The 60,948-nt window shown below is 30.6% G+C and overlaps 3 long non-coding RNA genes across 12 annotated transcripts; all 3 read right to left on the minus strand.

The window, feature by feature from the left end:
• Nucleotides 1-20,013: 20,013 nt before the first annotated feature.
• Nucleotides 20,014-21,085, minus strand: LOC126749288 (uncharacterized). The gene is made up of 3 exons (XR_007664987.1): nucleotides 20,937-21,085; nucleotides 20,735-20,878; nucleotides 20,014-20,476 (listed from the first exon to the last, which is right to left on the minus strand). It is a non-coding gene; the product is annotated as an uncharacterized LOC126749288 (long non-coding RNA).
• A 21,249-nt stretch (nucleotides 21,086-42,334) lies between these two features.
• Nucleotides 42,335-51,959, minus strand: LOC126749286 (uncharacterized). Of its 8 annotated transcripts, XR_007664984.1 has the most exons (5): nucleotides 50,750-51,561; nucleotides 50,456-50,589; nucleotides 50,244-50,377; nucleotides 50,079-50,187; nucleotides 42,422-42,793 (listed from the first exon to the last, which is right to left on the minus strand). It is a non-coding gene; the product is annotated as an uncharacterized LOC126749286 (long non-coding RNA). The 8 variants fall into 8 exon arrangements; XR_007664979.1 differs by having other exon boundaries at nucleotides 42,423-42,793; nucleotides 50,448-51,549; XR_007664978.1 differs by having other exon boundaries at nucleotides 42,423-42,793; nucleotides 50,456-51,546.
• Nucleotides 51,960-57,992: 6,033 nt separating this feature from the next.
• Nucleotides 57,993-60,175, minus strand: LOC126749285 (uncharacterized). 3 transcript variants are annotated; one of them, XR_007664976.1, is made up of 4 exons: nucleotides 58,877-60,175; nucleotides 58,574-58,715; nucleotides 58,370-58,503; nucleotides 57,993-58,313 (listed from the first exon to the last, which is right to left on the minus strand). It is a non-coding gene; the product is annotated as an uncharacterized LOC126749285 (long non-coding RNA). The 3 variants fall into 3 exon arrangements; XR_007664977.1 differs by having other exon boundaries at nucleotides 58,582-60,175; XR_007664975.1 differs by having other exon boundaries at nucleotides 58,574-60,169.
• Between the last annotated feature and the right edge of the window lie 773 nt (nucleotides 60,176-60,948).

Here is a 60,948-nt window from a genome sequence, read left to right on the forward strand (position 1 = left end):
TAATTGGAGGTGTCAACCTAAACTCTGATGAAATGGCTGGTGGGAACAATACTTTGACGCATGGTGGATACAAATTTTTTGCTCGTGACAGGTGGCCGGGACTTGGTTGGGTTTTTTGTAAAATTATGAATGAAAATGAACCGGAAACGATCAGGGAAAGGAAGCACCGAATCAGAAAATGAATGGGCTTTCCGAATCTGTGCATATCAATAGGGGAAATTGTGTATTGCGGCCAGGAAAATTCGGCAAACATTTTGACGTCTTCGAAAAATGCCGTTTTTTTGAAATGTCAGTGTCTTTATACCGGGGTGAGACGAAATGAAATTTGCCCGATTATTTTATTAAAATTATTCGAATATATACACGGGTCAGTCGTAATGATCTATTTAATTTAAAATAAAAATTTCGATATTAGGTGAGTTTTTACTATTTAGTTTATTATTAATATATGCTAATAATTCTTAAACATTGCTTTTGGGATATAAATAAAATTTTTTTGAAATTATTGATTTTTAAGGTTAGTCGAGTATCATAACTTTTTTGGTATTGGTGCGATTTGGTTGAAATTTGGTACCTAGTACCTATTTCGGATAAGATTAATAAATTTTTACAGATATTTGACATGACTATGTTTTAAGGTCACGTGACTACCTTAACTTTCTTCCTATTTGTCCGATTTGATTGAAATTTGGTATTTGGGGTTTATTTAGGATGCAATTATTAATTTTTCACAGATATTTGACATTTGACTTCCAGGTCACGTGACTATTGTAACTTTTTTGCTATGAGTCCGATTGGGTTCAAATTTGGTATTTATGCTTTATTTAGGATACAATTAATAAATTTTAACAGATAATTGACATATTGAATGTTTAAGTCACGTGACTTCCATAACTTATTTGCTATTGTTCCGATTGGGTTGAAATTTAGTATTTGGGCTTTATTTAGGATGCAAGTAATAAATTTTGACAGAAATTTGACATGTTGAATTTTTTAAGTCACGTGACTTCCATAACTTTTTTGCTATTGATCCGATTGGGTTGAAATTTAGTATTTGGGCTTTATTTAGGATGCAAGTAATAAATTTTGACAGAAATTTGACATGTTGAATTTTTTAAGTCACGTGACTTCCATAACTTTTTTGCTATTGATCCGATTGGGTTCAAATTTGGAATTTGGGGTTTATTTAGGATGCAATTGTTGATTTTTTACAAAATTTTAAAATATTAAGTTCTAGGGTCACGTGACTATCAAAATTTCCTATTTGATTAAAATCTGCTATTAGATGATATGTATATATTTATAGATAATATTTCGTATTACCCTATTCCTTTTATCTTAATTAGTTAAATTATTTCTTAAATTTGCCTTTCAAAAAAAAATAAAAAAATCATCGGTTCGAATACATAGGCTTTAAAGGGAACTTATCTTCTTTCATAATATTGTAGCATTATTATAGATTTTGAAAATTTTTGTCATTAAGCTTTTTCATTACTTTTTGAATGGTCTTTAGCCAGAAAAAAGAAATTTTGAATTTGGAGCATGTTTTGAAAAAATTTTCATTTTGGGCCGGATTTTGTTCGAAAATCGAAAAATGCAAAGAAATAGGTTTTCTGTTCATTTTAGAGTCAAATCGATAATAATCTTTTTGAAAGGTATCCTAAAGTAGTACAAGATAGAAAAATAAAAAAATGAAATCTTTCCATAGGGCTCTTGATAATTCGATATTTATGATTTATAGTTTTTTACAATTTTCTCCGAATCTGTGATAGCTGTAATCAATTAGTTTTAACATTCGAATACCTCGTAATATTCCCTAGAACTTTTGTTTAAGACAAAAAGTTGTCAGAGTTATAGTTTAGTTAGAAAAAAATAAAAACCATTTAATCACAATTTTTCATGGCTATACCCCTTTCGATTTTGGAGCAAAAAAAAAATTTTTTTTCTTGGGTTTTTTTTAATGGATATTGCCAACTTAGGGCTTACATTATAATTTGTCAGTTATCATTTTAAGAAAAAAAATGCTACCGTGGAAAAAAACGAGTTTTCTTTTATTTTTTTTTCACAGTTTTACTAATATCTCGACTTCTAGAGCTTCGATTCAATTTGTTGATGGTTTTTATTATTCCTTATTCTCCTCCTGTTAATTCTTTTTATATTTTATTACAACTGCCTTTCGAAATAAAACTGAAAAATTAAAAAAATCGACGTAAAAGCCCGGTTGTCTTATCCCTGTACATAGGCTCTTATGGAACCTAATTTTTCCCTTTATATTATGGCACTCGTATAAATCGTGGAAAATTTTGTCATAAAGCTTTTTTATTAGTTTTTAAATGGTCTTTAACCAGAAAAAAGAAATTTTGAATTCGGAGCATATTTTGGAAAAATGGTCATTTTGACCCCGGATTTTGTTCGAAAATCGAAAAATGCAAAGAAATAGGTTTTCCGTTCATTTTAGAGTCAAATTGGTAATAATCTTTTTTAAAGATACTCTGAAGTAGTACAGGATAGAAAAATAAAAAACTGAAATTTTTCCATAGGGCTCTTGATAATTCGATATTTATGTTTAATAGTTTTTTTCAATTTTCTCCGACTGTATAATAGCTAGAACCGATTCGTTTTAACGCACGGATACCTCGTAATATTCCCGAAAACTTTTGTTTAAGACAAAAAGTTGTCAGAGTTATATTTTATTTAAAAAAAAATAAAAACCATTTTTTCGCAATTTTTCATGGTTATACCCCTTTCGATTTTCGACCAAAAAAAAATTTTTTTTTTCTTGGGTTTTTTTTACGTGAAATTGCCAACTTAGGGCTTACATTATAATTTGTCAATAATTATTTTAAGAAAAAAAAATGATACCGTGGGAAAAAACCAGTTTTCTTTTGTTTTTTCCCACATTTTTACTAATCTCTCGGCTTCTATAGCTTCGATTCAATTCATTGATGGTTTCTTTTATTTCTTATTCTCCTCCTCTCAATTCTTTTGATATTTTATTACTATTACATTTCAAAATAAAAAGAAAAATTAAAACAAATCGACGTAAAATCCCTGTTTGTTCTATTTCAAGAAATAGACCCTTATGGGAACTTCTCTCTGAATTTGGTATTTATGGTTTATTTAGGATACAACTAATAAATTATGACAGATAACTGACATTTAAGTTTCAGCCTAGGTCACGTGACTACCGTAACTTTTTTGCTATTGGTCCGATTCTGTTCGAATTTGGTATTCAGACTTTATTTAGAATACAATTAATATACTTTCACAGATATTTGAAATATAAGACAGTATATTGACACACAACGCGACTATATAACAAATTATGGTTCTTTGAAGCATGATACCCCAACAACTGGTCCTCTCTTTCCTTGGCAGGTAAACGTTAGCCTCCCCGACTCACCTAAGTACACCTGATAGTTTTTGATTTTTTTTTTATTACCTTATGGCTTTTCACAGACAAGACCTAAAGGTTTCAAACTGGTCCCCACGGACCAAAAGTATAGGAGCGAAGCGACTATACTTGTTATATAGGAGCGTCTGCGACTATATTATGCACGCCACCTCGGGTCCGAAAAATCGTGTTTTTTTGGAAATAAAAATTCATATCTTTGGCTGTATGGCTAGCGAAACGATGAAATTTGGCATAGGGTCTCTCAATACATTGGGAATGATGGATCCGTAAACGATTTTTTTTTCGGGTACCACCAAACGGAGCGGTACTGTCTCAAAGTCAAAAATTCGTAAAAAAATTGGTAAAAATCGAGTTGCTCACGAGATCTCAATTTTAAAGCGTTCAATCGAGTTGAAATTTTCAGGATATATGGGTTCTTGGGGCTTACGTGTCTGTATACTTTTTGAGCCCGATCGGTATACAGGGTGAGTTGTTATAAGCGAACAAAAGTGACTAAAAAAAAAATTCAAACTTCTCCAGAGGCTAAAAAAAAATTTTTATAAAAAAAGTGTTTCGGCGAAAAGACTTCATTTTATAAGAGATTTAACATACTTGGAGCTTTTTTTTGTAAAAAATTTATTTTACGAGTTCTGGCATTTTCAGTTTTTTGGGATTTTCCGCCAAACGATACTTATTTTGGGAAAATTTTTTTTTTCAAAAAATAACTTCATCTTTTACCTTTTATATGCCATATAACCGAAATTTTCGTAAGCCATACAGGGCGAGCAATAATGAACTTTACCCATGAAGGTCCGACCTGAAAATCACTTTTTATTTAATAACTTTTCAGTGGTAGCACCTGGACCATTTATATTCTCAGGGATTAAATACTTTAATAACCCCATTATTTGTGTAAAATTACAATCTTCCAACTTTAATAGGTTCTGAGCAATTTGAATTTTTGCGTTTAATTCATTTGTCACGTCCCTGTACATGGTGAAAAGATCAAACAACATCTAACCGATCCGAAATTTTGTTTTACAATACATACTAAAATTTCAAGGTTCCAGCGATAGTACAAGTACCCGAAAAATGCGATTTTATGAAAAAAGTCCATTTTTTTGCGTTTTTGCAGGTAATTGGAGGTGTCAACCTAAACTCTGATGAAATGGCTGGTGGGAACAATACTTTGACGCATGGTGGATACAAATTTTTTGCTCGTGACAGGTGGCCGGGACTTGGTTGGGTTTTTTGTAAAATTATGAATGAAAATGAACCGGAAACGATCAGGGAAAGGAAGCACCGAATCAGAAAATGAATGGGCTTTCCGAATCTGTGCATATCAATTGGGGAAATTGTGTATTGCGGCCAGGAAAATTCGGCAAACATTTTGACGTCTTCGAAAAATGCCGTTTTTTTGAAATGTCAGTGTCTTTATACCGGGGTGAGACGAAATGAAATTTGCCCGATTATTTTATTAAAATTATTCGAATATATACACGGGTCAGTCGTAATGATCTACTTAATTTAAAATAAGAATTTAGATATTAGGTGAGTTTTTACTATTTAGTTTATTATTAATAAATGTTAACAATTCTTAAACATTGCTTTTGGGATATAAATAAAATTTTTTTGAAATTATTGATTTTTAAGGTTAGTCGAGTATCATAACTTTTTTGGTATTGGTGCGATTTGGTTGAAATTTGGTACCTAGTACCTATTTCGGATAAGATTAATAAATTTTTACAGATATTTGACATGACTATGTTTTAAGGTCACGTGATTATCAAAACTTTCTTCCTATTTGTCCGATTTGATTGAAATTTGGTATTTGGGGTTTATTTAGGATGCAATTATTAATTTTTCACAGATATTTGACATTTGACTTCTAGGTCACGTGACTATTGTAACTTTTTTGCTATTGGTCTGATTGGGTTCAAATTTGGTATTTGGGCTTTATTTAGGATGCAATTATTAATTTTTCATAGATATTTGACATTTCACTTCCGGGTCACGTGACTATTGTAACTTTTTTGCTATTGGTCTGATTGGGTTCAAATTTGGTATTTGAGCTTTATTTAGAATGCAATTATTAATTTTTGACAGATATTTGACATTTGACTTCCGGGTCACGTGACTATTGTAACTTTTTTGCTATGAGTCCGATTGGGTTCAAATTTGGTATTTATGCTTTATTTAGGATACAATTAATAAATTTTAACAGATAATTGACAAATTATACTTTAAAGTCACGTGACTTTGATAATTCTTTTGCTATTGATCCGATTGGGTTGAAATTTAGTATTTGGGCTTTATTTAGGATGCAAGTAATAAATTATGACAGAAATTTGACATATTGAATTTTAAAGTCACGTGACTTCCATAACTTTTTTGCTATTGATCCGATTGGGTTCAAATTTGGAATTTGGGGTTTATTTAGGATGCAATTGTTGATTTTTTACAAAATTTTAAAATATTAAGTTTTAGGGTCACGTGACTATCAAAATTTCCTATTTGATTGAAATTTACTAATAGATGATATTTATATATTTATAGATAATATTTTGTATTACCCTATTCCTTTTATCTTAATTAGTTAAATTATTTCTTAAATTTGCCTTTTTAAAAAACATTAAAAAATCATCGGTTCGAATACATAGGCTTTAAAGGGAACTTATCTTCTTTCATAATATTGTAGCATTATTATAGATTTTAAAAAATTTTGTCATAAAGCTTTTTCATTACTTTTTGAATGGTCTTTAGCCAGAAAAAAGAAATTTTGAATTTGGAGCATGTTTTGAAAAATTTTCATTTTGGGCCGGATTTTGTTCGAAAATCGATAAATGCAAATAAATAGGTTTTCTGTTCATTTTAGAGTCAAATGGATAATAACCTTTTTAAAAGGTATCCTGGAGTAGTACAAGATAGAAAAATAAAAAATTGAAATTTTTCCATAGGGCTCTTGATAATTTGATATTTATGATTAATACTTTTTTACAATTTTCTCCGATTCTGTGATAGCTATAATCAATTCGTTTTAACAGTCGAATACCTCGTAATATTCCTGAGAACTTTTATTTAAGAGAAAAAGTTGTTAGAGTTATAGTTTATTTAGAAAAAAATAAAAACCATTTTTTCGCAATTTTTCATGGCTATACCCCTTTTGATTTTGGAGCAAAAAAAAAAAAAATTTTCTTGGGTTTTTTTTACTGGCAATTGCCAACTTAGGGCCTTCATTATAAGTTGTCGGTTATCATTTTAAGAAAAAAATTCTACCGTGAGAAAAAACGAGTTTTCTTTTATTTTTTTTCACATTTTTACTAATATCTCGACTTCTATAGCTTCGATTCAATTCGTTGATGGTTTCTATTATTCCTTATTCTTCTCCTGTTAATTCTTTTTATATTTTATTACAATTGCCTTTCGAAATAAAACTAAAAAATTTTAAAAATCGACGTAAATACATAGATTCTTATGGGACCTAATTTTACCTTTATATTGTGCCACTCGTATAAATCGTGGAAATTTTTGTTATTAGGCTTTTTTGCTAGTTTTTGAATGGTCTTTAACGAGAAAAAAGAAATTTTGAATTCGGAGCATATTTTGAAAAAATTGTCATTTTGACCCCGGATTTTGTTCGAAAATCGAAAAATGCAAAGAAATAGGTTTTCCGTTCATTTTAGAGTTAAATTGGTAATAATCTTTTTTAAAGATACTCTGAAGTAGTACAGGATAGAAAAATAAAAAATTGAAATTTTTCCATAGGGCTCTTGATAATTCGATATTTATGTTTAATAGTTTTTTCCAATTTTCTCCGATTGTATAATAGCTAGAACCGAATCGTTTTAACAGGCGAATACCCCTTAATATAGCAAAGAACTCTTATTTAATACAAAAAGTTGTCAGATTTATAGTTTATTAATAAAAAAATAAAAACCATTTTTTTGAAATTTTTTGTGGATATACCCCTTTCGATTTTCGACCAAAAAAAAAAATTTTTTTTCTTGGGTTTTTTTTAGTGAAAATTGCCAGTTTAGGGCCAAAAATTAGAATTTGTCAATAATTATTTTAAGAAAAAAAATTATACCGTGGGAAAAAACCAATTTTCTTTTGTTTTTCCCACATTTTTACTAATATCTCGGCTTCTATAGCTTCGATTCAATTCGTTGATGGTTTCTTTTATTTCTTATTCTCCTCCTGTCAATTCTTTTGATATTTTATGATTAATTATTGTTGAAAATAAAAAGAAAAATTAAAACAAATCGACGTAAAATCCCGTTTGTTCTATTTCAATAAATAGACCCTTATGGGAACTTTTCTCTGAATTTGGTATTTATGGTTTATTTAGGATACAACTAATAAATTATGACAGATAACTGACATTTGAGTTTCAGCCTAGGTCATGTGACTACCGTAACTTTTTTGCTATTGGTCCGATTCTGTTCGAATTTGGTATTCAGGCTTTATTTAGAATACAATTAATATACTTTCACAGATATTTGAAATATAAGACAGTATACTGACACACAACGCGACTATATAACAAATTATGGTTCTTTGAAGCATGATACCCCAACCACTGGTCATCTCTTTCCTTGGCATATAAACGTTGGTACACCTCATAATTTTTGTTTTTTTTAAAGAATTCCTTTATAGCCCTTCACAGACAAGGTCTAAAGGTTCCAAACTGGTCCCCACGGACCAAAAGTATAGGAGCGAAGCGACTATACTTGTTATATAGTCGCAGACTATATTATGCACGCCACGTCGGGCCCGAAAAATCGTGTTTTTTTGGAAATAAAAATTCATATCTTTGGCTGTATGGCTAGCGAAACGATGAAATTTGGCATAGGGTCTCTCAATACATTGGGAATGATGAATCCGTAAACGAATTTTTTTTCGGGTACTATCAAACGGAGCGGTACTGTCTCAAAGTCAAAAATTCGTAAAAAAACCAGTCAAAATTCATTTTTGCACGAGATCTCAATTTTAACGCTGTCAAAAAAATTGAAATTTTTAGGCATAAAAGACTTTATAGTAATTCATGTCTGTATACTTTTTGGGCCCGATCGGTATACAGGGTGAGTTGTTATAAGCGAACAAAAGTGACTAAAAAAAAAATTCAAACTTCTCCAGAGGCTAAAAAAAATTTTTTATAAAAAAAGTGTTTCGGCGAAAAGACTTCGTTTTATAAGAGATTTGACATACTTGGAGCTTTTTTTTGTAAAAAATTTATTTTACGAGTTCTGGCATTTTCAGTTTTTTGGGATTTCCCGCCAAACGATACTTATTTTGGGAAATTTTTTTTTTTCAAAAAATAACTTCATTTTTTACCTTTCTTTTGCCATATAACCGAAATTTTTGGGAACCATACAGGGCGAGCAATAATGAACTTTACCCATGAAGGTCCGACCCGAAAATCACATTTTATTTAATAACTTTTTCGTAGTGGCACCTGGACCATTTATATTCTCAGGCATTAAATACTTTAATAACCCGATTATTTATGTAAAATTACAATCTTCCAACTTTAATAGGTTCTGAGCAATTCGAATTTTCGCGTTTAATTCATTTGCCGCGTCCCTGTACATGGTGAAAGGATCAAACAACATCTAAAGGATCCAAAATTTTGTTTTACAACACATACTAAAATTTCAGGGTTCCAGCGATAGTACAAGTACCCGAAAAATGCGATTTTATGAAAAAAGTCCATTTTTTTGCGTTTTTGCAGGTAATTGGAGGTGTCAACCTAAACTCTGATGAAATGGCTAGTGGGAACAATACTTTGACGCATGGTGGATACAAATTTTTTGCTCGTGACAGGTGGCCGGGACTTGGTTGGGTTTTTTGTAAAATTATGAATGAAAATGAACCGGAAACGATCAGGGAAAGGAAGCACCGAATCAGAAAATGAATGGGCTTTCCGAATCTGTGCATATCAATTGGGGAAATTGTGTATTGCGGCCAGGAAAATTCGGCAAACATTTTGACGTCTTCGAAAAATGCCGTTTTTTTGAAAAGTCAGTGGTTTTATACCGGGGTGAGGCGAAATGAAATTTGCCCGATTATTTTATTAAAATTATTCAAATATATACACGGGTCAGTCGTAATGATCTATTTAATTTAAAATAAAAATTTAGATATTAGGTGAGTTTTTACTATTTAGTTTATTATTAATATATGTTAATAATTCTTAAACATTGCTTTTGGGATATAAATAAAATTTTTTTGAAATTATTGATTTTTAAGGTTAGTCGAGTATCATAACTTTTTTGGTATTGGTGCGATTTGGTTGAAATTTGGTACTTAGTACCTATTTCGGATAAGATTAAGAAATTTTAACAGATATTTGACATGACTATGTTTTAAGGTCACGTGACTACCTTAACTTTCTTCCTATTTGTCCGATTTGATTGAAATTTTGTATTTGGGGTTTATTTAGGATGCAATTATTAATTTTTCACAGATATTTGACATTTGACTTCCAGGTCACGTGACTATTGTAACTTTTTTGCTATTGGTCTGATTGGGTTCAAATTTTGTGTTTGGGGTTTATTTAGGATGCAATTATTAATTTTTGACAGATATTTGACATTTCACTTCCGGGTCACGTGACTATTGTAACTTTTTTGCTATGAGTCCGATTGGCTTCAAATTTAGTATTTATGCTTTATTTAGGATACAATTAATAAATTTTAACAGATAATTGTCAAATTATATTTTAAAGTCACGTGACTTTGATAATTCTTTTGCTATTGATCCGATTGGGTTGAAATTTGGTATTTAGAGTTTTATTAGGATGCCATTATTGAATTTTTACAAATTTTTAAAATATTGCGTTTTTAAGTCACGTGACTATCAAAATTTCTTTTGTATTCGCCCGATTTGATTGAAATTTCCTATTAGATTATATGTATATATTTATAGATAATATTTTGTAGTACCCTATTGCTTTTAACTTAATTGTTTCTTAGATTTGCCTTTGAAAAACAAATTAAAAAATCATCGGTTGGATATGCTTTAAACGGAACTTATCTTCTTTCATAATATTGTAGCATTATTATAGATTTTGAAAATTTTTGTCTTTAAGCTTTTTCATTCCTTTTTGAATGGTCTTTAGCCAGAAAAAAGAAATTTGGAATTTGGAGCATGTTTTGAAAAAATTTTAATTTTGGGCCCGGTTTTGTTCGAAAATCGATAAATGCAAATAAATAGGTTTTCTGTTAATTTTAGAGTCAAATCAATAATAACCTTTTTGAAAGGTATCCTGAAGTAGTACCTGATAGAAAAATAAAAAAATGAAATTTTTTCATAGGGCTCTTGATAATTCGATATTTATGAATTATAGTTTTTTACAATTTTCTCCGAATCTGTGATAGCTATAATCAATTAGTTTTAACATTCGAATACCTCGTAATATTCCCTAGAACTTTTGTTTAAGGCAAAAAGTTGTTAGAGTTATAGTTTAGTTAGAAAAAAATAAAAACCATTTTTTCACAATTTTTCATGGCTATACCCCTTTCGATTTTGGAGCAAAAAAAAAATTTTTTTTTCTTGGGTTTTTTTACTGGAAATTGCCAACTTAGGGCTTGCATTATAATTTGTCAATTATCATTTTAAGAAAAGAAATGGTACCGTGGAAAAAAACGAGTTTTCTTTTATTTTTTTTCACATTTTTACTAATATCTCGACTTCTATAGCTTCGATTCAATTCGTTGATGGTTTTTATTATTCCTTATTCTCCTCCTGTTATTTCTTTTTATATTTTATTACAATTGCCTTTCGAAATAAAACTGAAAAATTAAAAAAATCGACGTAATATCCCGGTTGTCTTATCCCTATACATAGGCTCTTATGGAATCTAATTTTTCCCTTTATATTATGGCACTCGTATAAATCGTGGAAGATTTTGTCATAAAGCTTTTTTATTAGTTTTTGAATGGTCTTTAACCAGAAAAAAGAAATTTTGAATTCGGAGCATATTTTGGAAAAATGGTCATTTTGACCCCGGATTTTGTTCGAAAATCGAAAAATGCAAAGAAATAGGTTTTCCGTTTATTTTAGAGTCAAATTGGTAATAATCTTTTTTAAAGATACTCTGAAGTAGTACAGGTTAGAAAAATAAAAAATTGAAATTTTTCCATAGGGCTCTTGATAATTCGATATTTATGTTTAATAGTTTTTTCCAATTTTCTCCGATTGTATAATAGCTAGAACCGATTCGTTTTAACAGGCGAATACCCCTTAATATAGCGAAGAACTCTTATTTAATACAAAAAGTTGTCAGAATTATAGTTTATTTATAAAAAAGTAAAAACCATTTTTTCGCAATTTTTCATGGCTATACCCCTTTCGATTTTCGACCAAAAAAAAAAATTTTTTTTTCTTGGGTTTTTTTAGTGAAAATTACCAGTTTAGGGCTAAAACTAAAATTTGTCATAAATTATCTTAAGAAAAAAAAATGATACCGTGGGAAAAAACCAGTTTTCTTTTGTTTTTCCCACATTTTTACTAATATCTCGGCTTCTATAGCTTCGATTCGATTCGTTGATGGTTTCTTTTATTTCTTATTCTCCTCCTGTCAATTCTTTTGATATTTTATTACTATTATATTTCAAAACAAAAAGGAAAATTAAAACAAATCGACGTAAAATCCCTGTTTGTTCTATTTCAATAAATAGACCCTTATGGGAACTTCTCTCTGAATTTGGTATTTATGGTTTCTTTAGGATACAAGGAATAAATTATGACAGATAACTGACATTTGAGTCAGCCTAGGTCACATGACTACCGTAACTTTTTTGCTATTGGTCCGATTCTGTTCGAATTTGGTATTCAGGCTTTATTTAGAATACAATTAATATACTTTGACAGATATTTGAAATATAAGACAGTATATTGACACACAACGCGACTATATAACACATTATGGTTCTTTGAAGCATGATACCCCAACCACTGATCATCTCTTTCCTTGGCATATAAACGTTGGTACACCTGATAATTTTTGTTTTGTTTTAAGAAATCCTCTAAGGCCCATCACTGACAGGACTTAGAGGTTCCAAACTGGTCCCCACGGACCAAAAGTATAGGAGCGAAGCGACTATACTTGTTATATAGGAGCGTCTGCGACTATATTATGCACGCGAGCCCGGGCCCGAAAAATCGTGTTTTTTTGGAAATAAAAATTCATATCTTTGGCTGTATGGCTAACGAAACGATGAAATTTGGCATAGGGCCTCTCAATACATTGGGATTGATGGATCCGTAAACAATTTTTTTTTCCGGTACCACCAAACGGAGCGGTACTGTCTCAAAGTCAAAAATTCGTAAAAAAATGGGTCAAATTCCTTTCAGACGCGAGAACTCAAATAAAAAGCCTTTAAAAGACTTTAAATTTTTAGGACATGAGGGTCGGTGGGGGCTTAAGAACTGTATACTTTTTGGGCCAGATCGGTATACAGGGTGAGTTGTTATAAGCGAACAAAAGTGACTAAAAAAAAAATTCAAACTTCTCCAGAGGCTAAAAAAAAATTTTTATAAAAAAAGTGTTTCGGCGAAAAGACTTCGTTTTATAAGAGATTTAACATACTTGGAGCTTTTTTTTGTAAAAAATTTATTTTACGAGTTCTGGCATTTTTAGTTTTTTGGAATTTTCTGCCAAACGATACTTATTTTGGGAAATTTTTTTTTTTCAAAAAATAACTTCATCCTTTACCTTTCATATGCCATATAACCGAAATTTTCGTAAGCCATACAGGGCGAGCAATAATGAACTTTACCCATGAAGGTCCGACCTAAAAATCACATTTTATTTAATAACTTTTTAGTGGTCGCATCTGGACCATTTATATTCTCAGGGATTAAATTCTTTAATAACCCCAGTATTTGTGTAAAATTACAATCTTCCAACTTTAATAGGTTCTGAGCAATTCGAATTTTCGCGTTTAATTCATTTGCGGCGTCCCTGTACATGGTGAAAAGATCAAACAACATCTAAAGGATCCGAAATTTTGTTTTACAACACATACTAAAATTTCAGGGTTCCAGCGATAGTACAAGTACCCGAAAAATGCAATTTTATGAAAAAAGTCCGATTTTTTGCGTTTTTGCAGGTAATTGGAGGTGTCAACCTAAACTCTGATGAAATGGCTGGTGGGAACAATACTTTGACGCATGGTGGATACAAATTTTTTGCTCGTGACAGGTGGCCGGGACTTGGTTGGGTTTTTTGTAAAATTATGAATGAAAATGAACCGGAAACGATCAGGGAAAGGAAGCACCGAATCAGAAAATGAATGGGCTTTCCGAATCTGTGCATATCAATAGGGGAAATTGTGTATTGCGGCCAGGAAAATTCGACAAACATTTTGACGTCTTCGAAAAATGCCGTTTTTTTGAAATGTCAGTAGTTTTATACCGGGGTGAGACGAAATGAAATTTGCCCTATTATTTTACTAAAATTATTTGAATATATACACGGGTCAGTCGTAATGATCTATTTAATTTAAAATAAGAATTTAGATATTAGGTGAGTTTTTACTATTTAGTTTATTATTAATATATGTTAACAATTCTTAAACATTGCTTTTGGGATATAAATAAAATTTTTTTGAAATTATTGATTTTTAAGGTTAGTCGAGTATCATAACTTTTTTGGTATTGGTGCGATTTGGTTGAAATTTGGTACCTAGTACCTATTTCGGATAAGATTAATAAATTTTTACAGATATTTGACATGACTATGTTTTAAGGTCACGTGACTACCTTAACTTTCTTCCTATTTGTCCGATTTGCTTGAAATTTGGTATTTGGGCTTTATTTAGGATGCAATTATTATTTTTTGACAGATATTTGACATTTGACTTCCGGGTCACGTGACTATTGTAACTTTTTTGCTATAAGTCCGATTGGGTTCAAATTTGGTATTTGGGCTTTATTTAGGATGCAATTATTAATTTTTGACAGATATTTGACATTTGACTTCCGGGTCACGTGACTATTGTAACTTTTTTGCTATGAGTCCGATTGGGTTCAAATTTGGTATTTATGCTTTATTTAGGACACAATTAATAAATTTTAACAGATAATTGACAAATTATATTTTAAAGTCACGTGACTTTCATAACTCTTTTGCTATTGATCCGATTGGGTTGAAATTTAGTATTTGGGCTTTATTTGAGATGCCAGTAATACATTTTGAGAGAAATTTGACATATTGAATTTTAAAGTCACGTGACTTCCATAACTTTTTTGCTATTGATCCGATTGGGTTCAAATTTGGAATTTGGGGTTTATTTAAGATGCAATTGTTGATTTTTTACAAAATTTTAAAATATTGAGTTCTAGGGTCACGTGACTATCAAAATTTCCTATTTGATTGAAATTGGCTATTAGATGATATGTATATATTTGTAGATAATATTTTGTATTACCCTATTCCTTTTATCTTATTTTGTTAAATTATTTCTTAAATTTGCCTTTAAAAAAAAAATTAAGAAATCATCGGTTCGAATACATAGGCTTTAAAGGGGATCTTATGTTCTCTCGTAATATTGTGGCATTATTATAGATTTTGAAAAATTTTGTCATAAAGCTTTTTTATTACTTTTTGAGTGGTCTTTAGCCAGAAAAAAGAAATTTTGAATTTGGAGCATGTTTTGAAAAAATTTTCATTTTGGGCCCGATTTTGTTCGAAAATCGATAAATGCAAATAAATAGGTTTTCTGTTAATTTTAGAGTCAAATCGATAATAACCTTTTTGAAAGGTATCCTGAAGTAGTACAAGATAGAAAAATAAAAAGTTGAAATTTTTCCATAGGGCTCTTGATAATTCGATATTTATGATTAATAGTTTTTTACAATTTTCCTTGAATCTGTGATAGCTATAATCAATTAGTTTTAACATTCAAATACCTCGTAACATTCCCTAGAACTTTTGTTTAAGAGAAAAAGTTGTCAGAGTTATAGTTTATTTAGAAAAAAATAAAAACCATTTTTTCGCAATTTTTCATGGCTATACCCCTTTCGATTTTGGAGCAAAAAAAAAATTTTTTTTCTTGGGTTTTTTTAACTGGAAAATGGCAACTTAGGGCTTACATTATAATTTGTCGGTTATCATTTTAAGAAAAAAAATGCTACCTTGGAAAAAAACGAGTTTTCTTTTATTTTTTTTTACATTTTTACTAATATCTCGACTTCTATAGCTTCGATTCAATTCGTTGATGGTTTTTATTATTCCTTATTCTCCTCCTGTTAATTCTTTTTATATTTTATTACAATTGCCTTTCGAAATAAAACTGAAAAATTAAAAAAATCGACGTAAAAGCCCGGTTGTCTTATCCCTATACATAGGCTCTTATGGAACCTAATTTTTCCCTTTATATTATGACACTCGTATAAATCGTGGAAAATTTTGTCATAAAGCTTTATTATTAGTTTTTGAATGATCTTTAACCAGAAAAAAGAAATTTTGAATTCGGAGCATATTTTGGAAAAATGGTCATTTTGACCCCGGATTTTGTTCGAAAATCGAAAAATGCAAATAAATAGGTTTTCCGTTCATTTTAGAGTCAAATTGGAAATAATCTTTTTTAAAGATACTCTGAAGTAGTACAGGTTAGAAAAATAAAAAAATGAAATCTTTCCATAGGGCTCTTGATATTTCGATATTTATGATTAAAAGTTTTTTACAATTTTCTCCGATTCTGTCATAGCTAGAATCAATTCGTTTTAATATTCGGATACCTCGTAATATTTTCGAAAACTTTTGTTTAAGACAAAAAGTTGTCAGAGTTATATTTTATTTAAAAAAAAATAAAAACCATTTTTTCGCAATTTTTCATGGCTATACCCCTTTCGATTTTCGACCAAAAAAAATTTTCTTTTTTCTTGGGTTTTTTTTACGTGAAATTGCCAACTTAGGGCTTACATTATAATTTGTCAATAATTATTTTAAGAAAAAAAAATGATACTGTGGGAAAAAACCAGTTTTCTTTTGTTTTTTCCCACATTTTTACTAATATCTCGGCTTCTATAGCTTCGATTCAATATATTGATGGTTTCTTTTATTTCTTATTCTCCTACTCTCAATTCTTTTGATATTTTATTACTATTACATTTCAAAATAAAAAGAAAAATTAAAACAAATCGACGTAAAATCCCTGTTTGTTCTATTTCAAGAAATAGACCCTTATGGGAACTTCTCTCTGAATTTGGTATTTATGGTTTATTTAGGATACAACTAATAAATTATAAAAGATAACTGACATTTAAGTTTCAGCCTAGGTCACGTGACTACCGTAACTTTTTTGCTATTGGTCCGATTCTGTTGTAATTTGGTATTCAGGCTTTATTTAGAATACAATTAATATACTTTGACAGATATTTGAAATATAAGACAGTATATTGACACACAACGCGACTATATAACAAATTATGGTTCTTTGAAGCATGATACCCCAACCACTGGTCATCTCTTTTCTTGGCATATAAACGTTGGTACACTTGATAATTTTTGTTTTTTTTTAAGAAATCCTCTAAGGCCCATCACTGACAGGACTTAGAGGTTCCAAACTGGTCCCCACGGACCAAAAGTATAGGAGCGAAGCGACTATACTTGTTATATAGGAGCGTCTGCGACTATATTATGCACGCGAGCCCGGGCCCGAAAAATCGTGTTTTTTTGGAAATAAAAATTTATATCTTTGGCTGTGTGGCTAGCGAAACGATGAAATTTGGCATAGGGCCTCTCAATACATTGGGAATGATGGATCCGTAAACGAATTTTTTTTCCGGTACCACCAAACGGAGCGGTACTGTCTCAAAGTCAAAAATTCGTAAAAAAATGGGTCAAATTCCTTTCAGACGCGAGAACTCAAATAAAAAGCCTTTAAAAGACTTTAAATTTTTAGGACATGAGGGTCGGTGGGGGCTTAAGAACTGTATACTTTTTGGGCCAGATCGGTATACAGGGTGAGTTGTTATAAGCGAACAAAAGTGACTAAAAAAAAAATTCAAACTTCTCCAGAGGCTAAAAAAAAATTTTTATAAAAAAAGTGTTTCGGCGAAAAGACTTCGTTTTATAAGAGATTTAACATACTTGGAGCTTTTTTTTGTAAAAAATTTATTTTACGAGTTCTGGCATTTTCAGTTTTTTGGAATTTTCTGCCAAACGATACTTATTTTGGGAAAATTTTTTTTTTCAAAAAATAACTTCATCCTTTACCTTTCATATGCCATATAACCGAAATTTTCGTAAGCCATACAGGGCGAGCAATAATGAACTTTACCCATGAAGGTCCGACCTAAAAATCACATTTTATTTAATAACTTTTTAGTGGTGGCACCTGGACCATTTATATTCTCAGGGATTAAATACTTTGATAACCCCAGTATTTGTGTAAAATTACAATCTTCCAACTTTAATAGGTTCTGAGCAATTCGAATTTTCGCGTTTAATTCATTTGCGGCGTCCCTGTACATGGTGAAAAGATCAAACAACATCTAAAGGATCCGAAATTTTGTTTTACAACACATACTAAAATTTCAGGGTTCCAGCGATAGTACAAGTACCCGAAAAATGCGATTTTATGAAAAAAGTCCATTTTTTTGCGTTTTTGCAGGTAATTGGAGGTGTCAACCTAAACTCTGATGAAATGGCTGGTGGGAACAATACTTTGACGCATGGTGGATACAAATTTTTTGCTCGTGACAGGTGGCCGGGACTTGGTTGGGTTTTTTGTAAAATTATGAATGAAAATGAACCGGAAACGATCAGGGAAAGGAAGCACCGAATCAGAAAATGAATGGGCTTTCCGAATCTGTGCATATCATTTGGGGAAATTGTGTATTGCGGCCAGGAAAATTCGGCAAACATTTTGACGTCTTCGAAAAATGCCGTTTTTTTGAAATGTCAGTGGTTTTATACCGGGGTGAGACGAAATGAAATTTGCCCGATTATTTTATTAAAATTATTCGAATATATACACGGGTCAGTCGTAATGATCTATTTAATTTAAAATAAAAATGTCGATATTAGGTGAGTTTTTACTATTTAATTTATTATTAATAAATGTTAACAATTCTTAGACATTGCTTTTGGGATATAAATAAAATTTTTTTGAAATTATTGATTTTTAAGGTTAGTCGAGTATCATAACTTTTTTGGTATTGGTGCGATTTGGTTGAAATTTGGTACCTAGTACCTATTTCGGATAAGATTAATAAATTTTTACAGATATTTGACATGACTACGTTTTAGGGTCACGTGACTACCTTAACTTTCTTCCTATTTGTCCGATTTGATTGAAATTTGGTATTTGGGGTTTATTTAGGATACAATTATGAATTTTTCACAGATATTTGACATTTGACTTCCAGGTCACGTGACTATTGTAACTTTTTTGCTATTGGTCTGATTGGGTTCAAATTTGGTATTTGGGCTTTATTTAGGATGCAATTATTAATTTTTGACAGATATTTGACATTTGACTTTCGGGTCACGTGACTATTGTAACTTTTTTGCTATGAGTCCGATTGGGTTCAAATTTGGTATTTATGCTTTATTTAGGACACAATTAATAAATTTTAACAGATAATTGACAAATTATATTTTAAAGTCACGTGACTTTCATAATTCTTTTGCTATTGTTCCGATTGGGTTGAAATTTTGTATTTGGGCTTTATATAGGATGCAAGTAATAAATTTTGACAGAAATTTGACATGTTGAATTTTTTAAGTCACGTGACTTCCATAACTTTTTGCTATTGAGTTGATTGGGTTCAAATTTGGAATTTGGGGTTTATTTAGGATGCAATTGTTGATTTTTTACAAAATTTTAAAATATTAACTTCTAGGGTCACGTGCTTAGAACATTGAAAGGCTAGAAGTAGCATGCCGTGGAACTATGGGCAGGTTTGTTTGCTTGCAACATCTCTGATGCAATGATGCCAAGTGCTTATAGAGAAATGGCAAAAATCACTTTATATTATCATAAAAATTTTCAGTTGTTTCCGAAGGCACAAAACAATACTACTTCTCCCCTTTAATAAAATATCAAGCATTTTTAAAAAATAAATTTGATAAGATACTCTATATTGAAGTCAATATAAGTTAAATAAATGAAAATAAAGTACGAAGAAACGTGAAAACGGTAATGGCATCGCAACGCCGCTCGATCGCATTGTTGATGTCACCGATACAAGCACTCTTTACCAGTGACGTCGTCAACAAATATTTACCTGATAAATTTTTATTAATTATTAAAGAGTTTGAGTATAAGTAATATTACCATTTATGAGCTATTTATGTGTTTTTTTTAACGGACTTCATTAGAGGAAGGTCCTAATAAAAGGCAGCATTTTTGTCAAAGCATTTTTATGGAAATTAAATATTTTATTAATATAATATTATAGATTTCTTAATAAATCATGTTTTAAGACACACATTTTTAACATTTTGCAAAATTTTATTGTTATTGTTATATTGGACAAAACTCAGTTTTACATCACTTACTTATATCACATAATATATACTTCTATGGTGCTGACTTTTTTACAGGGACAGTATTGCTTCAGCGAAAAAAGTTAAAACTACAAGGATGTTCAAATTGTGAAGGAGTTGCAGGTTTTTTGTAGGTTATAAGATTTTTATTATAAGTATTTAGCCTGTATAATGGTTTTGAGACATTTAATAGTGACCTATATAATACCTAATACCATTTATTATATCATATTAATTTATACTGAAAAACAAAGCTAAGAATAAACACTATGTACAATAGATTAGATAGTTTATTAATAGTAATATACAAACAAGTACTTTTACAAGTCAAATAAAATATGTAGTATGTTGGGCTTTTTCGAAAATCATGTTATTATTTTTTGTTAGTATGTTAGTATTTTAATAATGACTTGAGACATCTAATTCAATTTCTTTGGCGCAAATTTGCTTGTTGCAATCCTCGAATTTTAATTTTTTGTTCTTTATTTTTTTTCCATAATCTGGTGACAAGTGATTTAGCTTTTGAAACGGTGGAATCATCAGTGCTTAGGTCCTCAGGATATCATTTTGATTTTGCCCTAGAATAATATACATAAAAATATAGTATTACCAAAATTAAAAAGAAAAAATTAAAAAAATGTATTATGATAATCCAATTGATCAATAAAATGTATGTTATTATAAGGAAACTTTGTAATATCATACATTTGATTAATTGCATTTAATTAAACAAATATAATACAATAAAATACTATATTACTTTTAAATAAGATATATAGAATAGGATGATACATGGCATAAAACTAGTACCTAGTCTATTTTGATTGTATTTTTACCTTTTCCTTGGCAGAGTCAGGGAATGTGTAGCAGTTAAACAAAAACGGCTTGGATGAGAAATAGTAATTGTTGACCTAGACCCCACGGTTACTGTAGAACTATAATTCTCAGATGCAGTTATTGTTGATGATGAATGATCAGATCTGTAATTATACAAAATTTGGTGTATCAAGAATATTAATCTATTTTAATTATCCATACTTGTCTATATTAGCTTCACTGTTTGTACTATATACTGTTTTGAAAGCTAAAGAAGTTTTTGCACTCTTCAGGAAAGCTACCCCTGCAGCTTTGAAGGGTAAATCACTTGGTAAATTAACTGAATTATTGGCTGCTGTGTTTTTAACCAGTGCATCAGAAATCCTAGTAAAAAAATAGTTTTACACACATACCTAATTTAATAAGTATTAGTTATAAATAAAGCTTATATGAGTAACACTAATACTTTTTGTGACGAAGCTGTATGTTTTACAACATAGCCCAAGCACAAGTTTTAAAAGGTTGTTTTTTTAGCTTACATAATGTAGTAAATAAAAGAAGCAAACCTTTATCAATAATTTTAAGGTAAAATATAGTCATACTCTATAAATATACTAGAAAAATATATTTAAAAAAAATTACCTTTAAGGTAGAGCTGATTTTTTTAATAAAGTCTGGCTACTGATAATATTATCTCCCTTATATCACTTCTAGGGATGTGATTTGAACAAACAAATATGTTCTTTTTAATTGTGTTGATTTCCATTAATGAAACCCATTGTTCCCTTTGGGCGTAATCATTAGGCAATCTATAATAAGTATTTGATATTCAATCAAAAAGCAGAAAAAAATTACAGTAATAAATTGATATGTGGTGCCAATTACTATATATATTATTGTAAGTTGCAATAAGGTAAAACAAAAAAAAAATATGGAACAAATTTTAAAGAAAGACAAAATTAACTTTATACATAGATATCAAACTATATATAGATAGGTACATAGGTATTATGCCATCTTTCTGCCAAAACAACAAAAAAAACATAAAATCCTGCAATAAAACCAGGGACAAAATTCTAGTTTTATATTTTTTATAGCCTATTGATAGATGAATATGTTCAAAAATATATTTAGATTTAAAAATATAAATATTTTGGTATTTTACACACACTTTCACATTCAAGTTTTTATTAGGTTTATATCTATAAGATCCCCTATTCTACGTTTATGATGATGGTTACCCCATGATGTGATGTTATGAAAGTATCGGTACTTACTTGTGAAAAGATCGGCATGAATCGCCTTTTTACCATGATGCGGCACAAACGACACAAGTTTTTGCTATCCTAGCAATTTACAAAAACACTAAAATGTGGCCTTTTTTCCTTTTTAAACCAAAAATGAAAGAAAATACACGAATCCCGAATATAAACAAAAAGCCGTTTGACAGATGACACAACGCGTATGGCTTAGGCGCTTAAGCTTCGGTGTTGTCGCTTCAAATTTTTTAGAAGCAGTTTTAGGGATAAGAATGTTAATAATTTTGTTTTTTTTTTGCTTAAGGATATTATATTTATTCTTAAAATAGGTTAATTGTAGTATTTATACTTTTTATTTTAAATTTTTCTATAAAATACAACACAAATAAGTTAAATTAACGTTATAATGTTTGTTAAAATATAGCTAAAAATTTCCTCCGTTGGAAATTTGTGTCGACTTGACAACAGAGAATCGGCACATATGTTTGTAAATAAAACACCCCTCTTGCCCCTGTGCACATGTTGGACTCAAACAAAGTTGTTGTTTACTAATTCTAGCCTTTCAATGTTCTAAGGTCACGTGACTATCAACATTTCCTATTCGATTGAAATTTGCTATTAGATGATATGTATATATTTATAGATAGTATTTTGTATTACCCTATTCCTTTTATCTTAACTAATTAAATTATTTCTTAAATTTGCCTTTAAAAAAAAAATTAAAAAATCGTCGCTTCGAATACATAGGCTTTAAAGGGAATTTATCTTCTTTCATAATATTGTAGCATTATTATAGATTTTGAAAAATTTTGTCATTAAGCTTTTTCATTACTTTTTGAATGGTCTTTAGCCGGAAAAAAGAAATTTTGAATTTGGAGCATGTTCTGAAAAATTTTCATTTTGGCCCGGATTTTGTTTGAAAATCGATAAATGCAAATAAATAGGTTTTCTGTTCATTTTAGAGTCAAATCGATAATAACCTTTTTGAAAGGTATCCTGAAGTAGTACAAGATAGAAAAATAAAAAGTTAAAATTTTTCCATAGGGCTCTTGATAATTCGATATTTATGATTATTAGTTTTTTACAATTTTCTCCGATTCTGTGATAGCTATAATCAATTCGTTTTAACAGTCGAATTCCTCGTAATATTCCCGAGAACTTTTATTTAAGAGAAAAAGTTGTCAGAGTTATAGTTTATTTAGAAAAAAATAAAAACCATTTTTTCGCAATTTTTCATGACTATACCCCTGTCGATTTTGGAGCAAAAAAAAAATTTTTTTTCTTGGGTTTTTTTTACTGGAAATTGCCAACTTAGGGCTTACATTATAAGTTGTCAGTTATCATTTTAAAAAAAAAAATTCTACCGTGGGAAAAAACGAGTTTTCTTTTATTTTTTTTTACATTTTTACTAATATCTCGACTTCTATAGCTTCGATTCAATTCGTTGATGGTTTCTTTTATTCTTTATTCTCCTCCTGTTAATTCTTTTTATATTTTATTACAATTGCCTTTCGGAATAAAACTGAAAAATTTTAAAAATCGACGTAAATACATAGACTCTTATGGGACCTAATATTTCTCTTTATATTGTGGCACTCGTATAAATCATGGAAAATTTTGGCATTAAGCTTTTTTACTAGTTTTTGAATGGTTTTTAACTAGAAAAAAGAAATTTTGAATTCGGAGCATATTTTGAAAAAATTGTCATTTTGACCCCGGATTTTGTTCGAAAATCGAAAAATGCAAAGAAATAGGTTTTCCGTTCATTTTAGAGTCAAATTGGTAATAATCTTTTTTAAAGATACTCTGAAGTAGTACAGGATAGAAAAATAAAAAATTGAAATTTTTCCATAGGGCTCTTGATAATTCGATATTTATGTTTAATAGTTTTTTCCAATTTTCTCCGATTGTATAATAGCTAGAACCGATTCGTTTTAACGCACGGATACCTCGTAATATTCCCAAAAACTTTTGTATAAGACAAAAAGTTGTCAGAGTTATATTTTATTTACAAAAAAATAAAAACCATTTTTTCGAAATTTTTCGTGGGTATACCCCTTTCGATTTTCGACCAAAAAAAAATTTTTTTTTTTTGGGTTTTTTTTGTGAAAATTACAAGTTTAGGGCTAAAACTAAAATTTGTTCATAAATTATTTTAAGAAAAAAAATGATACCGTGGGAAAAAACCAGTTTTCTTTTGTTCTTCCCCATTTTTTTACTTATATCTCGGCTTCTATAGCTTCGATTCATTTTATTTATGGTTTTTTTTATTTCTTATTCTTCTCCTGTCAATTCTTTTGATATTTTATTACTATTACATTTTAAAATAAAAAGAAAAATTAAAACAAATCGACGTAAAATCCCGTTTGTTCTATTTCAATAAATAGACCCTTATGGGAACTTCTCTCTGAATTTGATATTTATGGTTTATTTAGGGTACAATAAATTATGACAGATAACTGACATTTAAGTTTCAGCCTAGGTCACGTGACTACCGTAACTTTTTTGCTATTGGTCCGATTCTGTTCGAATTTGGTATTCAGGCTTTATTTAGAATACAATTAATATACTTTCACAGATATTTGAAATATAAAACAGTATATTGACACACAACGCGACTATATAACAAATTATGGTTCTTTGAAGCATGATACCCCAAAAACTGGTCCTCTCTTTCCTTGGCAGGTAGACGTTAGCCTCCCTGACTCACCTAAGTACACCTGATAATTTTTGATTGTTTTTTTAAATTCCCTTATGGCTTTTCACAGACAAGACCTTAAGGTTCCAAACTGGTCCCCACGGACCAAAAGTATAGGAGCGAAGCGACTATACTTGTTATATAGGAGCGTCTGCGACTATATTATGCACGCCACCTCGGGTCCGAAAAATCGTGTTTTTTTGGAAATAAAAATTCATATCTTTGGCTGTATGGTTAGCGAAACGATGAAATTTGGCATAGGGTCTCTCAATACATTGAGAATGATGGATCCGTAAACGATTTTTTTTTCCGGTACCACCAAACGGAGCGGTACTGTCTCAAAGTCAAAAATTCGTAAAAAAATGGGTCAAATTCCTTTCAGACGCGAGAACTCAAATAAAAAGCCTTTAAAAGACTTGAAATTTTTAGGACATAAGGGTCGGTGGGGGCTTAAGAGCTGTATACTTTTTGGGCCAGATCGGTATACAGGGTGAGTTGTTATAAGCGAACAAAAGTGACTAAAAAAAAAATTCAAACTTCTCCAGAGGCTAAAAAAAAATTTTTATAAAAAAAGTGTTTCGGCGAAAAGACTTCGTTTTATAAGAGATTTAACATACTTGGAGCTTTTTTTTGTAAAAAATTTATTTTACGAGTTCTGGCATTTTCAGTTTTTTGGAATTTTCTGCCAAACGATACTTATTTTGGGAAATTTTTTTTTTTCAAAAAATAACTTCATCCTTTACCTTTCATATCCCATATAACCGAAATTTTTGGGAACTATACAGGGCGAGCAATAATGAACTTTACCCATGAAGGTCCGACCCGAAAATCACATTTTATTCAATAACTTTTTTGTAGTGGCACCTGGACCATTTATATTCTCAGGCATTAAATACTTTAATAACCCCAGTATTTGTGTAAAATCACAATCTTCCAACTTTAATAGGTTCTAAGCAATTCGAATTTTCGCGTTTAATTCATTTGCGGCGTCCCTGTGTATGGTGAAAAGATCAAACAACATCTAAAGGATCCAAAATTTTGTTTTACAACACATACTAAAATTTCAGGGTTCCAGCGATAGTACAAGTACCCGAAAAATGCGATTTTATGAAAAAAGTCCATTTTTTTGCGTTTTTGCAGGTAATTGGAGGTGTCAACCTAAACTCTGATGAAATGGCTGGTGGGAACAATACTTTGACGCATGGTGGATACAAATTTTTTGCTCGTGACAGGTGGCCGGGACTTGGTTGGGTTTTTTGTAAAATTATGAATGAAAATGAACCGGAAACGATCAGGGAAAGGAAGCACCGAATCAGAAAATGAATGGGCTTTCCGAATCTGTGCATATCAATTGGGGAAATTGTGTATTGCGGCCAGGAAAATTCGACAAACATTTTGACGTCTTCGAAAAATGCCGTTTTTTTGAAATGTCAGTGGTTTTATACCGGGGTGAGACGAAATGAAATTTGCCCGATTATTTTATTAAAATTATTCGAATATATACACGGGTCAGTCGTAATGATCTATTTAATTTAAAATAAAAATTTCGATATTAGGTGAGTTTTTACTATTTAGTTTATTATTAATATATGTTAATAATTCTTAAACATTGCTTTTGGGATATAAATAAAAATTTTTTGAAATTATTGATTTTTAAGGTTAGTCGAGTATCATAACTTTTTTGGTATTGGTGCGATTTGGTTGAAATTTGGTACCTAGTACCTATTTCGGATAAGATTAATAAATTTTTACAGATATTTGACATGACTATGTTTTAAGGTCACGTGACTACCTTAACTTTCTTCCTATTTGTCCGATTTGATTGAAATTTGGTATTTGGGGTTTATTTAGGATGCAATTATTAATTTTTCACAGATATTTGACATTTGACTTCCAGGTCACGTGACTATTGGTACTTTTTTGCTATTGGTCTGATTGGGTTCAAATTTGGTATTTGGGGTTTATTTAGGATGCAATTATTAATTTTTGACAGATATTTGACATTTGACTTCCGGGTCACGTGACTATTGTAACTTTTTTGCTATGAGTCCGATTGGGTTCAAATTTGGTATTTATGCTTTATTTAGGACACAATTCATAAATTTGGACAGATAATTGACAAATTATATTTTAAAGTCACGTGACTTTCATAATTCTTTTGCTATTGATCCGATTGGGTTGAAATTTAGTATTTGGGCTTTATTTAGGATGCAAGTAATAAATTATGACAGAAATTTGACATATTGAATTTTAAAGTCACGTGACTTTCATAATTCTTTTGCTATTGATCCGATTGTGTTCAAATTTGGAATTTGGGGTTTATTTAGGATGCAATTGTTGATTTTTTACAAAATTTTAAAATATTGATTTCTAGGGTCACGTGACTATCAAAATTTTCTATTTGATTGAAATCTGCTATTAGATGATATGTATATATTTATAGATAATATTTTGTATTACCCTATTCCTTTTTTCTTAATTAGTTAAATTATTTCTTAAATTTGCCTTTAAAAAAAAAAATTAAAAACTCACCGGTTCGAATACATAGGCTTTAAAGGGAACTTATCTTCTTTCGTAATATTGTAGCATTATTATAGATTTTGAAAAATTTTGTCATAAAGCTTTTTCATTACTTTTTGAATGGTCTTTAGCCAGAAAAAAGAAATTTTGAATTTGGAGCATGTTTTGAAAAATTTTAATTTTGGGCCGGATTTTGTATGAAAATCGATAAATGCAAATAAATAGGTTTTCTGTTCATTTTAGAGTCAAATCGATAATAACCTTTTTAAAAGGTATCCTGAAGTAGTACAAGATAGAAAAATAAAAAGTTGAAATTTTTCCATAGGGCTCTTGATAATTCGATATTTATGATTTATAGTTTTTTACAATTTTCTCCGAATCTGTGATAGCTATAATCAATTAGTTTTAACATTCGAATACCTCGTAACATTCCCTAGAACTTTTATTTAAGACAAAAAGTTATCAGAGTTATAGTTTAGTTAGAAAAAAATAAAAACCATTTTTTCACAATTTTTCATGGCTATACCCCTTTCGATTTTGGAGCAAAAAAAAATTTTTTTTTCTTGGGTTTTTTTTTACTGGAAATTGCCAACTTAGGGCTTACATTATAATTTGTCGGTTATCATTTTAAGAAAAAAAATGCTACCGTGGGAAAAAACGAGTTTTCTTTTATTTTCTTTCACATTTTTACTAATATCTCGACTTCTGTAGCCTCGATTCAATTCGTTGAGGGTTTCTATTATTCCTTATTTTCCTCCTGTTAATTCTTTTTATACTTTATTACAATTTCCTTTCGAAATAAAACTGAAAAATTAAAAAAATCGACGTAAAAACCCGGTTGTGTTATCCCTATACATAGGTTCTTATGGGACCTAATTTTTTCCTTTATATTATGGCACACGTATAAATCGTGGAAAATTTTGTCATCAAGCTTTTTTGTTAGTTTTTGAATGATCTTTAACCAGAAAAAAGAAATTTTGAAATCGGAGCATATTTTGGAAAAATGGTCATTTTGACCCCGGATTTTGTTCGAAAATCGAAAAATGCAAAGAAATAGGTTTTCCGTTCATTTTAGAGTTAAATTGGAAATAATTTTTTTTAAAGATACTCTGAAGTAGTACAGGTTAGAAAAATAAAAAATTGAAATTTTTCCATAGGGCTCTTGATAATTAGATATTTATGTTTAATAGTTTTTTCCAATTTTCTCCGATTGTATAATAGCTAGAACCGATTCGTTTTAACAGGCGAATACCCCTTAATATAGCGAAGAACTCTTATTTAATACAAAAAGTTGTCAGATTTATAGTTTATTAATAAAAAAATAAAAACCATTTTTTTGAAATTTTTCGTGGCTATACCCCTTTCGATTTTCGACCAAAAAAAAAATTTTTTTTTCTTGGGTTTTTTTAGTGAAAATTACCAGTTTAGGGCTAAAACTAAAATTTGTCATAAATTATTTTAAGAAAAAAAATGATACCGTGGGAAAAAACCAGTTTTCTTTTGTTTTTTCCCACATTTTCACTAATATCTCGGCTTCTATAGCTTCGATTCAATTCGTTGATGGTTTCTTTTATTTCTTATTTTCCTCCTGTCAATTCTTTTGATATTTTATTACTATTACATTTTAAAATAAAAAGAAAAATTAAAACAAATCGACGTAAAATCCCGTTTGTTCTATTTCAATAAATAGACCCTTATGGGAACTTCTCTCTGAATTTGGTATTTATGGTTTATTTAGGATACAACTAATAAATTATGACAGATAACTGACATTTTTCAGCCCAGGTCACGTGACTACCGTAACTTTTTTGCTATTGGTCCGATTCTGTTGTAATTTGGTATTCATGCTTTATTTAGGATACAATTAACATATTTTGCCAGATATTTGAAATATAAGACAGTATATTGACACACAACGCGACTATATAACAAATTATGGTTCTTTGAAGCATGATACCCCAACAACTGGTCCTCTCTTTCCTCGGCAGGTAGACGTAGCCTCCCTGACTCACCTAAGTACACCTGATAATTTTTGATTGTTTTTTTAAATTCCCTTATGGCTTTTCACAGACAAGACCTAAAGGTTCCAAACTGGTCCCCACGGACCAAAAGTATAGGAGCGAAGCGACTATACTTGTTATATAGGAGCGTCTGCGACTATATTATGCACGCGAGCCCGGGCCCGAAAAATCGTGTTTTTTTGGAAATAAAAATTCATATCTTTGGCTGTATGGTTAGCGAAACGATGAAATTTGGCATAGGGTCTCTCAATACATTGAGAATAATGGATCCGTAAACGATTTTTTTTTCCGGTACCACCAAACGGAGCGGTACTGTCTCAAAGTCAAAAATTCGTAAAAAAATGGGTCAAATTCCTTTCAGACGCGAGAACTCAAATAAAAAGCCTTTAAGAGACTTTAAATTTTTAGGACATGAGGGTCGGTGGGGGCTTAAGAACTGTATACTTTTTGGGCCCGATCGGTATACAGGGTGAGTTGTTATAAGCGAACAAAAGTGACTAAAAAAAAAATTCAAACTTCTCCAGAGGCTAAAAAAAAATTTTTATAAAAAAAGTGTTTCGGCGAAAAGACTTCATTTTATAAGAGATTTAACATACTTGGAGCTTTTTTTTGTAAAAAATTTATTTTACGAGTTCTGGCATTTTTAGTTTTTTGGGATTTTCCGCCAAACGATACTTATTTTGGGAAAATTTTTTTTTTCAAAAAATAACTTCATCTTTTACCTTTTATATGCCATATAACCGAAATTTTTGGGAACCATACAGGGCGAGCAATAATGAACTTTACCCATGAAGGTCCGACCTGAAAATCACTTTTTATTTAATAACTTTTCAGTGGTAGCACCTGGACCATTTATATTCTCAGGGATTAAATACTTTAATAACCCCATTATTTGTGTAAAATTACAATCTTCCAACTTTAATAGGTTCTGAGCAATTTGAATTTTCGCGTTTAATTCATTTGTCACGTCCCTGTACATGGTGAAAAGATCAAACAACATCTAACGGATCCGAAATTTTGTTTTACAATACATACTAAAATTTCAAGGTTCCAGCGATAGTACAAGTACCCGAAAAATGCGATTTTATGAAAAAAGTCCATTTTTTTGCGTTTTTGCAGGTAATTGGAGGTGTCAACCTAAACTCTGATGAAATGGCTGGTGGGAACAATACTTTGACGCATGGTGGATACAAATTTTTTGCTCGTGACAGGTGGCCGGGACTTGGTTGGGTTTTTTGTAAAATTATGAATGAAAATGAACCGGAAACGATCAGGGAAAGGAAGCACCGAATCAGAAAATGAATGGGCTTTCCGAATCTGTGCATATCAATTGGGGAAATTGTGTATTGCGGCCAGGAAAATTCGGCAAACATTTTGACGTCTTCGAAAAATGCCGTTTTTTTGAAATGTCAGTGTCTTTATACCGGGGTGAGACGAAATGAAATTTGCCCGATTATTTTATTAAAATTATTCGAATATATACACGGGTCAGTCGTAATGATCTACTTAATTTAAAATAAAAATTTCGATATTAGGTGAGTTTTTACTATTTAGTTTATTATTAATAAATGTTAACAATTCTTAAACATTGCTTTTGGGTTATAAATAAAAATTTTTTGAAATTATTGATTTTTAAGGTTAGTCGAGTATCATAACTTTTTTGGTATTGGTGCGATTTGGTTGAAATTTGGTACCTAGTACCTATTTCGGATAAGATTAATAAATTTTTACAGATATTTGACATGACTATGTTTTAAGGTCACGTGACTACCTTAACTTTTTTCCTATTTGTCCGATTTGACTGAAATTTGGTATTTGGGGTTTATTTAGGGTGCAATTATTAATTTTGGACTAATATTTGACATTTGACTTCCAGGTCACGTGACTATTGTAACTTTTTTGCTATTGGTCTGATTAGGTTCAAATTTGGTATTTGGGCTTTATTTAGGATGCAATTATTAATTTTTGACAGATATTTGACATTTGACTTCCGGGTCACGTGACTATTGTAACTTTTTTGCTATGAGTCCGATTGGGTTCAAATTTGGTATTTATGCTTTATTTAGGATACAATTAATAAATTTTAACAGATAATTGACAAATTATATTTTAAAGTCACGTGACTTTCATAATTCTTTTGCTATTGATCCGATTGGGTTGAAATTTAGTATTTGAGCTTTATTTAGGATGCCAGTAATACATTTTGACAGAAATTTGACATATTGAATTTTAAAGTCACGTGACTTCCATAACTTTTTTGCTATTGATCCGATTGGGTTCAAATTTGGAATTTGGGGTTTATTTAGGATGCAATTGTTGATTTCTTACAAAATTTTAAAATATTGAGTTCTAGGGTCACGTGACTATCAAAATTTCCTATTTGATTGAAATTGGCTATTAAATGATATGTATATATTTGTAGATAATATTTTGTATGATTCTATTCCTTTTATCTTATTTTGTTAAATTATTTCTTAAATTTGCCTTTAAAAAAAAAATTAAGAAATCATCGGTTCGAATACATAGGCTTTAAAGGGAACTTATGTTCTCTCGTAATATTGTGGCATTATTATAGATTTTTAAAAATGTTGTCATAAAGCTTTTTTATTACTTTTTGAGTGGTCTTTAGCCAGAAAAAAGAAATTTTGAATTTGGAGCATGTTTTGAAAAAATTTTCATTTTGGGCCCGATTTTGTTCGAAAATCGATAAATGCAAATAAATAGGTTTTCTGTTCATTTTAGAGTCAAATCGATAATAACCTTTTTGAAAGGTATCCTGAAGTAGTACAAGATAGAAAAATAAAAAATTGAAATTTTTCCATAGGGCTCTTGATAATTCGATATTTATGATTTATAGTTGTTTACAATTTTCTCCGAATCTGTGATAGCTATAATCAATTAGTTTTAACATTCGAATACCTCGTAACATTCCCTAGAACTTTTGCTTAATACAAAAAGTTGTCAGAGTTATAGTTTATTTAGAAAAAAATAAAAATCATTTTTTCACAATTTTTCATGGCTATACCCCTTTCGATTTTCGACCAAAAAAAAATTTTTTTTTTCTTGGGTTTTTTTTACTTGAAATTGCCAACTTAGGGCTTACATTATAATTTGTCAATAATTATTTTAAGAAAAAAAAATGATACCGTGGGAAAAAACCAGTTTTCTTTTGTTTTTCCCACATTTTTTCTAATATCTCGGCTTCTATAGCTTCGATTCAATTTGTTGATGGTTTCTTTTATTTCTTATTCTTCTCCTGTCAATTCTTTTGATATTTTATTACTATTACTTTTCAAAATAAAAAGAAAAATTAAAACAAATCGACGTAAAATCCCGTTTGTTCTATTTCAAGAAATAGACCCTTATGGGAACTTCTCTCTGAATTTAGTATTTATGGTTTATTTAGGATACAACTAATAAATTATGACAGATAACTGACATTTAAGTTTCAGCCTAGGTCACGTGACTACCGTAACTTTTTTGCTATTGGTCCGATTCTGTTCGAATTTGGTATTCAGGCTTTATTTAGAATACAATTAATATACTTTCACAGATATTTGAAATATAAGACAGTATATTGACACACAACGCGACTATATAACAAATTATGGTTCTTTGAAGCATGATACCCCAACAACTGGTCCTCTCTTTCCTTGGCAGATAAACGTTAGCCTCACCTAAGTACACCTGATAATTTGCGATTTTTTTAAGAAATCCTCTAAGGCCCATCACTGACAAGACCTAAAGGTTCCAAACTGGTCCCCACGGACCAAAAGTATAGGAGCGAAGCGACTATACTTGTTATATAGTCGCAGACTATATTATGCACGCGAGGTCGGGCCCGAAAAATCGTGTTTTTTTGGAAATAAAAATTCATATCTTTGGCTGTATGGCTAGCGAAACGATGAAATTTGGCGTAGGGTCTCTCAACACATTGGGAATAATGGATCCGTAAACAATTTTTTTTTCCAGTACCATCAAACGGAGCGGTACTGTCTCAAAGTCAAAAATTCGTAAAAAAATTGGTAAAAATCGAGTTGCTCACGAGATCTCAATTTTAAAGCGTTCAATCGAGTTGAAATTTTCAGGATATAAGGGTTCTTGGGGCTTACGTGTCTGTATACTTTTTGGGCCCGATCGGTATACAGGGTGAGTTGTTACAAGCGAACAAAAGTGACTAAAAAAAAAATTCAAACTTCTCCAGAGGCTAAAAAAAAATTTTTATAAAAAAAGTGTTTCGGCGAAAAGACTTCGTTTTATAAGAGATTTAACATACTTGGAGCTTTTTTTTGTAAAAAATTTATTTTACGAGTTCTAGCATTTTCAGTTTTTTGAGATTTCCCGCCAAACGATACTTATTTTGGGAAATTTTTTTTTTTCAAAAAATAACTTCATCCTTTACCTTTCATATGCCATATAACCGAAATTTTCGTAAGCCATACAGGGCGAGCAATAATGAACTTTACCCATGAAGGTCCGACCCGAAAATCACATTTTATTTAATAACTTTTTCGTAGTGGCATCTGGACCATTTATATTCTCAGGCATTAAATACTTTAATAACCCCAGTATTTGTGTAAAATTACAATCTTCCAACTTTAATAGGTTCTGAGCAATTCGAATTTTCGCGTTTAATTCATTTGCGGCGTCCCTGTACATGGTGAAAAGATCAAACAACATCTAAAGGATCCAAAATTTTGTTTTACAACACATACTAAAATTTCAGGGTTCCAGCGATAGTACAAGTACCCGAAAAATGCGATTTTATGAAAAAAGTCCATTTTTTTGCGTTTTTGCAGGTAATTGGAGGTGTCAACCTAAACTCTGATGAAATGGCTAGTGGGAACAATACTTTGACGCATGGTGGATACAAATTTTTTGCTCGTGACAGGTGGCCGGGACTTGGTTTGGTTTTTTGTAAAATTATGAATGAAAATGAACCGGAAACGATCAGGGAAAGGAAGCACCGAATCAGAAAATGAATGGGCTTTCCGAATCTGTGCATATCAATTGGGGAAATTGTGTATTGCGGCCAGGAAAATTCGGCAAACATTTTGACGTCTTCGAAAAATGCCGTTTTTTTGAAAAGTCAGTGGTTTCATACCGGGGTGAGACGAAATGAAATTTGCCCGATTATTTTATTAAAATTATTCGAATATATACACGGGTCAGTCGTAATGATCTATTTAATTTAAAATAAAAATTTAGATATTAGGTGAGTTTTTACTACTTAGTTTATTATTAATATATGTTAATAATTCTTAAACATTGCTTTTGGGTTATAAATAAAAATTTTTTGAAATTATTGATTTTTAAGGTTAGTCGAGTATCATAACTTTTTTGGTATTGGTGCGATTTGGTTGAAATTTGGTACCAAGTACCTATTTCGGATAAGATTAATAAATTTTTACAGATATTTGACATGACTATGTTTTAAGGTCACGTGACTACCTTAACTTTCTTCCTATTTGTCCGATTTGATTGAAATTTGGTATTTGGGGTTTATTTAGGATGCAATTATTAATTTTTCACAGATATTTGACATTTGACTTCCAGGTCACGTGACTATTGTAACTTTTTTGCTATGAGTCCGATTGGGTTCAAATTTGATATTTATGCTTTATTTAGGATACAATTAATAAATTTTAACAGATAATTGACAAATTATATTTTAAAGTCACGTGACTTTCATAATTCTTTTGCTATTGATCCGATTGGGTTGAAATTTTGTATTTGGGCTTTATTTAGGATGCAAGTAATAAATTTTGACAGAAATTTGACAGATTGAATTTTAAAGTCACGTGACTTCCATAACTTTTTTGCTATTGATCCGATTGGGTTCAAATTTGGAATTTGGGGTTTATTTAGGATGCAATTGTTGATTTTTTACAAAATTTTAAAATATTAAGTTTTAGGGTCACGTGACTATCAAAATTTCCTATTCGATTGAAATTTACTATTAGATGATATTTATATATTTATAGATAATATTTTGTATTACCTTTTTCCTTTTATCTTAATTAGTTAAATTATTTCTTAAATTTGCCTTTTTAAAAAACATTAAAAAATCATCGGTTCGAATACATAGGCTTTAAAGGGAACTTATCTTCTTTCATAATATTGTAGCATTATTATAGATTTTGAAAAATTTTGTCATAAAGCTTTTTCATTACTTTTTGAATGGTCTTTAGCCAGAAAAAAGAAATTTTGAATTTGGAGCATGTTTTGAAAAATTTTCATTTTGGGCCGGATTTTGTTCGAAAATCGATAAATGCAAATAAATAGGTTTTCTGTTCATTTTAGAGTCAAATCGATAATAACCTTTTTAAAAGGTATCCTGGAGTAGTACAAGATAGAAAAATAAAAAATTGAAATTTTTCCATAGGGCTCTTGATATTTCGATATTTATGTTTAATAGTTTTTTACAATTTTCTCCGATTCTGTGATCGCTATAATCAATTCGTTTTAACATTCGGATACCTCGTAATATTCCCGAAAACTTTTGTTTAAGACAAAAAGTTGTCAGAATTATAGTTTATTTAGAAAAAAATAAAAACCATTTTTTCACAATTTTTCATGGCTATACCCCTTTCGATTTTGGAGCAAAAAAAATTTTTTTTTTCTTGGTTTTTTTTTTAATGGATATTGCCAACTTAGGGCTTACATTATAATTTGTCAGTTATCATTTTAAGAAAAAAAATGCTACCGTGGAAAAAAACGAGTTTTCTTTTATTTTTTTTCACATTTTTACTAATATCTCGACTTGTATAGCTTCGATTCAATTCGTTGATAGTTTCTATTATTCCTTATTCTCCTCCTGTTAATTCTTTTTATATTTTATTACAATTGCCTTTCGAAATAAAACTGAAAAATTTTAAAAATCGACGTAAATACATAGACTCTTATGGGACCTAATTTTACCTTTATATTGTGCCACTCGTATAAATCGTGGAAATTTTTGTTATTAGGCTTTTTTACTAGTTTTTGAATGGTCTTTAACCGGAAAAAAGAAATTTTGAATTCGGAGCATATTTTGAAAAAATTGTCATTTTGACCCCGGATTTTGTACGAAAATCGAAAAATGCAAAGAAATAGATTTTCCGTTCATTTTAGAGTCAAATTGGTAATAATCTTTTTTAAAGATACTCTGAAGTAGTACAGGATAGAAAAATAAAAAATTAAAATTTTTCCATAGGGTTCTTGATAATTCGATATTTATGTTTAATAGTTTTTTCCAATTTTCTCCGATTGTATAATAGCTAGAACCGATTCGTTTTAACGCACGGATACCTCGTAATATTTCCGAAAACTTTTGTTTAAGACAAAAAGTTGTCAGAGATATATTTTATTTATAAAAAAATAAAAACCATTTTTTTAAAATTTTTCATGGGTTCACCCCTTTCGATTTTCGACCAAAAAAAAAAATAATTTTTTTCTTGGGTTTTTTTTGTGAAAATTACAAGTTTAGGGCTAAAACTAAAATTTGTCATAAATTATTTTAAGAAAAAAAATTATACCGTGGGAAAAAACCAGTTTTCTTTTGTTTTTCCCACATTTTTACTTATATCTCGGCTTCTATAGCTTCGATTCAATTTATTTATGGTTTTTTTTATTTCTTATTCTTCTCCTGTCAATTCTTTTGATATTTTATTACTATTACATTTTTAAATAAAAAGAAAAATTAAAACAAATCGACGTAAAATCCCGTTTGTTCTATTTCAATAAATAGACCCTTATGGGAACTTCTCTCTGAATTTGGTATTTATGGTTTATTTAGGATACAATAAATTATGACAGATAACTGACATTTGAGTTTCAGCCTAGGTCACGTGACTACCGTAACTTTTTTGCTATTGGTCCGATTCTGTTCGAATTTGGTATTCAGGCTTTATTTAGAATACAATTAATATACTTTCACAGATATTTGAAATATAAGACAGTATATTGACACACAACGCGACTATATAACAAATTATGGTTCTTTGAAGCATGATACCCCAACAACTGGTCCTCTCTTTCCTCGGCAGGTAAACGTTAGCCTCTCCGACTCACCTAAGTACACCTGATAATTTTTGATTTTTTTTTAAATTCCCTTACGGCTTTTCACAGACAAGACCTAAAGGTTCCAAACTGGTCCCCACGGACCAAAAGTATAGGAGCGAAGCGACTATACTTGTTACAATACGCTTCGCGTATTGTAAGAACGCACCGTACATAGTTGGGTGATTTTCGGGACCCTGCGTCACATAAACGTTAATAACTTTGCTTCTATGGCGAATTTTTTTTTCTGGTTTTCACCGTTATATGTGGGAAGGTTGAGGCTACGTGACGGTGTAGATTTTTTTTGGCCACGCCGCCCCGAAGGGGCGGGCGTGGCAAAAAACCGCATTTTTCGCGAAAACAGCCGCTGCAGAGGTTTGTGAAAAACTGACTGAGCCGAATTTTCTGAAACTCACTGACGTCAAAGCCCTTCATGGGAAGCAGTGCAGAAGGGGAGCTTAAAAAAAAAAACCCATTGGAAGTCGGATTTTTCTGTGAATGAAATTTGAACTTTTTGCGCGGTACCTCGCGGACTTAAACGGCCGTGGGGCCTAAACGGTAATGTTCCCGATAATGCGAATAAAACAGCCCTTTTCTACGTAAATGTAGCTTTCTTTTTTATCTTAACTATTTTTTTCCAAAAGAAACTTCTTCCGAGATAAACGAGTTCAAACTTAAAATTTTTTTTTTCGAAAAAAAAAAAAGTGAATTTTTCGAGAAATAAATTTTTTTCTACTTCTAAAAAATTTTTTTAATTTTTTTTGTTTACACCGTTTGAAAGCCTAATCCTTTAGGATTAAATAGAGGTATTATTCATGGTGCTACGTATTATACGGGGTGAGCTGTGTTAACAAATATAAACCCCTTTTTGAGCCTTTTTTTGACCGTTTTTTTCTACTTTTCTTAATAACTCTTTATTGGCGGCACCTAGAAATTTCAAACTTTCAGCATTTTAAGAACTTTTTAAATCCTATTTTTCGACATAGTCTACAGTCTTCTACGTAGAGCAGTTTTTGCTCTACACCTTTTTTTAACTTTGACGCTTTATACCGGCATACCTATGACACCTACGGAAACCATTTTTTTTCTGAAATCACCGGACACTATCTGGCTATAATCCACTAAAAACCGTTTTTCTTCAAATATTACCATTTTCCGGAGGCCCGCTGTTATTTAAGAAAAACCCCCAAAAATAAGCCGTTCCAATCAACCAGTCATACCGTCGACACCACGGGAGCCAACGCATGGTACAAAATAGTTGGCGGTCCAGCACCAAATTGACCCAATGTAAAGGCATACGGACGACGTCACTATCGAGTCGCACATGGTCAGATGACGTAAGCGCGGGGTTTTCGGGGTATTGTGGCGGCAAATTCGGCCCGTTTACGCTACGAGTTAGAGTAGGAAAAGCGGTTTGAGAGAAGGATGGAGGATGTCTCGCAACAATTATAAACGCGTCGTGTTCATCTCGTGACGTCATGAGTTATTTTATTAATGAATATTATTAGTATTATGGGGACAATTTTACGCGGTTTCTTGATAAATTACTAGGATAAATAAAATGAATATAAATATTAAGAAATATATATTTGAAATATACAGAGGGTATTGATATTACGGAACATTTATGAGGATAATAATAGTATGGAAATAGAATTATACGGGGGGTTTTAAGGTTTTAAGGCATTTATAAGGAAAATATTACTTATAATTATATTAATCATATTATAAAGGGTGTTTTAAGGTTTAAGGACATTGACAAGAAAGATAATATTTATAATAATAGTAATAGCAGCATAAAGGTTAGGACAAGGTATAAATATCTGGAAAAAAAATAATAGTAATAATAGTTTTATTTTAGTTAGGGTTCTTTTAGTGGGGGTTGCTAAATTGGTAATAAATTTATATTAATAGTTTATCAATTTAGAAAAAAAAGACATTGATGCGGTGTCAAAAAAAGGTGTATTTTTATATTTTTTTTACTATATTATTGAGATCACGGCTTTCATAGCTTCAATTCAATAAGTTGATAAATTTTTTTATTCGTTTTTTTTTTCTTTAAATTTTTTTTATTTTATTATAATTGCCTTTTAAAATAAAAATTAAAAAAAAAAAAACAAGAAACAAACCACTTTTTCCTATCCTAATACATTGCTTCTTATGGGACCTGATCTTCCTCTTTAGATTGTGACACTCGTATGAATCGTGGAAAAATTTGTCATAAAGCTTTTTTACTAGTTTTTGAATGGTCTTTAACCAGAAAAAAGAAATTTTGAATTCGGAGCATATTTTGAAAAAATGGTCATTTTGACCCGGATTTTGTTCGAAAATCGAAAAATGCAAAGAAATAGGTTTTCCGTTCATTTTAGAGTCAAATCGGTAATAATCTTTTTTAAAGGTACATTAAAGTAGTACAGGATAGGAAAATAAAAAATTAAAATTTTGCCATAGGGCTCTTGATAATTCGATATTTATGTTTTACAGTTTTTTTCAATTTTCTCCGATTCTATAATAGCTAGAACCAATTCGTTTTGACAGGCGAATACCTCTTAATATACCCAAGAACTTTTATTTAATACAAAAAGTTATCAGAGTTATAGTTTATTTATAAAAAAATAAAAACCATTTTTTCGAAATTTTTCGTGGGTATACCCCTTTCGATTTTCGACCAAAAAAAAAATTATTTTTTTATTGGGCTTTTTTACTGGAAATTGTTAGTTTAGGGCTTACTTTAAAATTTGCCAATAATCGTTTTAGGAAAAAAAATTGTACGGTGGGAAAAAACCAGTTTTCTTTTGTTTTTCCCACATTTTTACTATAGTATCGCGGGTTCTGTAGCTTTGATTCAATTCGTTTATGGTTTCTTTAATTCCTTATTCTTCTCCTGTCAATTCTTTTTATATCCAGTTACTATTGGTTCTCAAAAATAAAACTGAAAAATCAAAAAAATCCACGAAAAAACCCGGTTTTCTTATCCCCAAACATGAATTCTTATGGGACCTAATCTTTCTATTTATATTGTGGCACTCGTATGGATCGTGGAAAAATTTGTCATAAAGCTTTTTTACTAGTTTTTGAATGGTCTTTAACCAGAAAAAAGAAATTTTGAATTCGGAGCATGTTTTGAAAAAATGGTCATTTTGACCCGGATTTTGTTCGAAAATCGAAAAATGCAAAGAAATAGGTTTTCCGTTCATTTTAGAGTCAAATCGGTAATAATCTTTTTTAAAGGTACTCTAAAGTAGTACAGGATAGGAAAATAAAAAATTAAAATTTTGCCATAGGGCTCTTGATAATTCGATATTTATGTTTTACAGTTTTTTTCAATTTTCTCCGATTCTATGATAGCTAGAACCGATTCGTTTTGACATACGGATATCTCGTAATATTCCCGAGAACTTTTGTTTGAAACAAAAAGTTCTCAGACTCACAGTTAATTCAGAAAAAAATAAAAATCATTTTTTCGAAATTTTTCGTGGGTATACCCCTTTCGATTTTCGACCAAAAAAAAAATTTTTTTTTTATTGAGTTTTTTTACTGGAAATTGTTAGTTTACGGTTTACTTTAAAATTTGCCATTAATCATTTTAGGAAAAAAAAATTGTACGGTGGGAAAAAGGAAGTTTTCTTTTGTTTTTCCCACATTTTTACTTATATCTCGGCTTCTATAGCTTCGATTCAATTCGTTTATGGTTTCTTTTATTTCTTATTCTTCTCCTGTCAATTCTTTTAATACTTTATTACTATTGGCTCTCAAAAATAAAACTGAAAAATCAAAAAAATCCACGAAAAAACCCGGTTTTCTTATCCCCAAACATGAATTCTTATGGGACCTAATCTTTCTCTTTATATTGTGGCACTCCTTTAAATCGTGGAAAATTTTGCTATTAAGCTTTTTTACTAGTTTTTGAATGGTCTTTAACCAGAAAAAAGAAATTTTAAATTCAGAGCATATTTTGAAAAAATGGTCATTTTGACCCCGGATTTTGTTCGAAAATCGAAAATTGCAAAGAAATAGGGTTTCTGTTCATTTTAGAGTCAAATTGGTAATAACCTTTTTTAAAGGTACTCTGAAGTAGTGCAGGATAGAAAAATAAAAAATTGATATTTTTCCATAGGGCTCTTGATAATTCGATATTTATGTTTTACAGTTTTTTGCAATTTTCTCCGATTCTATAATAGCTAGAACCGATTCGTTTTGACATACGGATACCTCGTAATATTCCCGAGAACTTTTGTTTGAAACAAAAAGTTCTCAGACTCACAGTTAATTCAGAAAAAAATAAAAATCATTTTTTCGAAATTTTTCGTGGGTATACCCCTTTCAATTTTCGACCAAAAAAAAATTTTTTTTTTATTGAGTTTTTTTACTGGAAATTGTTAGTTTAGGGCTTACTTTAAAATTTGTCAATAATCATTTAAAAAAAAAAAATTGTACCGTGGGAAAAAACCAGTTTTCTTTTGTTTTTCCCACATTTTTACTAATATCTCGGCTTCTATAGCTTCGATTCAATTCGTTAATAGTTTCTTTTATTACCGATTCTTTTCCTGTTAATTATTTTTATATTTTATTACAATTGCTTTTCAAAATAAAAATGGAAAATAAAAAAAATCGACATAAAAACCTAGTTGTCTTATCCCAATACCCTAATAAATGGGACCCTCTTTTCCCTTTATCTTGTGGCACGTATAAATCGTGGAAAATTTACTTAATAAACTTGTCTACTAAGTTTTGCATGGCCTTTAAGGTAAAAAAAGAAGTTTTGAATTTTAAGCATAATTTGAAAACGCAAATAAAATTATTTTGAAATCAGCGATTATCTGCATACTTTGGTGAATACGCCATAACTTTCATCAGTACGACAGTGAATTAATTGATGAGTTGATTCAGCATATCCACCCTAGATGTCGCTAAAGAATTAACATTAATATTTTTAGTATATTTTTTTTATCTTGGATGGCCTTTTTAATAGAAAGGTTTACTTTACTTACACTCATGAGACCTAAACTTTTTTGCTCTTGGTTTAACCTAGCTTTTTAGGGCAGAGCCTATTCCCTTCACCAAAAATGTAGGAAATAGAGAAAATAATATTGTCATTTGCCAATAACGACCTTTATTCTCCTTAATGTTTTTAGGCTCTAATGCTACATAACATACAATCAGAATTTTTAATGAAGATATTACGTGTGTGTTTATATTATGTGTTATGCTTTAATACATGTTGTCCTTATCTTAATAAAAAAATTTATATATGTACATATAATTTCTGCATATTCTATGTGAAGTATACAATTATTATTTAAATAATATATAAAACTAATTAACTTAATAAGATTACAAAAATATTTATTACATGTCAAACCTGTATACAACTGAACTTTGTCATGATTATTTTTTATGTGCTCATATGAAAAACTTAATTTTAACTTCTGCACTTTTTTCTTTCACATCCTCCAGTTTTTTGCGACAAAATGAATTTTAGCTCTGCTGTTGGTGCAAAATTGAAATCATGTCCCTTACTGGAATTTGACACCGGCTCACCTTCTACAAAATTGTTGACAGTGTCTCTGTTTGAAGTACCATGCTTCAAAGAAGTGGACGAACTTGTACTGGGTATAGATATGTTTGTACTAAGCAATTCTGTATTTACCTTGAAAAAAATCAAGCTTTGAAATAAATAAAAATAAGTTGGAAGTATATACTTACCTAGGTTTTTGACAATTTCTTTAATTTCTCCTTGGTTAACCTCTTTGCATGTGGAAAAGTAGTGAGGCCATTCATTGTATTTTTGTCAACAATTACATACCAATGCATGGACTGAAGGTTTTTTATCCATTTGCCTACAAGGAACAAAATTTATAAATTACCTCATTTAGGTATTAAAAAAAATGAAAGATTTAGTAAAAATACCTTAGTACCTATTCCTTGGCAAAGATATTCATTTTTCTTTTTCCAGGGGCTCTTTTGAAAATTTAAAGATATGACAGGTCCGTTTTTCGCTATGATGCTTTCAATCTGGTGCAAAACACATAACCTTTGTTGGTGTAGTCCACTAAAATAACAAAAACAAAATCAAATATAACAATCAAAACATTATGACATAACCTTAAAATGTATGTATTTTCATAAATTTCAGGATTATTCACTAAAAATTGGTAATTATGAAACTGAATTAAAAAAAAAAACTTGTATGTGTGTAATTGTGATACTTACATTTTATTTTCATATAGGAAAGTAAGAAAGATGTGGAAACTTAAAAATATCTTCCAACATTTGTTTGGATTTTGGGAACTTCCGTTGCCGGTGGCGTTTATGCTTGTGGGCCGGAAAGTGACATTGAAATGACAGGTGAAAGTCTCTTCGTCTTCTTCTTTTTTTCTTCGATTTTTATGGCTTAAGCCCGATAGCAACCAACGTGAGTCAGAATTATGCAAAAACATGTTAAGGTGGCTTTACATAAAGGAATTAGGCTGTTTACCTTCCAAACAATACCAAAGTTGTTAATTCGTTTTTTTAGGCATAATTAACAATTAAATTATAAATAATGGCTAAGAGTTAAACGATACACTTTATAATATTAAAATTAATAATAGACAGAATTTTATAACTTTTATTGCTACAGAATAGATGTAACTATTTGGTAGTATAGTACTTTTTTCAATCGGACCAAAGCAAATTTTTTAAATTATTTCCAATGTTGATCTGGTTTACGATTTTATTACCGATTCATTTTAGAACCCTGACATAATTTTGATATATGCAAGTTTTGAGAATATTTTCTACTAAACTAAAATTAAAGAGCGGAGCGTATTGTAACACATAATGGTTCTCTGAAGCATGATACCCAGAAATAAGTTAGTAATATTTCAATGAAATTTATTTTTGATTATAATATATAATAAGACCTTTCCTTTTCTCTCTGTATTTACTATAGATTGACGAAAAACAAAGAAAAACACAAAGTCACGGTCTCACAACATGTAATTAAACGGGCTACACGTGTTTCGCTCTAGTTAGAGCATCATCAGTTACAGCATAAGTGTGTGGATGGCTTCTAAAGGCCTGATGATGCTCTAACTAGAGCGAAACACGTGTAGCCCGTTTAATTACATGTTGTGCGACCGTGACTTTGTGTTTCGTCAATTTTGTATGTTGGTCTCTTACAGAATAATGGATGAGATTTTTGGATTTATTATAGATGTTAATGTTTTCCAAGTACTAAAAAAAGAAAAAGTTGGGTAGAGCACCATGCCGAGGCTAAGGTTTGAACTCAGAGCCTTATGAGGATACGGCAGGTCTCTTCCCCACTGCGTGTTTAGGGCACTCCTTGGATTATTGTAGAGATTTTTTTTGTAGTACTGACAAAAATTTTTAAAATTTCTACTGGTCCCCACGGACCAAAGTAGACGCGAAGCGTCTACTTGTTACAATACGCTTCGCGTATTGTAAGAACGCACCGTACATAGTTGAGTGATTTTCGGGACCCTGCGTCACATAAACGTTAATAACTTTGCTTCTATGGCGAATTTTTTTTTCTGGTTTTCACCGTTTTATGTGGGAAGGTTGAGGCTACGTGACGGTGTAGATTTTTTTTGGCCACGCCGCCCCGAAGGGGCGGGCGTGGCAAAAAACCGCATTTTTCGCGAAAACAGCCGCTGCAGAGGTTTGTGAAAAACTGACTGAGCCGAATTTTCTGAAACTCACTGACGTCAAAGCCCTTCATGGGAAGCAGTGCAGAAGGGGAGCTTAAAAAAAAAAACCCATTGGAAGTCGGATTTTTCTGTGAATGAAATTTGAACTTTTTGCGCGGTACCTCGCGGACTTAAACGGCCGTGGGGCCTAAACGGTAATGTTCCCGATAATGCGAATAAAACAGCCCTTTTCTACGTAAATGTAGCTTTCTTTTTTATCTTAACTATTTTTTTCCAAAAGAAACTTCTTCCGAGATAAACGAGCTCAAACTTAAAATTTTTTTTTTCGAAAAAAAAAAAAGTGAATTTTTCGAGAAATAAATTTTTTTCTACTTCTAAAAAATTTTTTTAATTTTTTTTGTTTACACCGTTTGAAAGCCTAATCCTTTAGGATTAAATAGAGGTATTATTCATGGTGCTACGTATTATACGGGGTGAGCTGTGTTAACAAATATAAACCCCTTTTTGAGCCTTTTTTTGACCGTTTTTTTCTACTTTTCTTAATAACTCTTTATTGGCGGCACCTAGAAATTTCAAACTTTCAGCATTTTAAGAACTTTTTAAATCCTATTTTTCGACATAGTCTACAGTCTTCTACGTAGAGCAGTTTTTGCTCTACACCTTTTTTTAACTTTGACGCTTTATACCGGCATACCTATGACACCTACGGAAACCATTTTTTTTCTGAAACCACCGGACACTATCTGGCTATAATCCACAAAAAACCGTTTTTCTTCAAATATTACCATTTTCCGGAGGCCCGCTGTTATTTAAGAAAAACCCCCAAAAATAAGCCGTTCCAATCAACCAGTCATACCCTCGAGACACAGGGAGCCAGCTCATGGTACAATAACGTTGGCGGTCCAGCACCAAATTGACCCAATGTAAAGGCATACGGACGACGTCACTATCGAGTCGCACATGGTCAGATGACGTAAGCGCGGGGTTTTCGGGGTATTGTGGCGGCAAATTCGGCCCGTTTGCGCTACGAGTTAGAGTAGGAAAAGCGGTTTGAGAGAAGGATGGAGGATGTCTCGCAACAATTATAAACGCGTCGTGTTCATCTCGTGACGTCATGAGTTATTTTATTAATGAATATTATTAGTATTATGGGGACAATTTTACGCGGTTTCTTGATAAATTACTAGGATAAATAAAATGAATATAAATATTAAGAAATATATATTTGAAATATACAGAGGGTATTGATATTACGGAACATTTATGAGGATAATAATAGTATGGAAATAGAATTATACGGGGGGTTTTAAGGTTTTAAGGCATTTATAAGGAAAATATTACTTATAATTATATTAATCATATTATAAAGGGTGTTTTAAGGTTTAAGGACATTGACAAGAAAGATAATATTTATAATAATAGTAATAGCAGCATAAAGGTTAGGACAAGGTATAAATATCTGGAAAAAAAATAATAGTAATAATAGTTTTATTTTAGTTAGGGTTCTTTTAGTGGGGGTTGCTAAATTGGTAATAAATTTATATTAATAGTTTATCAATTTCGAAAAAAAAGACATTGATGCGGTGTCAAAAAAAGGTGTATTTTTATATTTTTTTTACTATATTATTGAGATCACGGCTTTCATAGCTTCAATTCAATAAGTTGATAAATTTTTTTATTCGTTTTTTTTTCTTTAAATTTTTTTTATTTTATTATAATTGCCTTTTAAAATAAAAATTAAAAAAAAAAAAAACAAGAAACAAACCACTTTTTCCTATCCTAAAACATTGCTTCTTATGGGACCTGATCTTCCTCTTTAGATTGTGACACTCGTATGAATCGTGGAAAAATTTGTCATAAAGCTTTTTTACTAGTTTTTGAATGGTCTTTAACCAGAAAAAAGAAATTTTGAATTCGGAGCATATTTTGAAAAAATGGTCATTTTGACCCGGATTTTGTTCGAAAATCGAAAAATGCAAAGAAATAGGTTTTCCGTTCATTTTAGAGTCAAATCGGTAATAATCTTTTTTAAAGGTACTCTAAAGTAGTACAGGATAGGAAAATAAAAAATTAAAATTTTGCCATAGGGCTCTTGATAATTCGATATTTATGTTTTACAGTTTTTTTCAATTTTCTCCGATTCTATAATAGCTAGAACCAATTCGTTTTGACAGGCGAATACCTCTTAATATACCCAAGAACTTTTATTTAATACAAAAAGTTATCAGAGTTATAGTTTATTTATAAAAAAATAAAAACCATTTTTTCGAAATTTTTCGTGGGTATACCCCTTTCGATTTTCGACCAAAAAAAAAATTATTTTTTTATTGGGCTTTTTTACTGGAAATTGTTAGTTTAGGGCTTACTTTAAAATTTGCCAATAATCGTTTTAGGAAAAAAAATTGTACGGTGGGAAAAAACCAGTTTTCTTTTGTTTTTCCCACATTTTTACTATAGTATCGCGGGTTCTGTAGCTTTGATTCAATTCGTTTATGGTTTCTTTTATTCCTTATTCTTCTCCTGTCAATTCTTTTTATATCCAGTTACTATTGGTTCTCAAAAATAAAACTGAAAAATCAAAAAAATCCACGAAAAAACCCGGTTTTCTTATCCCCAAACATGAATTCTTATGGGACCTAATCTTTCTATTTATATTGTGGCACTCGTATGGATCGTGGAAAAATTTGTCATGAAGCTTTTTTACTAGTTTTTGAATGGTCTTTAACCAGAAAAAAGAAATTTTGAATTCGGAGCATGTTTTGAAAAAATGGTCATTTTGACCCGGATTTTGTTCGAAAATCGAAAAATGCAAAGAAATAGGTTTTCCGTTCATTTTAGAGTCAAATCGGTAATAATCTTTTTTAAAGGTACTCTAAAGTAGTACAGGATAGGAAAATAAAAAATTAAAATTTTGCCATAGGGCTCTTGATAATTCGATATTTATGTTTTACAGTTTTTTTCAATTTTCTCCGATTCTATGATAGCTAGAACCGATTCGTTTTGACATACGGATATCTCGTAATATTCCCAAGAACTTTTGTTTGAAACAAAAAGTTCTCAGACTCACAGTTAATTCAGAAAAAAATAAAAATCATTTTTTCGAAATTTTTCGTGGGTATACCCCTTTCGATTTTCGACCAAAAAAAAAATTTTTTTTTTATTAAGTTTTTTTACTGGAAATTGTTAGTTTACGGTTTACTTTAAAATTTGCCATTAATCATTTTAGGAAAAAAAAATTGTACGGTGGGAAAAAGGAAGTTTTCTTTTGTTTTTCCCACATTTTTACTTATATCTCGGCTTCTATAGCTTCGATTCAATTCGTTTATGGTTTCTTTTATTTCTTATTCTTCTCCTGTCAATTCTTTTAATACTTTATTACTATTGGCTCTCAAAAATAAAACTGAAAAATCAAAAAAATCCACGAAAAAACCCGGTTTTCTTATCCCCAAACATGAATTCTTATGGGACCTAATCTTTCTATTTATATTGTGGCACTCGTATGGATCGTGGAAAAATTTGTCATAAAGCTTTTTTACTAGTTTTTGAATGGTCTTTAACCAGAAAAAAGAAATTTTAAATTCAGAGCATATTTTGAAAAAATGGTCATTTTGACCCCGGATTTTGTTCGAAAATCGAAAATTGCAAAGAAATAGGGTTTCTGTTCATTTTAGAGTCAAATTGGTAATAACCTTTTTTAAAGGTACTCTGAAGTAGTGCAGGATAGAAAAATAAAAAATTGATATTTTTCCATAGGGCTCTTGATAATTCGATATTTATGTTTTACAGTTTTTTGCAATTTTCTCCGATTCTATAATAGCTAGAACCGATTCGTTTTGACATACGGATACCTCGTAATATTCCCGAGAACTTTTGTTTGAAACAAAAAGTTCTCAGACTCACAGTTAATTCAGAAAAAAATAAAAATCATTTTTTCGAAATTTTTCGTGGGTATACCCCTTTCGATTTTCGACCAAAAAAAAAATTTTTTTTTTATTGAGTTTTTTTACTGGAAATTGTTAGTTTAGGGCTTACTTTAAAATTTGTCAATAATCATTTAAAAAAAAAAAAATTGTACCGTGGGAAAAAACCAGTTTTCTTTTGTTTTTCCCACATTTTTACTAATATCTCGGCTTCTATAGCTTCGATTCAATTCGTTAATAGTTTCTTTTATTACCGATTCTTTTCCTGTTAATTCTTTTTATATTTTATTACAATTGCTTTTCAAAATAAAAATGGAAAATAAAAAAAATCGACATAAAACCTAGTTGTCTTATCCCAATACCCTAATAAATGGGACCCTCTTTTCCCTTTATCTTGTGGCACGTATAAATCGTGGAAAATTTACTTAATAAACTTTTCTACTAAGTTTTGCATGGCCTTTAAGGTAAAAAAAGAAGTTTTGAATTTTAAGCATAATTTGAAAACGCAAATAAAATTATTTTTCAGCGATTATCTGCATACTTTGGTGAATACGCCATAACTTTCATCAGTACGACAGTGAATTAATTGATGAGTTGATTCAGCATATCCACCCTAGATGTCGCTAAAGAATTAACATTAATATTTTTAGTATATTTTTTTTTATCTTGGATGGCCTTTTTAATAGAAAGGTTTACTTTACTTACACTCATGAGACCTAAACTTTTTTGCTCTTGGTTTAACCTGGCTTTTTAGGGCAGAGCCTATTCCCTTCACCAAAAATGTAGGAAATTGAGAAAATAATATTGTCATTTGCCAATAACGACCTTTATTCTCCTTAATGTTTTTAGGCTCTAATGCTACATAACATACAATCATAATTTTTAATGAAGATATTACGTGTGTGTTTATATTATGTGTTATGCTTTAATACATGTTGTCCTTATCTTAATAAAAAAATTTATATATGTACATATAATTTCTGCATATTCTATGTGAAGTATACAATTATTATTTAAATAATATATAAAACTAATTAACTTAATAAGATTACAAAAATATTTATTACATGTCAAACCTGTATACAACTGAACTTTGTCATGATTATTTTTTATGTGCTCATATGAAAAACTTAATTTAACTTCTGCACTTTTTTCTTTCACATCCTCCAGTTTTTTGCGGCAAAATGAATTTTAGCTCTGTTGTTGGTGCAAAATTGAAATCATGTCCCTTACTGGAATTCGACACCGGCTCACCTTCTACAAAATTGTTGACAGTGTTTCTGTTTGAAGTACCATGCTTCAAAGAAGTGGACGAACTTGTACTGGGTATAGATATGTTTGTACTAAGCAATTCTGTATTTACCTTGAAAAAAATCAAGCTTTGAAATAAATAAAAATAAGTTGGAAGTATATACTTACCTAGGTTTTTGACAATTTCTTTAATTTCTCCTTGGTTAACCTCTTTGCATGTGGAAAAGTAGTGAGGCCATTCATTGTATTTTTGTCAACAATTACATACCAATGCATGGACTGAAGGTTTTTTATCCATTTGCCTACAAGGAACAAAATTTATAAATTACCTCATTTAGGTATTAAAAAAAATGAAAGATTTAGTAAAAATACCTTAGTACCTATTCATTGGCAAAGATATTCATTTTTCTTTTTCCAGGGGCTTTTTTGAAAATTTAAAGATATGACAGGTCCGTTTTTCGCTATGATGCTTTCAATCTGGTGCAAAACACATAACCTTTGTTGGTGTAGTCCACTAAAATAACAAAAACAAAATCAAATATAACAATCAAAACATTATGACATAACCTTAAAATGTATGTATTTTCATAAATTTCAGGATTATTCACTAAAAATTGGTAATTATGAAACTGAATTAAAAAAAAAACTTGTATGTGTGTAATTGTGATACTTACATTTTATTTTCATATAGGAAAGTAAGAAAGATGCGGAGACTTAAAAATATCTTCCAACATTTGTTTGGATTTTGGGAACTTCCGTTGCCGGTGGCGTTTATGCTTGTGGGCCGGAAAGTGACATTGAAATGACAAGTGAAAGTCTCTTCGTCTTCTTCTTTTTTTCTTCGATTTTTATGGCTTAAGCCCGATAGCAACCAACGTGAGTCAGAATTATGCAAAAACATGTTAAGGTGGCTTTACATAAAGGAATTAAGCTGTTTACCTTCCAAACAATACCAAAGTTGTTAATTCGTTTTTTTAGGCATAATTAACAATTAAATTATAAATAATGGCTAAGAGTTAAACGATACACTTTATAATATTAAAATTAATAATAGACAGAATTTTATAACTTTTATTGCTACAGAATAGATGTAACTATTTGGTAGTATAGTACTTTTTTCAATCGGACCAAAGCAAATTTTTTAAATTATTTCCAATGTTGATCTGGTTTACGATTTTATTACCGATTCATTTTAGAACCCTGACATAATTTTGATATATGCAAGTTTTGAGAATATAAATAAACTAAAATTAAAGAGCGGAGCGTATTGTAATACATCATGGTTCTCTGAAGCATGATACCCAGAAATAAGTAAGTAATATGTCCATGAAATTTATTTCTGATTATAATATATAATAAGACCTTCCCTTTTCTCTCTGTATTTACTATAGATTGACGAGAAACAAAGAAAAACACATAGTTACGGTCTCACAACATGTAATTAAACGGGCTACACGTGTTTCGCTCTAGTTAGAGCATCATCAGTTACAGCATAAGTGTGTGGATGGCTTCTAAAGGCCTGATGATGCTCTAACTAGAGCGAAACACGTGTAGCCCGTTTAATTACATGTTGTGAGACCGTGACTTTGTGTTTTTCTTTGTTTTTCGTCAATTTTGTATGTTGGTCTCTTAGAGAATAATGGATGAGATTTTTGGATTTACTATAGATGTTAATTTTTTCGAAGTACTAAAAAAAGAAAAAGTTGGGTAGAGCACCATGCCGAGGCTAAGATTTGAACTCAGAGCCTTATGAGGATACGGCAGGTCTCTTCCCCACTGCGTGTTTAGGGCACTCCTTGGATAATTGTGGAGATTTTTTTTTGTAGTACTGACAAAAATTTTAAAAATTTCTACTGGTCCCCACGGACCAAAGTAGACGCGAAGCGTCTACTTGTTACAATACGCTTCGCGTATTGTAAGAACGCACCGTACATAGTTGGGTGATTTTCGGGACCCTGCGTCACATAAACGTTAATAACTTTGCTTCTATGGCGAATTTTTTTTTCTGGTTTTCACCGTTATATGTGGGAAGGTTGAGGCTACGTGACGGTGTAGATTTTTTTTGGCCACGCCGCCCCGAAGGGGCGGGCGTGGCAAAAAACCGCATTTTTCGCGAAAACAGCCGCTGCAGAGGTTTGTGAAAAACTGACTGAGCCGAATTTTCTGAAACTCACAGACGTCAAAGCCCTTCATGGGAAGCAGTGCAGAAGGGGAGCTTAAAAAAAAAAACCCATTGGAAGTCGGATTTTTCTGTGAATGAAATTTGAACTTTTTGCGCGATACCTCGCGGACTTAAACGGCCGTGGGGCCTAAACGGTAATGTTCCCGATAATGCGAATAAAACAGCCCTTTTCTACGTAAATGTAGCTTTCTTTTTTATCTTAACTATTTTTTTCCAAAAGAAACTTCTTCCGAGATAAACGAGCTCAAACTTAAAATTTTTTTTTTCGAAAAAAAAAAAAGTGAATTTTTCGAGAAATAAATTTTTTTCTACTTCTAAAAAATTTTTTTTATTTTTTTTGTTTACACCGTTTGAAAGCCTAATCCTTTAGGATTAAATAGAGGTATTATTCATGGTGCTACGTATTATACGGGGTGAGCTGTGTTAACAAATATAAACCCCTTTTTGAGCCTTTTTTTGACCGTTTTTTTCTACTTTTCTTAATAACTCTTTATTGGCGGCACCTAGAAATTTCAAACTTTCAGCATTTTAAGAACATTTTAAATCCTATTTTTCGACATAGTCTACAGTCTTCTACGTAGAGCAGTTTTTGCTCTACACCTTTTTTTAACTTTGACGCTTTATACCGGCATACCTATGACACCTACGAAAACCATTTTTTTTCTGAAACCACCGGACACTATCTGGCTATAATCCACAAAAAACCGTTTTTCTTCAAATATTACCATTTTCCGGAGGCCCGCTGTTATTTAAGAAAAACCCCCAAAAATAAGCCGTTCCAATCAACCAGTCATACCCTCGAGACACAGGGAGCCAGCTCATGGTACAATAACGTTGGCGGTCCAGCACCAAATTGACCCAATGTAAAGGCATACGGACGACGTCACTATCGAGTCGCACATGGTCAGATGACGTAAGCGCGGGGTTTTCGGGGTATTGTGGCGGCAAATTCGGCCCGTTTGCGCTACGAGTTAGAGTAGGAAAAGCGGTTTGAGAGAAGGATGGAGGATGTCTCGCAACAATTATAAACGCGTCGTGTTCATCTCGTGACGTCATGAGTTATTTTATTAATGAATATTATTAGTATTATGGGGACAATTTTACGCGGTTTCTTGATAAATTACTAGGATAAATAAAATGAATATAAATATTAAGAAATATATATTTGAAATATACAGAGGGTATTGATTTTACGGAACATTTATGAGGATAATAATAGTATGGAAATAGAATTATACGGGGGGTTTTAAGGTTTTAAGGCATTTATAAGGAAAATATTACTTATAATTATATTAATCATATTATAAAGGGTGTTTTAAGGTTTAAGGACATTGACAAGAAAGATAATATTTATAATAATAGTAATAGCAGCATAAAGGTTAGGACAAGGTATAAATATCTGGAAAAAAAATAATAGTAATAATAGTTTTATTTTAGTTAGGGTTCTTTTAGTGGGGGTTGCTAAATTGGTAATAAATTTATATTAATAGTTTATCAATTTAGAAAAAAAAGACATTGATGCGGTGTCAAAAAAAGGTGTATTTTTATATTTTTTTTACTATATTATTGAGATCACGGCTTTCATAGCTTCAATTCAATAAGTTGATAAATTTTTTTATTCGTTTTTTTTTTCTTTAAATTTTTTTTATTTTATTATAATTGCCTTTTAAAATAAAAATTAAAAAAAAAAAACAAGAAACAAACCACTTTTTCCTATCCTAATACATTGCTTCTTATGGGACCTGATCTTCCTCTTTAGATTGTGACACTCGTATGAATCGTGGAAAAATTTGTCATAAAGCTTTTTTACTAGTTTTTGAATGGTCTTTAACCAGAAAAAAGAAATTTTGAATTCGGAGCATATTTTGAAAAAATGGTCATTTTGACCCGGATTTTGTTCGAAAATCGAAAAATGCAAAGAAATAGGTTTTCCGTTCATTTTAGAGTCAAATCGGTAATAATCTTTTTTAAAGGTACTCTAAAGTAGTACAGGATAGGAAAATAAAAAATTAAAATTTTGCCATAGGGCTCTTGATAATTCGATATTTATGTTTTACAGTTTTTTTCAATTTTCTCCGATTCTATAATAGCTAGAACCAATTCGTTTTGACAGGCGAATACCTCTTAATATACCCAAGAACTTTTATTTAATACAAAAAGTTATCAGAGTTATAGTTTATTTATAAAAAAATAAAAACCATTTTTTCGAAATTTTTCGTGGGTATACCCCTTTCGATTTTTGACCAAAAAAAAAATTATTTTTTTATTGGGCTTTTTTACTGGAAATTGTTAGTTTAGGGCTTACTTTAAAATTTGCCAATAATCGTTTTAGGAAAAAAAATTGTACGGTGGGAAAAAACCAGTTTTCTTTTGTTTTTCCCACATTTTTACTATAGTATCGCGGGTTCTGTAGCTTTGATTCAATTCGTTTATGGTTTCTTTTATTCCTTATTCTTCTCCTGTCAATTCTTTTTATATCCAGTTACTATTGGTTCTCAAAAATAAAACTGAAAAATCAAAAAAATCCACGAAAAAACCCGGTTTTCTTATCCCCAAACATGAATTCTTATGGGACCTAATCTTTCTATTTATATTGTGGCACTCGTATGGATCGTGGAAAAATTTGTCATAAAGCTTTTTTACTAGTTTTTGAATGGTCTTTAACCAGAAAAAAGAAATTTTGAATTCGGAGCATGTTTTGAAAAAATGGTCATTTTGACCCGGATTTTGTTCGAAAATCGAAAAATGCAAAGAAATAGGTTTTCCGTTCATTTTAGAGTCAAATCGGTAATAATCTTTTTTAAAGGTACTCTAAAGTAGTACAGGATAGGAAAATAAAAAATTAAAATTTTTCCATAGGGCTCTTGATAATTCGATGTTTATGTTTTACAGTTTTTTTCAATTTTCTCCGATTCTATGATAGCTAGAACCGATTCGTTTTGACATACGGATACCTCGTAATATTCCCGAGAACTTTTGTTTGAAACAAAAAGTTCTCAGACTCACAGTTAATTCAGAAAAAAATAAAAATCATTTTTTCGAAAATTTTCGTGGGTATACCCCTTTCGATTTTCGAACAAAAAATTTTTTTTTTTTTAATGAGTTTTTTTACTGGAAATTGTTAGTTTAGGGCCTACTTGAAAATTTGCCAATAATCATTTTAGGAAAAAAAAATTTTACGGTGGGAAAAAGGAAGTTTTCTTTTATTTTTCCCACATTTTTACTTATATCTCGGCTTCTATAGCTTCGATTCAATTCGTTTATGGTTTCTTTTATTTCTTATTCTTCTCCTGTCAATTCTTTTGATATTTTATTACTATTGGCTTTTAAAAATAAAACTGAAAAATCAAAAAAATCCACGAAAAAACCCGGTTTTCTTATCCCCAAACATGAATTCTTATGGGACCTAATCTTTCTATTTATATTGTGGCACTCGTATGAATCGTGGAAAAGTTTATCATAAAGCTTTTTTACTAGTTTTTGAATGGTCTTTAACCAGAAAAAAGAAATTTTGAATTCGGAGCATATTTTGAAAAAATGGTCATTTTGACCCCGGATTTTGTTCGAAAATCGAAAATTGCAAAGAAATAGGGTTTCTGTTCATTTTAGAGTCAAATTGGTAATAACCTTTTTTAAAGGTACTCTGAAGTAGTGCAGGATAGAAAAATAAAAAATTGATATTTTTCCATAGGGCTCTTGATAATTCGATATTTATGTTTTACAGTTTTTTTCAATTTTCTCCGATTCTATGATAGCTAGAATCGATTCGTTTTGACATACGGATACCTCGTAATATTCCTGAGAACTTTTATTTAAAACAAAAAGTTGTCAGAGTTACAGTTAATTTATAAAAAAATAAAAACCATTTTTTCGAAATTTTTCGTGGGTATACCCCTTTCGATTTTCGACCAAAAAAAAAATTATTTTTTTAATGGGTTTTTTTACTGGAAATTGTTAGTTTAGGGCTTACTTTGAAATTTGCCAATAATCATTTTAGGAAAAAAAAATTGTACGGTGGGAAAAAAACAGTTTTCTTTTGTTTTTTCCACCTTTTTATTAATATCTCGGTTTCTATAGCTTCGACTCAATTTATTGATGGTTTTTTTTACTCCTTTTTCTTCTTCTGTCCGTTCCTTTCATATTTTATTAGTATTGGCTTTCAAAAATAAAACTGAAAAATTAAAAAAATCCACGGAAAACCCGGTTTTCTTATCCACAAACATGAATTTTGTTGGGACCTAATCTTTCTATTTAGATTGTGGCACTGGTATAAATCGTGGAAAAATTTGTCATAAAGCTTTTTTACTACTTTTTAAGTCGTCTTAAAGTAGAAAAAAGAAATTTTGAATTCGGAGCATATTTTGGAAAAATGCTCATTTTAACCCGGATTTTGTTCGAAAATCGAAAAATGCAAAGAAATAGGTTTTCCGTTTGTTTTAGAGTCAAATCGGTAATAATCTTTCTTAAAGGCACTCTGAAGTAGTATAGGATAGAAAAATAAAAAATTGAAATTTTTCCATAGGGCTCATGATAATTCGATATTTATGTTTTATAGTTTTTTTCAATTTTCTCCGATTCTATGATAGTTAGAACCGATTCGTTTTGACACACGGATACCTCGTAAAATTCCTAAGAACTTTTGTTGGAAACAAAAAGTTCTCAGACTTACAGTTAATTTAGAAAAAAATAAAAATCATTTTTTTGAAATTTTTCGTGGGTATACCCCTTTCGATTTTCGACCAAAAAAAAAATTATTTTTTTATTTAGTTTTTTTACTGGAAATTGTTAGTTTAGGGCTTACTCTAAAATTTGTCAATAATCATAAAAAAAAAAAAAAATTTCCGTGGGAAAAAACCAGTTTTCTTTTGTTTTTCCCACATTTTTACTAATATCTCGGCCCCTATAGCTTCGATTTAATTCGTTAATAGTTTCTTTTATTACCGATTCTTTTCATGTTAATTCTTTTTATATTTTATTACAATTGCTTTTCAAAATAAAAATGGAAAATAAAAAAAATCGACATAAAAACCTGGTTGTCTTATCCCAATACCCTAATAAATGGGACCCTCTTTTCCCTTTATCTTGTGGCACGTATAAATCGTGGAAAATTTACTTAATAAACTTTTCTACTAAGTTTTGAATGGCCTTTAAGGTAATAAAAGAAGTTTTGAATTTTAAGCATAATTTGAAAACGCAAATGAAATTATTTTGAAATCAGCGATTATCTGCATACTTTGGTGAATACGCCATAACTTTCATCAGTACGACAGTGAATTAATTGATGAGTTGATTCAGCATATCCACCCTAGATGTCGCTAAAGAATTAACATTAATATTTTTAGTATATTTTTTTTAATCTTGGATGGCCTTTTCAATAAAAAGGTTTACTTTACTTACACTCATGAGACATAAACTTTTTTGCTCTTGGTTTAACCTGGCTTCTTAGGGCAAAGCCTATTCCCTTCACCAAAAATGTAGGAAATAGAGAAAATAATATTGTCATTTGCCAATAACAACCTTTATTCTCCTTAATGTTTTTAGGCTCTAATGTTACATAACATACAATCAGAATTTTTAATGAAGATATTACGTGTGTGTTTATATTATGTGTTATGCTTTAATACATGTTGTCCTTATCTTAATAAAAAAATTTATATATGTACATATAATTTCTGCATATTCTATGTGAAGTATACAATTATTATTTAAATAATATATAAAACTAATTAACTTAATAAGATTACAAAAATATTTATTACATGTCAAACCTGTATACAACTGAACTTTGTCATGATTATTTTTTATGTGCTCATATGAAAAACTTAATTTTAACTTCTGCACTTTTTTCTTTCACATCCTCCAGTTTTTTGCGGCAAAATGAATTTTAGCTCTGCTGTTGGTGCAAAATTGAAATCATGTCCCTTACTGGAATTTGACACCGGCTCACCTTCTACAAAATTGTTGACAGTGTTTCTGTTTGAAGTACCATGCTTCAAAGAAGTGGACGAACTTGTACTGGGTATAGATATGTTTGTACTAAGCAATTCTGTATTTACCTTGAAAAAAATCAAGCTTTGAAATAAATAAAAATAAGTTGGAAGTATATACTTACCTAGGTTTTTGACAATTTCTTTAATTTCTCCTTGGTTAACCTCTTTGCATGTGGAAAAGTAGTGAGGCCATTCATTGTATTTTTGTCAACAATTACATACCAATGCATGGACTGAAGGTTTTTTATCCATTTGCCTACAAGGAACAAAATTTATAAATTACCTCATTTAGGTATTAAAAAAAATGAAAGATTTAGTAAAAATACCTTAGTACCTATTCCTTGGCAAAGATATTCATTTTTCTTTTTCCAGGGGCTCTTTTGAAAATTTAAAGATATGACAGGTCCGTTTTTCGCTATGATGCTTTCAATCTGGTGCAAAACACATAACCTTTGTTGGTGTAGTCCACTAAAATAACAAAAACAAAATCAAATATAACAATCAAAACATTATGACATAACCTTAAAATGTATGTATTTTCATAAATTTCAGGATTATTCACTAAAAATTGGTAATTATGAAACTGAATTAAAAAAAAAAACTTGTATGTGTGTAATTGTGATACTTACATTTTATTTTCATATAGGAAAGTAAGAAAGATGCGGAGACTTAAAAATATCTTCCAACATTTGTTTGGATTTTGGGAACTTCCGTTGCCGGTGGCGTTTATGCTTGTGGGCCGGAAAGTGACATTGAAATGACAAGTGAAAGTCTCTTCGTCTTCTTCTTTTTTTCTTCGATTTTTATGGCTTAAGCCCGATAGCAACCAACGTGAGTCAGAATTATGCAAAAACATGTTAAGGTGGCTTTACATAAAGGAATTAAGCTGTTTACCTTCCAAACAATACCAAAGTTGTTAATTCGTTTTTTTAGGCATAATTAACAATTAAATTATAAATAATGGCTAAGAGTTAAACGATACACTTTATAATATTAAAATTAATAATAGACAGAATTTTATAACTTTTATTGCTACAGAATAGATGTAACTATTTGGTAGTATAGTACTTTTTTCAATCGGACCAAAGCAAATTTTTTAAATTATTTCCAATGTTGATCTGGTTTACGATTTTATTACCGATTCATTTTAGAACCCTGACATAATTTTGATATATGTAGGTTTTGAGAATATTTTCTACTAAACTAAAATTAAAGAGCGGAGCGTATTGTAACACATCATGGTTCTCTGAAGCATGATACCCAGAAATAAGTTAGTAATATTTCAATGAAATTTATTTTTGATTATAATATATAATAAGACCTTTCCTTTTCTCTCTGTATTTACTATAGATTGACGAAAAACAAAGAAAAACACAAAGTCACGGTCTCACAACATGTAATTAAACGGGCTACACGTGTTTCGCTCTAGTTAGAGCATCATCAGTTACAGCATAAGTGTGTGGATGGCTTCTAAAGGCCTGATGATGCTCTAACTAGAGCGAAACACGTGTAGCCCGTTTAATTACATGTTGTGAGACCGTGACTTTGTGTTTCGTCAATTTTGTATGTTGGTCTCTTACAGAATAATGGATGAGATTTTTGGATTTATTATAGATGTTAATGTTTTCCAAGTACTAAAAAAAGAAAAAGTTGGGTAGAGCACCATGCCGAGGCTAAGGTTTGAACTCAGAGCCTTATGAGGATACGGCAGGTCTCTTCCCCACTGCGTGTTTAGGGCACTCCTTGGATAATTTTGGAGATTTTTTTTTTGTAGTACTGACAAAAATTTTTAAAATTTCTACTGGTCCCCACGGACTAAAGTAGACGCGAAGCGTCTACTTGTTACAATACGCTTCGCGTATTGTAAGAACGCACCGACAAAAATTGGCGGAGGTTCCGACTTTCGACACAAAAACGCTAATAACTTTTTTTCTATGGCGAATTTTTCTTTCGGGTTTTTACCGTTATATGTAGGAAGGATGAGAGTATATAACGGTAAAAAAAATTTTTCGCCACGCCCACCCCGAAGGGGTGGGCGTGGCAAAAAACGGTTTTTTGACGAAAAAAATTTGATTAAGTCGTTGTGGAAAACTGACCGGGCCGATTTTTCTGAAACTCATTGACGTTAAAGGCCTTTATATAAAGCAGCTCCTAAAGGGCGCTTTTTAAGATAAACCCTTTAGAAGTCGGATTTTTCTGTGAATGAATTTTGAACTTTTTGCGCGGTACCTCGCGGACTTAAACGGCCGTGGGGCCTAAACGGTAATGTTCCCGATAATGCGAATAAAACAGCCCTTTTCTACGTAAATGTAGCTTTCTTTTTGATCTTAATTATTTTTTTCCAAAAGAAACTCCTTCCGAGATAAACGAGCTCAAACTTAAAATTTTTTTTTTCGAAAAAAAAAAAAGTGAATTTTTCGAGAAATAAATTTTTTTCTACTTCTAAAAAATTTTTTTAATTTTTTTTGTTTACACCGTTTGAAAGCCTAATCCTTTAGGATTAAATAGAGGTATTATTCATGGTGCTACGTATTATACGGGGTGAGCTGTGTTAACAAATATAAACCCCTTTTTGAGCCTTTTTTTGACCGTTTTTTTCTACTTTTCTTAATAACTCTTTATTGGCGGCACCTAGAAATTTCAAACTTTCAGCATTTTAAGAACTTTTTAAATCCTATTTTTCGACATAGTCTACAGTCTT

This window comes from Anthonomus grandis, chromosome 23 (genome assembly GCF_022605725.1).
Source record: "Anthonomus grandis grandis chromosome 23, icAntGran1.3, whole genome shotgun sequence".
Taxonomy (NCBI): domain Eukaryota; kingdom Metazoa; phylum Arthropoda; class Insecta; order Coleoptera; family Curculionidae; genus Anthonomus; species Anthonomus grandis.